At 41.1% G+C, this 72,089-nt stretch overlaps 1 long non-coding RNA gene across 1 annotated transcript; it reads right to left on the bottom strand.

The window, feature by feature from the left end:
• Positions 1-19,305: 19,305 nt before the first annotated feature.
• Positions 19,306-66,607, bottom strand: LOC141744846 (uncharacterized). The gene is made up of 3 exons (XR_012587601.1): positions 66,533-66,607; positions 28,346-28,537; positions 19,306-19,432 (listed from the first exon to the last, which is right to left on the bottom strand). It is a non-coding gene; the product is annotated as an uncharacterized LOC141744846 (long non-coding RNA).
• Positions 66,608-72,089: the final 5,482 nt, after the last annotated feature.

Here is a 72,089-nt window from a genome sequence, read left to right as displayed (position 1 = left end):
CTTTTCAGGCTTTTTTAGGGATTGTTTCAACTTTGGTCTAACAGTGATATGATGTTGCCTGATGTGCTTGATCTATGAAAGGAGATTTACTTCAGTACAGTAGAGATAACCCCTCTGGAAACCTTCATCTCATACCCAAAACACAGAGGCCAGTCAACTTCTTTCAGGTATAAGCTGCAGACAAGTGAAAAGTTGAAAGAACAGTCTAACCAGGTATTGATGTGGGACATAAATTCAGAATTTATCTCCAGTTCTGCTGCCCACTCTCCCTGGTCACATGTACCCTCCCCACTTGCAGAGAAGTGACTGGGCCCAGGCATGGCTGCTCCCTATGATGGATTTTGTCACTTACGCAGTCATTGTTGTCCAGTTGCTGCTGCTCACCCCAGGAAAGCTGAGAAAACAGGCATGTTCCCATGCAGCCGCAGTGGCCAGGTCAGCTGGAGCCACCCTGGTCACACCTCTGCAAGCATCTGCCTAACAGCACAGGCCACAGATTTGTTTTCTGCATCACACCCTGTCTATTAATTAGGGAAACAAAAACTTTTGCTTGCAGGCAAATTAAGTAGCTCCACACTGTCAAGTATAGCAGAGCCCAGGTCTCACGCAGGCTCTCCTCCTGCTGGTAGCACAGGAAGGAAACGTGACAAATCCCACATGAATCTTCAGGGCTGATGGACACCAAGAGCTGTTCAGACAGAATAAAATAGGAACTATAGCCTATGTTGTTCCTCACACCACTTCTTTGCAATGTCCTCTGGTTTTTTTGCTATTTTATACTGAGAAAATGAAAAAACTAAGGAGAATGTATAGTGAATCTTAACAAGTCACTTCTCCAAATATTTCCGATACCATATACTTCTCAGACCCTGACATACCAACTGGGGTCTCCAGTGACATTTTTCTTCCTGTTACTGCAGTCGGGATACTTCCCTTTCCAAACTCTAACCTTTTCTTTCCACAATTATTAACACTTGATAAAAAGGCAACTAGAATGTATAATACACTACATGAGAATTTAAAAGGCAATGCAGTGGAAAACCGTTAATGGTTAAATGCATCATTATGCCCAGCAATATTACACAATTAACAAATTTAATCATTTAACACTCTAACACTTCAAACTTCCATTAATGTGTAATTTCATATATGAAATAATTATTCATTTATCAATAGGAGATGACTCTACTTCAGTACAGAAGTAAAAAATACAATTAGATGCAGCAGGGCAGAACGAATTTCTGGTAGTAAGATGGGATGGGGCTCCGTGTGCAACTCTTCCATAAGGCCTCACAGTCAAACGCATAATTCTCATAGCACATAATGCCTCTAAATATCTTGGGTCATTAGCAAAATTACATAGCTAATGAAGGGCAAATTAATGGAGCTCTGGAACATTTTATTAGCCTGTAAGAACAGCTACTTGTTATACATCACTAAGAAATAATTGCAGCAGAGTCAATCGCATGAACTCATTAAGTTTTAACAATACAAACTGAGCAAGCTATTCCCCAAGGAGAATCTCCTCTGACTGTGTGGCTGGTATGTCCCCAGGCTTGGTAGGTGATCAGAAGAGGAGGTTAGGAAGATGAGATTTCAGGTTTGCAATACAGGCCAACTTTGGGCTTACAGTCCTCATGGATCAGGACAGGGAATCTGAGAAACCCAAGTTGTCTGCCTTAGGGCAAACCGCATCTGGAGCCTGTCAAACGACTCCACACAAATACTGAATGAGATCACAAGAAATTAATTTTCCTACAAAGAACGTGCCAGAGAAATCATGAGGGGCTGACACTGATACAGGAGAAATAACTGGAGATACTTAGGAGGCTTTGACATATTCCCCACTAGGCCAATGTTGGCAAGGCTGTTTACTGTACAGCTCTGCAGTACAGATGCCATCCTGCGGTTGACTCAAATATGATGGCACACACTTGAACACGCATTCAAGAGTACATAGTCCTGAGTCATATTCATTCGGAGTAAGCACTGCATGTGTCAGCAATAAGGGAGTTTGGTAATGAGAGTAGGACGTCTTAAAACAAATCACGGAATCATAGAATGGTTTAGGTTGGAAGGAACCTTAAAGATCACCTAGTTCCAACCCCCCTGTCATGGACAGGGACACCTCCCACTAGACCAGGTTGCTCAAAGCTCCATCAAGGATGAGTTTTTGCAATACCAAAGGAGCTGAGAGCTGCTGGTCTATAACTGGTCCTGAAATGAGTGTCTTCCATATCACTTCACAGAGCAACATTCAAGTAGCTGAAAGGGAAAAGCAGCTGAAGGCAAAGTTTTTAACATGTTGTTTTGTTGGATTTTCTACCCTCCTGCCAGCTCCTTTAGCCTCTTTCACTACAGCTAATTCTAGAGGGGGCTCAGTTTTCCACACAGTCCTCAGCTAGGGTGGTGGTATTCACCACTGAAGTTAGCATTTTCATTATTTTAAACTCACTTAAACACCTAAAAAAGCAGATCTTCCTCTGACATACTCCACTGAGAGCACATTGTAGAGAGCTGTAAAAGCAGCGTGAGTCTTCAAAAGCCTGCTGCGTTGTTTTGAACCCAAAATGAAAGCCAAGATCTTGAAAGATGACCCACAAAACCCAATCCACTAAGATTCATCAAAATATGTTTGGATTAGAGCTGTACTGCAGAATAAATATAACTGCCAAACTCAAGCTTTTGACAATATTTGGCTGTTCTCATTACCCTCATCATTCCTATCACCATACCTGGAGCCCCCAGGGCTGCTCCCACACCCAAGGTGCCAGGAGGGAAAGCTGGTGCTTGTTCTCACTCTCTCTGGGAACTGCTTTCATCGCCCCACAAACCTTGGTGCTCTGCGCTTTCCTGGCAACTTCCTCCTCAAAACCACCTTTTTTCACTCTCCCCAGAGCCGTGCTCAAAAACACCAATCGTCCAGAGACTGCTCTGACACCCAAGGTGCCAGGTGGGAAAACTGTTCCTTGTTCTCACTCTCTCTGGGAACTGCTTTCATGGCCCCACAAATTTCAACTGGAAGACAAGAATTTTTTTGCTTTCTCCATACATGTCTACTGTTCACCTATATCTATTAAAATCCCAGGTATGTTTTTTAACAGCCCTCTTAAAAACTATTAACAAGGCAACAGTGAATATATTTGGCAACCCACATCAATGGCTAATCTCCAGAGCTCCCAGATTCAACAGCTCCGTGTGGCAATAAGTTTCACGGTCTAATTCAATAGCATGTTGTCTTTACTATTTTCATTAAGGCTCCTTATGAATTCATACCAAAACTGCCACCTTCTTCTCTCAGCACTCCTCCTGAATCTCGGGCAGTTTTTCAATGTTAGACATTACATAATTTCATCTTAAACCACCTAATGAACTATAAAGGACTCCTATATAAAACAGTTCTTTGCAACTAAGGAAAGACTCCATACGACCATAAAACAGGAACCATGGAAAATAATGATTCATTTTTGAGCTTCCAGGAACATTACTAGCCTCACTACAGTCCACAGAGGAGTCATATCCACTGCTTTGCGAAATTCCTGATTGACTCTGCAGTCAAATAAATCACACTGGGCAAAGGTGAACTCTAGCAACATCACTGGATACCTTTGCTTGATGCACTGTCACTTCCAATTGCAACTTGATGTGGTTTCTACCAGCCCATTTTTTTAGATTGCATTGTACTTTATTAGTTTTAAGTGAGAATAATGCTTTTCAGATAGTATGACAACGAGTTACAGAGAATGAATGAACAATTTTCTTGGGTCAGTATCAGTACATTCAGTTTGGACTCACAACATTTATAATAGAATTGAGCAGTGCAAGATCTACTACTCATATAGTGTAGTAAGAAGGTCAATGTCTGGTGAGTACGTTTTATGCTCTCTCTCTAAAGCATATATCAGATTCAGAATTTCCTAGTCCGTTTCTCTTGGTGCCATTATGTGCTGGCTGCTTTTGTTCCTGCACACGCATTATAGAGACACAACAGATATATGTTAGCCACATGTTAAGTCCATGAGTCCAAGGTTTGCAATACTCTCTATCGCTAGATCAGACGCTGTCACCTTAAAGGATGACTTCGTGAATAGAGGTATTGCATGGAATTGAGGTTAAACTCAATCCTTACATGCTGGAGAGCTCTGACAATTCCTGGAGCAACCAGAGTTTAAGGGCCCACTCAAGTTATTAACCTGGACCAGGTTCTTCAAAAAGGCTATACTTTTTCTGTCTATTCCCTTTTATGCTGTATTCTAATAATCTTTCCAGTGCAAGGATTGTCTCTCATCATGTGTTCTCTGATAGAGCTAATTCACGTGGCATAACTTTGAGCATCAACCCTGAAGAACGAAGTTCAGCGCCTGGTCTCTGTATAAAGGATGGAGAACAGCAGGCTGCTCCAGGGGGCAATTTGATTCTGAGCAGACGATGGTTACTTTATCTCTGTCTCCACACATCATATTTCTTCAAATGATGAGTCAGATTTTCAGTGAGACTTAATTACAAATGGAAAATTGCTTTTTATTAATACAGACAGTGCAAGATTAAGTTAAATTAGCTGTTTTGTTGAACACTTATGCTAGCAAATTCTTTTTTTTTTAAACTATATTAAGAGATCACCATCAAAGCTGAATTAATTTCAAAGATGAATGCTACTTTTCATGCATCAAGTATTAATTTATTAGTAGCTCCCGTGAAATCAATTGGGCTCCTTGTAAGGTATAGCAATACTCTGCAGAAGTGGAGAAAGTATAGATGGATCCTTTTAAACTAAGTACGTATTTGTGAAGAGTATTTTATGCTGCTATACAGTCATACTAAACCATTTACACAATTAGTAAGAGACTCAACAGGAGATATATTTTTTCCCCAGCCACAGGATATTGAGGAACTTTCAAATAAGTCCAAATGTAAATATAAGAACCAGTCTCATCAATAAAAATCCAAATCTACCACTGACTGTGCAAAATGTTTGTTATACACACTCATGTCTGAGCAGTATTCCCTTTTCCAGATTGCAGTAGCTATCGCAAACATAATTAGCAGGCTCAAATTAATTTCACTGCACAAACAGTGTAGTAAAAATCTCATATAAAGCCCGCTGGACTGCAGTTGTTAAAAACAGCTCCTGAACGCCCTGAGAGCACCTTGGCTGAAAGCGCTACGAGTTCTCTGCTTCCAGTGCAGCTTTTCTGACCGCTATGTTCCTCCACCCCTAGTTGCCCAAAAAAGTTATCAGCCTCTGTATTTTGTCTGTTATTTTCAATCTCTGAGGCTGGCACCCCTAAAAAGAAGACATAATTGGTGGAGCAGAATCCTAAACCAATATAAATCAAAAGAAGTAAATTCAGATCAGCTGAGAACACAGCTGGGAAGTACAAACCTTCTTCCTGGTGGAGGTTGCATTCCCTTTGCAGAAGGAACCCCAATAGCACAAAAATGCCAAAGGCACAGAAGAAACCACTACATTTCTAAATCTCTGCACCCCCCCTGCAAAGCTACCAGCGCACAAGCAGCCGCAGCTGCCCCCCAAAACTAGGCCTACATGATCATTATGAAAGCTCCAGCCCAACAAGATGAAACACTTCTCCCATATATTTTTCAATATATCATGATCTTATAAGCCCTTTTAAAATCCACCCAACCCTCACAGCAGCCTTCTGTAAAGGATGGTTGGAAAACCCCCAAACTTAAGGAAACTGACACAAATAACTAAAAGAAAAAAAAAAAAAACAAAACCAAAAACTTAGGAGCTGAAATGACTCAGATCACCCAGAGGTTTATTTCAGGACTGGAAATAAAACTAGAAGATCGTGATTATAGGCAGTGTCAAACAACCCTCTGTATCAAGAAGCTACTCTGGCCTGAGTATAGTAGTTGCGTGAAGGTACACGTATAGACCTAGGCTTCCATCTCTCTGTCCTAACCATCCCTTCATGTGAAGGGATATCTTTCAGACAGGAAGACCAAGCTTTCAGAGAAAAACAAACAACAAACCAACAATCAACCAAACAAAAAAACCCCACCAAAGCCACATCCAGTTTTAAGGCCTGAACTGATGTAACAAGCCTAAATCCAGACCTGTAAGGCAAACTCTTGTTCCAGGGACTGTTTCCCTGGTTCGAAAGCAAGGTGGACGGAGTAGATATCTGCTTATGCCCATCTGTACAGCACACTCGTTCCATGGACCATGATCTGCACACTCAAAACCCAGCAAAGCAGATGGGTTTTTGAAAAAAAATTGTGTTATGAAAATCTAGAGAATAGTCTTGTTTCCGAGACAGTGAGCTGTAAGAGCCTGTTTTTTCCAGTCCTGCCACAGAATTCCCATCTGACACTGGGTAAGTTTCTCGTGTATGTGTACTGTGTGACACCTCCTATTTTAAGAATGTGTATCTTTGTCTGGTCTATAAAAATCATCAAGGTTCCAAGGCAGGATACGATCTAAAATGTGTCTGTGTGCGTCACGCTTCCTCCCTGTGCCCCAGGTAACCAAGTAACCTTGAGCTTAGATTGCGTGTTATCATCCAGTTATCCCCACTGGCAGTGCTCTGACTCGAGATAAGTAGTCATAATGTGTTCTTATGATGTGCAGGGTGTTCTGAATGGTCAGCAAAATGCTATGCTGATATAAGGTTTTTCTAGAATAGCACTAGGCATTTAAACATTTAAATGCTGGTTCAGGAAATCAGAGCATGAGTACAATTTTAGAAAGCAACTCTAAAAACAGTGCCTCTCTACACAACATGTCTGTCAAGAGTTCCAGAGCTATTTTTTTGACAAGAATAAATTGGGGGGGGGGGGGGGGGGGGGGTGTGTGCTATCTTCTGCTCCTGTCAATGCTGTGCAACGCTTGGAGAGGAAGTCAAATGTCACTTTCTGCCAAACAGTTTGCAAATGTGCAGTTCTGTCAGAGCAGATATTAAGGGAATCACCCAGGATATCACAACAACTTAGTAAGCCATCTGGGAGAAAATGTAATGCACTGAGACGTGGCAGTAGCTTTCTGCAGAGGAGCTGTACTGTCACCATGAAATAGGTGTGGTGCTTCCACTGGGTAGCCTGCTGCTGCAGTGACAACACACTACTACAATACTGTAGCAGTCCCAGCCACACCTTGACCTGGTCCCTAATGTGGGCTGCCTTAGCACCTCAAAAGCTGCTCCACTGCCTACGGCAGCGATCAGGCTGGGATTCAGCACCTTGCTCTTTGCCTTTGGCAAACAGGCTGCTCCCCGGCTCCTTGTCCTGCATAGGACCTTTGTGAGTAAACACTTCAAACACTTCCTTCCCTCCATGAAGTTTCTTCCCAGCTTGTACTACACCAGAGGCAGATTTAGGACATTAAGCTGCCTCCTCTGTTTCAACAGTGAGACAGGGTAATTTAACAGGAGCTGGACTGTAGCCCAGGGCACCTAGTCATTTATATAGGATGGGGTCTTCCTATATAAGTATGAGCTTTTATATAGGCTCCAGCTACAGAAGCATGAGTCTCTAGGGTTGGCACCAAATGATTTAACTGTAACTTCACTCATTTGTACACCATCTAAACTGTCCAGACAAAAAATGGGGGCAAAAACCACACATTCAACATGGGTGACTTCAGATAAGTATCACTGGACTTCCTAAGGTGAGGCACACACAGAGCAAATAAATCTCAAAAAAAGACCAGAGGCAGGCCTATCTCCCAGTTCTGACAAGGAAGCGCCATCCATCACAAGAGAGAAACATGAGGTGCTGCCATCTCTCTGCCCTAGTTCTGAAAGTGCATGAGATCATTCCTAAAGTAGTTTTATTTATTTATTATCCCCTACCAGCAGTCTCCAGCCCCATGTAGCTGTGATGGTACTTGCAAAATCACTGAGCTATACAGGAACTGCAGCAGCAACAAGGAGGCCTTTTGGGAGCCTCTCTTCTGGTACTGTGCAAGTCAGTCTTGTCAGAAAGGTTAGCAAGAAGTGAGAAAGACATTCAGCCAAGGCACACCATTAGGTACAGCAGACAGGATTCAGCCAAAAAATCTTGTGTAAAGAATGTAAGTGTACCTGCCTTGTTCCAGGACAAGCACTGGAAATTGGTAAACCTCACCTAAATGAAAAGCAGTAAACTGTTTATCTGTGCTGAAACTGCTTGTTCAACCCTGCCAGCTGCAGCTGCTCAGGAAGTGTTGACTATGCTTGTGGGGACAGGCTGAGCAAGCGCTAATGATGAAAATAAAAATGGTCTGGGAAATTCCCCACACGCAAGTGCCTCACTATAGTGTGGAGCAGCTTTGCTCTTCAGCAGCTCGGTATCCCTGGCAAGCAGCCTGCTTCCTGCTAGATCACTCCAAATACTCACCTGCGAGATGCCTAAACCTACTTTCTCAGTTGCAGTAGTTCCTGTCTCAAAGCCTTGCACTTGCACAGCACCAACTTAGCTTTTGTGTTGCTGTCATCCAATCTATTTTGCTATCTCTCAGCTGAGAGAACAACTCCAAGAAACAAGCCCTTTTGCCTGATGGCGCAAACTCAAAGAATTGCTGCAAATCACTGCACTGTCTTGACTTACTCCTGTACGGGAATAAAGAGCCAGTTGTGCCCCTCAAAAATTCTTCTGTGTCTTGTATTAAAACACAATAAAAATATTAACGTATCCTGATCATCAGTTTATAAACAAGAGAAATTCCTTCAAAGTAACTGGAGCCTTGCCAGGGGCAAGAGAGTCAGGTCCACTATTTGCTGTTGTGTACAGAACTGAGGGTGGCTGACCATGGGGTAAGGTACATATGGTCACCTAGGCTGGCTTACTTGGTCTTTTTGCAATATTCAACTCCAGCTGAACCAGCAAGAAATATTGGTGAATGTACTTCTGAATACAGGGACAATGCAGAGGAAAGGAACTACGCTGTAAACAAGGCAACAGGGTTCAAATGCTTAGCTTTCCTGAGGAATGTCAGATCTATTCCAAGGACAGGTATGCATCACTGTCTTGCCATCTAGAAAGTCAGCATCCAAAAGTGAAGCAGACCTCCCAGGGTGTCTATCACAGCATTCTCAGGCAGCCTGGTTCAGTATGTCCATGTGCTAAGTCAGCTGGACTTGAAGCAGGCCTGAAGAATGAGGTCTACAGACACAGTTGACCAATGCAGAGCCTTGATTGATACACGTTAGATATATCTGCCTAGGCTTGACATTGTGTTGATGTGGCTGCATGACTTTTGGGCGCGTTTGGCTCCAAGTAAAGCAAACTCATACGTACCTGCAGAATCCTGTGCAAATACCGCAGCAGTGACAAGAGCACGCTGTCTTCTGCTGTAGTGCACTGTATCACCCAGAATAGCACAGGTCCATTCTCTCCCAGCCTGAAGTTACTCAAGATCCTTCATTTCCTGCAAACAACCATAATTTTGTTACTTTAAACAGAACGCTAGAAATTTAACAGAAGATGTAAAAGCAATTTGTCCTGACCAGGAGATCTCACCTAGCTCTCAGTTTTACTCACTTCTGAACCATCTAGCCTCTTCAAAGAGTCGAGTTAAATATCAGAGTAACCCCATACACGCATCTGAAGGATTTGTTCATAACAATGAAGTGCAGATACTGAATGTGAAAGGCAGTTTATTGCATATTTAACATCTATTTACTGCTTCACTTCAGCTGTATTACCATTCTTTTAGTTTATTCCTTGCCAGTTTGTAGTAACTGTCACAATAGAACAAAAAGACCACAACAGGAAAGAATTAAAAGCCAAAAGAACTGGCTTAGGAAAGAGAATCTCACTGGACAATGTGGTTATCAGAAAACATTTAAATTAAAATGGTTTCAAGTGGGCTTTTGTCCTTTTAACTTCTTACATCTTACTGCATGACATTGTTAATTCCATAACCCACACTGCGAGGCTGCTGTTTACAATTACATACAATTTATTTTGCTAACACATTAAATGAAGTGTCTGAAATAAGCTTCTAAATTAGTTTCAATGGAATAGTTGTTATATTTTCATTAAATTTCAGAATATTCCATAGCAGAAAATCTGCTTGGTATTTTGACTATTATCCCTAGCATAATTTGCAAAAGAAATGGAGGTGTGACTTGATTAAACACATTCAAATAGCTAAGATGTTTCTGCATTTAATTTCATTAAAGAAAATCGCTGTTAGATATTAATTAGCATATCTACTTACATGCCATTGTTTGACTCAATGATCATCCTTTATCTAAAAGCATTTGCTTTTGGCAGCAAAACACAAATCCGATAGAACTTAAATTGTACCCATAGCATAGATGAACTACAATAGCGTCCTTGCAGCTGCAAGTTTGCAACGTCCAGCGTGAATATAAAAGTCTGTCAAAGAAAACTATTATATACTGCTCCCTACAGAATGGGGAGTGCTAAAGGTGTGTTGGGGAAGAGCACAAGCTGGGAACCACCCTGAAAGAACTCAGTTACATGACTTGTTAAAGGTTTGCTCCTCCAGGACACTTTACAAGCATCTCTGGGAACAGATTTTCTAGAGGTCTATTGCCATTCAGGTATCTAACAGACTCTTTGTTTCCAAAGCTACATAGCAGCAGTCTAAAAGGAAAAACAGATCAGATGAAGTTATGATGCTAGACTCCTGGGTAGAGGCAGGACAGCAGTTCAGAAGCAGGTCTGGGGAAAGAGAGTTAAGTCAACCCCAAATACTCACAAAAACCCCATCTGTTGTATGGTGACCTTCATAATAGGGCTCTTATTCCCACATCTTTCTGTCTCTAGGCCTGTTGACCTAATCTCCAATACAGGGGGTAAAACTACTTGGTAGCCCTTGTCGAATAAACTGGAGATGTTCAGCTCCAGGTCTCTATCACTAGATATACACACTGTACAAGCCTTTTGTATTGATCACCGAACAAGGTGTTGACGTGACATCAAAAGTTGTTCTACAAAGTTGACAGCCATAGCATACACAGCAGCGGTGAACAAAACCCATACACCAACAGAACTAACAGTGCAGTCTGCACATATCATAAGGCTGAGAAAGAGTCGATTATGGCCATGACATACACAGATCTCCCCTAGTTGTACAGGATCATTAAATGAAAGGAGAAGTTAAAACAGGGTTTGACCAGGCCAGGAGTCATGACTGGCTATGTGTAATACATAATTCAGGTGGCTTGGCAGCAATTTGAAGCTCACGGTATTGTTTGAGCTGCTGAAACGTTAGAATAACACCATGCAACTGGGAGGCAGCACTACACAGCAGATTGAGCACTGAACTGGGATTCTGAGCAGGAAAGCTGGCTACTCACCCTGGCTTTATCCAATGGAGGGAAGTTTTGACATGTTTCTTCCTCAGGCCTACAGACCAACAGTTTCCAATCTACTTTATATGGGTACTCCCTGTTCTCCTTACTATCTGTAATCTGTCTTTTCCACCTCAACTCCTTCACCCTCTCTTTGCATCTCAACTACTACCTCTTCTCCCGACCACGGGAGAATCAGGACAAAACCAGCCTGTCCGCACCACTGTTTATCTCTGTCTTACCTCCAGCCAGCACTAAAGCCTGCATTGACTCTCTCTCCAGTTCACCTGCAATGAGAGACAAGAGAAAAAGAGGGGAAGGAAGGAGCATGGGGCAAAAATCCCTTTGTGAGGCCTCTGTAGCAGGCAGACGGGCAACAGGGTGTCAGAGGACCTGCAGTCTCTTTTTATGCTGGTGCATCTTAGTGATTATGAGCCACTGCTACGGACTCCTGCTCACCACAAAGGCCTCATTCCACAGGAAGCTCTAAGGGTTTAATTGAGCTTGAATAGTAATAGTCAAAAAAATTTTCAGGATGTATTTATTAGAAAAGTGTTATTTTCACAGACTCTAATGAAGTCAGTCTGGCAGCATTTTTTTCTTGGTGCCCAATAGCTTGCAAGAGCAATTAAGATTCAGCAAAAAGTTAGTGTTCAAAATCCCCACCAACACCAGCCTGAGAGGGACCCAGCCCAGCACAGGACCAACTCCTTGGTTAAGACTGTAACATCACAAGCCACATCAAACCTGACTGACACCTAGTGACCATGCTATCAATAAAAGCAGGTTTTCAAGTTTTAGCCAACTCTTACCCACAGCGTGACTATAAATAATCACCTTGGTAATAATTAAAATGATGAAAGAAGTGTTAAGGGATGGAGCAAACCCCTCCACGTCAGAGGGAAAGTAGGTCCTCTGACTTGAATTAACCATCCAGTGGAATAACACACACAGTTTATCAAAGCACCAGGTTGAGCTGCTATTTTCACAGATAATTTCACAGCAATAAGAAAATCACACTGATTAGATCCCTGCACCACTTTCTAGACAATAATATTCACATTTGCTTAATACCAACTGTGCTACTTAATTGTCAGGGAGCATCATTCTCTACAGCTAAATCATAACCACAAGGCATTTACAGCAGCCAACAACCTGGCAGCATCTTTTGCTGCTCACTGATCATGGAAAAGGGGCCAGGTTACTCACACCATCTGCTGCAGAGGGGAGGTGGGAACTTGGGACTGTTGGTTCAAAGAACTGCGAGACAGAAGACGTGCAATTCAGATGGAAGGAAGTAAATCAATTTTAAAAACAATCAGAGCGGGAAACAGAAGTCGAGAGAAATCTTCACTCCAAATTCAAGACCTTTCAGTGCCACAGAACAAACCCTGACTTTTCTTAACAAAGCATTACTTTTGGGTACTTGTGTTCATTTATACTGTGCTAGAGATTGCCAACAGTAATTGCCGACACTAAGAAAAAAGCTTCGACTAGAGCTGGCTGGGAAATCAGAAGTAATTTTGGTTTCACATCAGATTAAAACCAAGTTCTTTCAACGGGTAGTAAGAAGCCCAGAAAAGCAAATAGTCTGGACCCTTTGATCCCGAGCCAGACTTGAACCTAGGTTTCTACTACTGTGCAGAAGACATCACAAGTTAGCAGCTATTCTCCCCATCATTCTTGTTATCCCTGACTCTCTTCCTGAGAAACTTTCCTATAAAGGTTAGCTCAGCACTAACTGCGCTTCCATGAATGTCACAGGAAAAGCTGTTGTTTTCCATGGGAATAGCAGAGAAGTCAAATCTCAGCATCTTCAGTAGCAGTAAAATGCTACTCTTTGTTTCCTTATATGGCTTTATCCTCTATACAGTTCTACATCTAAAAGCAAATTCTGTCAGAGGCCCGCTTTAGCACAGCTGCTACCCATAAAAGGCCCATCTTCTATAGACAGACCTTGGGATGATGTTGACAGGTTGGAGCTGTGCTTGCCAATACACTGAACAGGACCGTTTCCACTATTGTCATCTGGTCATGTCCATGCAGTCTCTCTCAGAAACTTCTAATAAGGGCAAGATAGCAGGCATTTTAATTTGAGCCTAAAGAAACTTTGCTCCTGGCTTCAGTTACAGTCTCTATTAAATATACAGATAGTACATATAATGTTACTTACTCGCTTGCCTGACTTCCATGTCAACTCTCAGCATAGAATTAATGTTTTGATGGAATAATAAACCTCTCAAAATCTGAGCTGATAATGGACAGTCACGTTAGATGCTTAAATTATAGCAGCATGAACAGCCTTGCAATAATCAACCCTGCAACTGCCAAAATGTTTTCATTGTTCATTAACTGGAACCTTTTTTGCATTGCTAATCCTAATGAACTGCCATTCTCATTACCATTCCAAGCACTGTCTGTAGCACATCTCTGGATTTCTTTTCCACCCAAACATACAATCTTATTCAACTGGCAGCCTGTTAATGCATTAAAAGCTCAGAAATGGTTGCTTTAATGCAACTGTAATAAATCCACAGTGCAAGCACCTTTAGGGGGAAGTTCAGTTCAGTCTTCAAGAACTTTCATTTAAGTAGAAAAACAGAAGGTCTTTTATTGAAGAGCCCGTATAGTAGAGTTCAAGTTCCAAATCCAAAATCTATTTAAGTTAATGGGAGCCTTTCCATTGATTTCTGTGTACACTGAACTGCTTTAACTCCCTCCCTTCCTCTTCTGCTCCTCCCAAAGCATGAATAAGTGATTCCACTGAGAGTGCAGAGATATAGAAACTTCTCGCAGGGAGCATGAACGATGTCTGTGTAGGAAAGGCTCTGTGCTTTAATGTACTGAATTACCAATGCCATTTCCTCTACTCTGACTCCACAGTGGCAGAGTTCAAAGAGTTCAAAGCATCCAGCAATCCTTCTCAGTCTACAAGGCAGGTTCTTCCTTTGCTAAATTTATATTAAAAAATTTCACAAAATTTACCACAGGCTCAGAAAAGACGAAGTTTACTCCACCATCTGTACCTCGTTTGCAAGCAAGAAAGAGCAGCCCAGAGCCACTTGCTTATGTAGCATCCATTTTCTGTGCAGAAAAAATATTCAGAAAGCATCTTCTATAGCAACAGACCTCAGTTCAGGATGTAAGCAGCTTATTCACTAAAGTACCTTATTCATTAAAGGAGAACAGAAGATAGAGACATGCACTTCACACTCCATCAAGTAAATAAAAAATGAGTCAGTAACTCCATAATGGTGGACAGCTCACTCACATAACCAATGAGAGAAGTTTTATGAAAGAAAAGCCAGACGTGGAGCCTGGTTTATTTTCAGTGTGACCATCTTGTCTTCAAGCGTAACAGCCCCAAAACAGAGGAGGTTAACAAAGCATTAGGCATCTTCTTCAAGGAATTTCAGAGAGTCATTTCCTTCAGTCGTAAAGCAGGCAATATATTTCTCTCCCCTTCTGAAAAGAGACTGCGTCTCCAGAGAACACCACATGTGAAGAAGCAGTATGTATTGTTCAGAGACTGAGCATTTTCTAAGTTGTTCTACGACAAAACCCTTCAACACTAAAGTAGCTCCAAACGGATATATGAGCCCTGAGTGCTCATATTAAGCAGAAGCAAACACATAGGTATAACATTTCAACTTCTCCTCTTCAATATAATTTCATTACCAACTAAATACTCATTCGACATTGACAGAGTATTTCCACACTGACGCAGGCTATGAACTCATTAATTAAGGAGGAGTTTTGTATTTGGAGACTGCTGAGCTGTCTTTCACTAAAGCCCACATCATTTAATTTATTCCATCTGACGACTCTTAATGTAGCAAGAAATGTTCTACACAAGCACGGAGAACGTTTTTGGTTCTTGTCCTCACTTCTCTCATCTCCAGAGCTCAACTAAAACGCTTCTTTATAGATTCCAATATACAATTGTTAAAACAATACAGCACACTGAATATCATAAATTCCTTTGAGACACTGGAAAATCAAAGAATAGCAGGCCCCAGGGACAGAAGGGTAAAGGGTAGGTGTAGAATATGCCTCTCCCAAAAAAGCTCGTAAAAAATTTTTTTTTTAGGCTATGACACAAGCCACTAGCTTATGAAATAGCTATTTTCAAGAAATCAGTGGGCAGAAGATGGATTCACAGACCAAAATTCCAATTACAAGAATTGTTGCACAAAAGCAGCTAATGTCAGCAAGAGCAGCACCAAGTACTTCCTCCACACTGATCACCTCCATCTTGTAGAAACCTCATTAGTGCCAAGACTCAAGAAAAATCTTTTAAAGCGAGAGTGGTACTTTTAAGTTGGATAAAGAGAAAAGAATTCCCTTCTGTAAGTCAGTATGACTAAACCAGCAGTCACATAGAAAGTCCCATAGTATTTAGAAATTTTCTAACCCAATCCACCTATTTCAGTACTCCTCAAATAGCATGGTGTGAGGAAACAGCAGCAGATTTTAATCTCTGTTACTGCCAAGGTCTGAAAGACTGGTGATGACCCAGCCTCTTATCCTTTTGAAGCATCCTGTCCTTTGTACAACATTCTCAAGTTCCTTGGCACCGCCTTCCTAACCTAAAATCTGACAGATTTTCTAACGCTTTACTACAAAACCTCAAAAAAACAGAAAAGTTGGTTTTGAACTAGTCGTAGAAGGCAGACACTTGAGAACAGGCTAAATCTTGCATGAAAAAGAATTTTCAAGCAGCCCCAAAACCACATACAGAGTGGTTTATATTCCATTCCCCAGAGATCTTTTAGCTTAAACAGGCAAGAGTAAGGTTTGACTTTGATTTGGCCAAGGCCAGACAGACATTAAACACAACTTTCAATAATTTATGCTTATGAAATTCATTATTAGAATGTATGGGATCTTCCAAGGCCTCAAGAAATTCTCTAGTACAGTTCAATTTCAAACCAGTTTCTACCCAGTCACAACTAAATTTATTATACAAACCTCAGAACATGTCCACAGCAGCACCAATGTAACCTTGACAGAACAATATTGCTACTAAGTACTCGTCATATTCCTACACATAAGCACAAAATTGTGTCATCTTCAGCCTGCACTACACTTCTGTAGTTAGTTAGATCGAGGTTTAAGTGAGGACAAAACTAGTCCTTAGCAATCCGGTTGTCATTAACCAACAGTTATATATTTCATAGATGCTGAAGAAACAGGTCAACATTAGGTGTAATTCATTGTAAGACTTTGGAGATCTTTGTCTTCAGACAAAGGATTAAACCATATTCCCCAGAAATACTATGGCCACTGGCTGTTGAGAAATACTGGACTTAACATACCATAATTATCTCTATCGTTGTTTGTTTTTTTCTTCTTTTCTTTTTAAACAGTTTCTTAAACGATATCTAGAAGAACTAAAAATACAATGGGTCCAGAATATAAAATATGTGGAGACTTTATCTGTGCTGTCAAGGGTAGACAAAGCCTGGCTGCACTGCAGCAAAAAAACTACTCAGTGAAGCAGAAGGTTCCATCTTGGTGACACTCAGCTGATTACAGGCTTGAATTAATCCTATAACAACAGAGTTGTATGACAAGCACATGGTAGGCCAGGCAGAGACCACCTTGACCTTCACTAACTGGAACCCAATAGTCAATTATCGATCATTTTCTGCTCATCTCATGCAGTCACTTAGGGAGGAGATGGGACAAGCACCGATGAGATACCTCTTAGATACGTTTCACTATCGAAGTCAGGGAGAGCACCTACAGAAGGGGGAGAAAAATTACTACAAACCGAAAGCAGAGACAATATGTTAGAAATAGCATTATAGCACACACACAAGAAAATTCATAGTTCTCAAGCCACCTACTCACTCCAAGGTAAAGGATGTGCCTGACAGACAAATGAGAGTTGAGAAGATTGCCTGATGTGCAGTAAACTGAGAGGAAAAAAAATTGAAACCACTGTTTAACAGAAGTCAGACTCTGATCCCTGGATGCTCCTGTGAAGGCAATCAGATCACTTCATTATCATATTTTCTCCCCTTCCCTTCTAACATGCCAGCTACAAGTCACGCTCATTCTTTGCATGAGAAGAGCTTTAAAAAGCAGTATTTAAGGTCCATATTAGGAAACTAATTTTTTCTTAGTGTTTCAGGATGCAAAATTCATAGGTTAGAGTATAATGAACCCTGAGATAACTAATCACCTTGCTTCAGCTGTACCTGGAAGGCATCCTGTCTCGGACTCACACTGACACTAGTGACTTGCATAGAGCTTCAGGAAGACAAACAGATAAACATCTTATTACCTTATTTCAGGTTAACGTAAGACCACCAAAAGGTACCACTGGCTCTCTGCTTTCCTAGGAGGGAGGATCCAGGCAGCTATTGCTGGAACACTGGGTTTCCCCAGCAGAACCCACCGCACAGCAGTGAGCATTCAGAGAGGTATGTATGCTTCCATACGGCTCTTTCCATATTCCTTGGTTTGTAGGGAACTGCTTGGAACATCCCTTTACACCCACTAAGGGGTCGGAGACATCAATTTTCAACTCTTGTTCTTGTCCACATACCTTGAAATACACCAAGTAACTGGATTTGCATTATGTTTTCCTGTCTAAACCTCAAAAATCTGTAGACTACATTTCATATGAGTACTGCAAGGAATGCTGCTTCCAGCACAGTGTTAACTGCAGTATTGGGCTACCCATGGTGTGAAGTCTGATGCTGAGGGAGCCACTCTAACTGGTCAGAAGTGATACATGTAGTGACACTGCTTTTCCCAATTGTTCATTTCTCGACCCATGTTTCCCAGGGTTTTTTCCAACTAATTTCCTGTCAATAAGCCTGACATAAAAATTTCTGCCAGCTGATTAATACAGTTTTTGGATGCCCAGCTTCAAGTGTGTAGCCAGTACATATGGGAAATGGATACTTTCTGCACTTGAACCAGCTGCTCAGAAGCGGGGAGCAATCCAGTATATGTAGTCCCTTACACTTCTAATTTAAACATCAACCTCCCTGCTGCTAATCTGCTGTCTCTGGCTCTTATAATCATGAAAAGGCTGCGCTTGGCTTCCTCAGTTAAATATTTCAATTCCCAGTCATATTGAAAATATAGCCATTTTCCATGGCATCGTAGCACAAGCAAAATTGACAATTACACTAATGTTCTGTTTATCATACAAACATAACCCCTAAGATCTGCAGTTGAGAAAGGAATATTTTGTTTCCCATGCAGAGATGGAAAGCATATCATTACACCATTTATGGCTATTCATAGATATTATATGTATTAATCTTTTGCTAAAAACACTGAAATACATACTCCCCCAAAAAAGGCAAAATCCTGCCAGCTCTTGCAATAGGTGTTTCATCCCCATTACTTAGACAATAAATTCAGATCACAGTTGGAGAGTGAACACTAATTGGTGAATTTAAGCATATATTTCTCTTTTCATTTTATTCAGCAAAATGTTTTATTATTGGAACATTAACAGAGGGAAAGAAAATAAAGAGAGACAATTATTTAAATAAAATCAGGATCAAGTGCATAAAATGTGATTGGCTAAGTGCAACATATGTTGTCAGCTTTGTTCCAACGTATTTCGAGGATTCTTCTTCAATAGTTGACTAGTTAGAATTACAAGACCTCACTAAAAGACTAAATGTGGGAGGGTATGTCTTTCTTCTAGACAGGTGAGCAGCATAACTAAAACTTTCAAACAATTAATTTTTTTTTAAATCAAGAATATAAGCTCTCCTGTCCCATATATGCAGTTTCAAAGAAGAGACCAAGCACACAGTAAAATACAATGTGATATTTACCTACGGGTTTTGGCAAAGGACGTCTTTGGATGTCTTCATAAACACTCAGCATCCAGTGAGAATACATAAATCTCTGTAGAAGTACACAAGTCCGCATCCAAAATATTTGCCTTCTATAGAATTTGGAAGCAGAACTCTCTCTTGATTTTCACCACAGGAAAATGGCTTTTAAAGATGATGAAATCCTCATTCAAAAGCAGATAGATGATCTAGATCAAGGCAGGTTTCACAGACAGTCGATTAGGGCTTACTCTTGGGTTAGACTGCTTGGAAGCCACCAACCAGTGGAGATCATAAGCCAGATTTCTATCCAGAAAAGTTTCCTATCCTTTACCATCTGCATCTTATTACTGCCTAAAGGGAGAAAGAAGCAAGACTGTGTTAGAGAAGGAATAATTCAAAATTACAGAAGAAAGTGACACGTGGAAATGACAAATATCTCCTCTCTCTGTATGGAAAGATTGCCTATTTTTTCCCCTATGTTAACACACTAATATTTAGCTAACAGTTAACATGGCTATATTTCTCACACATTTCTCTTTCGAAGATATAAATTAGTATATATGTTCTTTCCCCGAAGTAAAAAAAAAGGTAATTTAACTTTTATTTCAAGTACTATAAGTACAAATGAGTAAGTTATTCTTTCTCATTCCACAGAGAGAATCCAAAGAGGCCTCGCAGGTCAGTGATGAGAGACTTGAACTATGACTTAAATTTCTCCCCTGGATCCTCCTTCTTTCTGGTTCCTCTAGCTCAAGTTACTTGCCCTCTCTCTATCCACTTCTATTTTGTAGTTTAGGCAGAAGCAGATTCATCTGCACAGCTACCAGCAACTCCTTTGGGATTCCTACACACTGTTTATAACAAAACCACTAAATCGACTGTCTAAACTCTTCACGTAAATGCTAATAGCATCAGGTCATGGTTATATAAAGGTTCTTAGGCCTACATATCTATTCTCACTAGGTTTGAATGAATGCTAAAGTGAGCTTATAACCTGCACAGTGAGATTCAAGCCCTTCTACCTTGTCCTCAATTTGATACAGAGCTAATCAAAAAAACAAAACAAAGCAAAAACTCAACCAAAAAACTGCTGGAACTCAAATAAAAGTTGCAAACGGTGGAGTCCTCTTCTTAATTTCATCATTAAAGGCAACACAACAGGAGATGCACATTATTTCACCGTGGCAGAGAACATCCCTGTGTCTGCTACTGGCTCCAATACATACGCTTCAGCACTTAGAAAACTCACTGGAAACTTATGCCTATGAAAAATGTTGAATAAGAAATATATATCTTTAGGCAATGCAAACAACAGTAAGGGGAGTTGTCGGACTCCCATCACAGCAGTCGCATGTGAATTTAATGATAAAGAGAACAGAATAGAATTCACAAATCATATTGAGTTGCTTCTCATGTTTACAGCCCTGGGCACCAAGACGCAACTTGAAGCAACAGTGCTCATGTTAATAAGTTGTTTGACTTTGGAAGACTTCACAAAGCATTGAATTCTAATGCATAACGATAAGGAACAAGCATTGGCTTTAGAAAGTCATGTTCTATGCCAAAAGTAGCACACACTGACCTAAACCTTTAAGACAGGAGCATATATCTGAAAACAAATCAGTGTCACTCCAATTTACACTGAAGTTATGATGATTCTATCAATATCAACCAGGGAAGCGAGAATCCTCTTCAGGGTCAAGGGAAGCCACCTACCTCCTTGAGCACAATTTGCTGTCAAGCACTGCAAATGCAAAACACCAAAGGTGGACAAAGAATAAGCTTGGAGAAATAATGATGCAAATAAATACTATCCATATGCCTGGAGATACCAGATTATCTAGAATACATACAGGAACAACTTAAAAAAACATGGAACAGACTCACACCAGGGTAGGGCTCCAAGTTATAAATTCTTGATAGCAGTGGCTAAATGAGACTGAGAAATTTGCTTGCAGTCAATACAGTTTTCTTCCATTAAAAATACAGTAGATTCAGGTTCCTGTATAAGTATGCTGATTGGCACAGCACAGAGAACTACATCCTCAAATAACGTGGAATAAAACATACTCCAAAGTTTTGGTTTGCCTTTTTTTTTTTTGTTACTTCCAAATGCACCTCTCAAACAGCAAGCTTTGGACACCACACTGCACAGTAATACCCAGGGGGACAGAAGCTCCTAATGATTAAATACTGTGAGAGAAACATGACCAGAGTGGGGAAATGGGATTCAAAAACAAGATGTGGAGAAAGCAGAAGTAATCACACACCTAAAAACAACAGACTGCTGTTTTAGAATCATAGATTGGTTTGGGTTGGAAGGGACCTTAAAGATCATCTAGTTCCAAGCCCCCTGCCCTGGGCAGGGACACCTCCCACTAGACCAGGCTGCTCAAAGCCCCATCCAGCCTGGCCTTCAACACCTCCAGGGATGGGGCAGCCACAGCTTCTCTGGGCAACCTGGGCCAGTGTCTCACAACTCTCAGAGTAAAGAATTTCTTCCTAATATCCAATATAAATCTCCCCTCTTCCAGTTTAAAACTGTCACCCCTTGTCCTATCGCTATACTCCCTGATAAAGAGTCGCTCCCCATCCTTCCTGTAGGCCCCCTTTAGGTACTGGAAGGCTGCTATAAGGTCTCCCTGGAGCCTTTTCTTCTCCAGGCTGAACAACCCCAACTCTCTCAGCCTGTCCTTAGAGCAGAGGGGCTCCAGCCCTCTGATCGACCCATTCCAACAGGTCCATGTCCTTCTTGTGCTGAGGACTCCAGAGCTGGACGCAGTACTCCAGATGGGGTCTCACCAGAGAGGAGTAGAGGGGCAGAATCACCTCCCTCGACCTGCTGGCAATACTTCTTTTGATGCAGCCCAGGATGTGGTTGGCTTTCTGGGCTGCAAGTGCACACTGCTGGCTCATGTTGAGTTTCTTGTCTACCAGCACCCCCAAGTCCCTTTCTCCTCAGGGCTGCTCTCAAGCCATTCTCCACCCAACCTGTATTTGTGCCTGGGATTGCCATGAGCTCCATGCAGGACCTTGCACTTGGCCTGGTTGAACTGCATGAGGTTCGCACAGGCCCACCTTTCGAGCTTGTCCAGGTCCCTCTGGATGGCATCCCTTCCCTCCAGCGTGTCGACTGTGCCGCACAGCTTGGTGTCATCAGCAAACTTGCTGAGGGTGTACTCAATCCCACAATAGCCTCAGTGGGATAGCTGCCAAATTTTCTACAGCACCCAGTCTAGGGACAGCCACTCAGCTGGTAAAGGTATATTACTGCCCACGGAACTTCAAAGCTTTCCCAGACAGAGGAGATGTGCAGTCTGGTCATAGTGTGTGCTGGCAAGAGAATGGGAAAAGGGGTGCTGCTCACATCCACAGCAGCAAGAATGAACACAAGCCCACAACTCATTTCCCATTCAGCTGCTCAACTCTAGTAGTTAAAATTACTTCCACATCAGTACCCAACATTACCAAATTCTCTCCTGTTCCACCTGATCTGGCAGCCTAACACCCAGAAAGCTGCTTGAAATACCTCAATCAGGGTGGCGGAGAGTTCCACATGGACCTCTCTGCATAATCCACATAGTAGATTAGTACTAGACGAGAATGTAGTATATATTTTTCTTTCTCATTACTATATAGAAGAAGTGTACAAAATCATAGCTAAACGCATCCAAGTAGAAGGCTTATGGATCTCAGGATTTGAATATTGCAAATTGCACAAACAAGCCACACATTTTCAAAGGATTAAAAATCTTCAGTTTATAATTACCTCTTCTAACTGATTATCACTCGTCCACGCTTGTTCTCCCTTAGATGACTTCAAACTCTAAAAAAAATCTCTTTGCAATTGCATAACATTTATACAGGAAGTTCCAGGTTGGTCTTGATTAACAGGAAGATGTTGCAGTATACACTAGGAACTGGATGTTTTTAAGAAACATCAAGACAAAACTACACCTTTAGGACCTGGCTACACTACTCTTCTCCAGCAGTTTTATATGGCAGTGCACCTCCACTATTTGATATCAGAAGCAGGGAATCCTGCTTATTACACTCCATGCAAGGAGTATAATCAAATAGAAGCATAAAAGCAACGGTTTAGTTGTGCTTGAGATCAAATAACCTTGGAAGTAAAATTCTAAAGATCTGACAAATATGAAATAGCTCCTCATTCAGCAGTATCTGTATTTTTCACTTCCTGACAGCCGTGTTCAAATCCCACTGGAACGAGACACTGGCACAACAGAAAATTATGACAGAAGATCTCATACAGCTAAAACTATTCAGAGATCTCCTCAAATGCAATTTTTCCCTGAGTTAAAACATTGTGCTCCACCAGTCAGGTCGAATAAACAAAACAAGGAGCATATAACATGCCTCTAGCATAGCCCAGTGCACAGAGCTTCCTGTGGAGGCAAATCCACCTCAAGGGGATAACTCCATAACAGACTCTCCCAAAATATGACGATCATCATTTAGCATTCACCTTAACCAACTGAAGCTGTTCTGAATGAATGCAGAACCCCAGCCATTGTCTACAGCTATGAACTTCGCCATCACTAACAGCAGAAACAGGGCCTTAGCATAGCTATGGCTGGGGGCAAGCCGAGAAGAAAACCCACAGCCGTAAGTCCAGCTTCCTTGCATGCTTTTGACCATAGACGCCACTATTCAATTACAATGCACGGTGATTGCTGTTTAAAAATTATACTAGAAAAGACATCTATCGATGCATCTGAACTAAACATGAAGAAAGCAGAGCATTTCAAACCTAATCTGCATTTCAGAAGCTGTCCAAATTGGACATGTGACAGTCTCCTTTTCAAGACAGTTACAAGTGGCCCCAAGTCATTCTGAACTCTGCAGGACTTCTATTAAAGAGATGGTAAACGAATTAATTTGGCATTTAGAGCAAAAACCTGTCAGAACTCGGGCACTGTGCAAGCTTTCACCTCTTCCCCAGCCAGGGCTTTTGATTGCTTCAGTTCTCAAGTTTAGACTCTCTCCCCCCACTGCCTGCTCCAGGTGAGTGTCCCATTAAACACTCTTGGAGGTCAAAACACATTTTACTAACAATTTGCAACTAGGTCTAGGACCTCAGGGCATAGCAAAGTTGCACAGTGCTACTCAGAAAGCTTGAAAGCGTGGCCTTAAAGCTCATATATGTGCAATGATTAAGACAGCCAAGGAACAGAAGACCCCAAATCCTGAGTGAAATTAGGGTCTACCTAATCTAATATTCCAAGAACAGACAGGACCAGGCATGTCACACCATCTGCTTTAAAAACACGTAAGTCTACAGTGGGTTGCATCTGTCAAATACTGTGCGATGTTAGAAAATGATACTCCAGACTGGGAAATCTGTACTTAATGAATTACCAATAGTAATTACTTACCACGAATGGAATTCTTTTTCCTCTGACATGTAGTCCTAGATAAGAGAATTACTACATCCCCAATCATTGGAAAAGTAGACTTCAATATCTGGCATATAGAATTGAGGGGCTTACTTTAATATGAAACATATGCTGGGATGCAGAGTCATCACATGGATACTTCGGTTTGGAAATTCTTGTTACATTACCCTACAGTTACCCTAACATTAGAATAGAGCTCTAGTTAGGGCAAACTATAAAACCTCTCATTTATGTTGGCTTTTTTTTTCTTTCCTGTTTTTAAGCACATTTAAAAAACTCTGACATTTAGATACACATGTCTTGCTTCAAGCAAATTCCAGACCCTTCCAAATCAGAATTGTACTTAAAAAAAAAAAATATTAAAAAGCACTTCCATTTACTGCAGAACACTTATGATCAAATGCAGCATCTGTTTTTTAAGTAGGGGTCCAGCTTTGTACAGAGTTTTTCCAGCCAGGTTAAATCAAGTCACAGGAGTCAGATTCCCCCTAGTTTTCAGAGTCCATTTCAAATGACCCTGTACATCCAACATTATGAGTGTGGAGATGTTAAAAGGACAAAATAGTCACAGCCACATTAGGAATGTCAAATGCTCTAAGTATTTCATTTCCAGATTTACAACCACATAGTGTCTTCAGGCCACCATGGCAAGGAAGCTGCAAGGCACCAAGAGCCCCCCAGGGAACTCAAACTGGCCGGGAGATCCCGGGGACCATATGCTACAACAGCAGCCTTTTAGAGGAGCTGGGGCGTGCTCTGTCTGATACCCTCCGAGTTTCAGATACTGTTGAAACTGCCATTAAGTAGTACTGGCAGCCAAGAATTTTGTGGTTTTTTCCCTGCTCTGCTATTCAGTCCACTGCACAGAGCTTCAATTTCCACCCTGATAAAGTAGCATCCCTCATCCTACACAGAGGTTAGTTGCTTCTTTATTGCAAACTTTGGTGGAAAACTCAGAGTCCTTTTATTCTGAAGCAAAGATTTACAAGTCTGGAGGTCACTAATGTATCTATTTCCCCAAATAAAATGGATAACAGCTCAGGATTTCTGAATTTATTTTTAGGACAGGGACAATTGATTTAACTTAGTGGCAAGCACCATTGGCAAAATATCTCTTAAAAAAATCCAATTGTGGAAGCATTGTGCCTCCCCCTAGTAAGCTAAGCCTCTCCCTCCCTTAACCATTGGGTCCAGGCTTCAACCTGTTACCTGCACCATTCAGACAAGAAGGATTATTTTGAGTCAGATGTGCTGCGACGGAGTGGGACTCCTTACTCATTGCCAAGCAAGGCACCTCTCCGGAGTACCAATGCAAATCACAGAACTCCGTTTGGAGCTTCCTGAAGGAGCCCTGGGGAACATATCCCTGGTCCCCTCCGAGCTCACACTTCTCAGGTTCTCTAGGCAGTTAGTGGTCTCATGTCGGGCACTTGCACTAACTTGTTCAGAACCAGATGTGGATATCTGTGCAGCACTCCACTGTGCCACAAGTGGTCAGGCAGCTGGACAGATGGTCATTGTAGGCCCCTTCCAACTGGAACTACTCTATCCTACATCCACCAGCCTTTACCAAGGTTATACTCAGACCTTGCAGGACCTTATTCAACTTCTCTGGTTGAGCTTTAAAATCAAAGTGTTTGGAAAAGATACACTAATTCAGTTGCACTTGTCCCTTTGATAAAAGAACATTTTGTTTTCAACCTAACTCAAAATAAACTGACACGCAAGTGAAACAGTGACATTGAACAGATCTTGATGGTCTGTCCTCGTTTCAGCTGGGACAGAGTTAATTTTCTTTCTAGTGGTTGTTGTGTTTCAGATTTGGTATGAAAGGAATGCAAATAATACATATCGGTTTTTTGCTGCCAGGTGATATTTATAGTTTTCAAGGACTTTTTTCAGCTTCCCATAGAAGCTGTGAAGAAGCATGACAGAATAATGGAATGGCCAATGGAATATTCTGTACCATAGATGTCATGCTCAGTGGGTTAACAATGGGGTTAGCCAGGCAGTGGGTACTTGCCACCAGTGCTTCGGACAGTGCCAATTCATCAGGCCCTGAGAGCGACTTGTATCATTATTATTGTTATTATTATTGTTCTTTTCCTTTTCTGATATTGTTCTATTAAACTGTATTTTATCTCAGACAACGAGGTTGTGATTTTTTCCTTTCCTCTCCTTTTCTCCCTCTTTTCCCTACCCTTCTTGCGGGAGAAAGAAGGGGGTGAGCAAGCAGCTGCATGGTCCTAGCTGCTGGCTGGGGTTAAACAATGACATGGTCACATCCATTCAGACCACCTGACAGTTCTATTAAGTAATTAGTTTGATTTGCATAATACTTGTTCTGCAATAAATCCTTTGACCTTCACCAGCTCATTGACTTTCCCCCGTCTCTCATCAAACACTGCAGCCTTGTGGAATCCATTCCTTGAGACTCTTACTTTATGAGAGGAAAGAGAGCAGAGATGGCTCACCTCTATTCAGAGGAGCTCGAAATAGCAGGTTTGGCATATCTACCGTATATTCCCATTCAAAACCAAACTGGAATTCCATAGAGAACAGAACACAGCACTCTTGCCGTGCACTGTTTCACCACCTTATTCCACAGACATGCTGTCAAGAGTTCTTTTGGAGGTTCTGCACACCTGTGTAGCTGGCCAAAGGATTTACCCTAAAAACACACACTGAATTTTACCAAGATCTAATCTGTCTTAATCCAGGAACCATCTGTCTTAATACCGAGGAACAGCACATTCAGAGCGGAAAACAGGATGCTTTGACTTTAGGCTTTTGACAAATGGACTGAACCTTTGCAAATAAGCTGAATATCCACAAACAGATTAGTGTTTCTAAATGGATAACATTGTCTTAGCTGGCATATTTGGCAGTTACCAAAAAAGACTCTCCTGTTTACTGTCTTTTGAAATGCTGAATTCCAGACCCATTTTGATGGGGAGGGCATTATGCTTTCCTCAGTTCAGCAAGTAGGAAGCAAAAACATCAACTTTCCAAACAGTGTTCAAAATGGAAATTTAACAGTCAACATGCTTCTGCTTCCTAAGGCTGTATCTCTAGACTTTGAAGTGGTGATTACTTTTGCAAAACCTCATTTTATAGGCTTGCCAACAGATCTCCACATAGATTGCAAATTAACTAGCACAGAAAGCTGTTGCTACGGTCCTCATTAGCACACAGTAATTTCCAGTAGTTCTCTCCAGCTTCCTAGATCATTACTTGAGCTCCGAACTAAATCCAGCATCATAATTAAGCTCCCTCTTTTAACTTGAGACCTTATAAAATTGTGATCTAGTTTATTTCAGCAATCTGTTTGTGCCTTATGTTCTGACTGAAGGACAGGTTTGATTGTTGTAAGACTTTGTTATTTGAATTTTGTTTTTACACCCCAAACTCAGCAGTGCAAAGTGTTCGGCTTCATTTTATCCTAGACTGAGCTTAGTCCTTCTTTGACTTTCACTGTCAAACATGGCAAGATTATGCTTCGGGATTATCAAACCCAAGCCAACATGTATTTACTAGAGGAAGAGGAAGCAAGAGAAACAAAGATAAACAAAGTGCAAACATGAAATTCAGCACCTTTTTCTATGCAGGGACCCTGAATCTAGATCTTCCATCTTCCGGAAAAGGAGCACTCAAGCTTTTGGATCTCTAATGAGTGTCTGGAACCAAACCCCCAAATACTTCATTTGGGTGAAAAAGAACAACTACGAAACAAAACCACATTTTCAACAGCTGAACTGAAACTTGTCATACTCCCATAGTGCCACATCAAACTGCTCTAAACGCTTTCAAGTTCTGATTAGTACAATCCAAAAGAAGGTTCAAATACCTGCCAAGATAAGGCATTGCTAAGTCTGGGATGGCAGTTCCAAAGGTCACATACAAGCTTGTAGATGCTTTCAGATCTCACATGAAGCTACTCGCCCTCGGTGATCCATAATGTAGGCCTCACAGCATCAACATTCATCCTATTTTTCTCTCAAAGTTATTTAGGCTGCTCTTTTAAAATTTTTGTCGATCTCTGCAGGAAAAAGAAAAAAAAAAAAAAAAGCCAGGTTTAGACTGATATTGAAATGATGCTTCCATTCAGTGAAAATCTTTAACTCTTGAATCTGGCTCATACCAGGGCACTAGTTATAAACCAACATGTTGTGCAGTCATAAAGTAAAAATAGGATCTATAGATAGAGCAATTTCCAGCATATGCAGAGAAATCTCAGGGAATGGTTTTGGAGGCTACTGCTGGAGTAAACAAAGGTTTTGCTTCTGCATCATCTCATTTTTGCCACTTCCCATATCGGAGGCAGCAGATGGAAAGCGAGCCAGGCATTAAAATGCTACCAAAGTCAGGACTTTCTGCTTTCACACAGTGTCTCAATTAATCAAAGTTTTGCTATAAAATTCAAGTGGCAACGCTCAAAGCCAAGTCAAGTCATAAAATACGAGCTGATTAATTTCCCTCTAATTTGTATGATAATTAAAATTCCAACTTTTAATTCTGTTAATTGTCCTCCCACAAGGAGGTTGATTGGGCTTTGCTAATACATGCTGTGAAAATGCACTTCCCACAGGTCTGTCTTTGTTTCCTTTAAAATGTAATGCTTTTACATAATTATCCCTTAATTTCTATAGATAAATGTAAGCTTATCTCTGGCCTGTTTTGACACAAGCCCCTGTGTAACTTAAGCTGTGTCCATAAATCAAATGCTGAAAGTCATTAGGTGTTTCATCAGAACATCGTGCCTGTGTGTGGTTCTCTGTGCCTTTTAATGAGCAATTAAACTTGCAAAAGACAGAGGGGGGAAAATCTAGAGTAAAAAAAAAAAAAATACATATGCACCCTCCCTCAGAAGTCAAATATCTCTGACATGAACTGGAAAAAGACAAAATATATGATACGGCAGACACCCTGCTTTCCTCTCACCTTCTGCTTTCCACAATCCCAGCAAACGGCGTAAAAGAGCAGTCAGAGGAGTGGTGAGTAGAGCTGGCACCTGCACACAACCCAAATGCTCACTGGAAAAAACTTCAACTGGCAAGGCTGCAGTCAACCCATACAGCTTCTGTTTCTCTGGCTGGCTACAGAATAACCTAATCCTTTCTGTGATATACCTGAACGGAAAGTCTTACCAGTCTGTTGGTGTACAATACTTATTTGGACACAGGAACACCTGCCAAGTTGTCTGCCATGAATGAATATAATGTGGCCATTGCAAAGAATTAAAAAAACCTCAAAGAGTCACCTGTGGCCACTGTTTGGCTCTGGACACATTAAAAAGTCCAATCTACAACAAACTAAAACATACAAGCAAACAATCAATCAGCTCATTCTAAAAATCTCAGCACAGTGGCTTCGGTAAATGCTCTAAACCCATATTCCTAAGGAAAAAAAAATAAATAAAATTATTCCTGCATGTGAGAGTATTCAACAGGTTTCAAGATGGACAGTTATATCCTTTCCTTGTGCTTCTTCCTGGCTATAATGTTATGATTATTTTCCATTTAATTTAGCACTGACTCACAATTACATCATGATTAGAGACAGACGAATAATAGGAAAAGTATTGGGCAAATATGCATTGTCCATCAGCAAAGTATTCGGGCAGTTATAACATTGACTAAATACAAAAAAAGAATTTGGCAAACAGAGCAGCATTTTTTTTAATACCTTATAGAACTAAAATATTTTAATCAGTTCTTCATATGAATGTTTTGCATAAACAAGGATTGAGATGAGGCTAGTAAATCCACCGTCATTTGCAATCTAACAGTTTTCCCTCAGTATCAGTGTTCATGCAGACTCTTTATTCCACAGAATAAGAAATGCCAATGTGCCTTCTGGCCTTTCATGTGCCTTGAATTTCTTTTCTTTACATTTGTCTGGCTTATGCCTTTTACTGTATGGATGGACACCACATCCTACTGACACCACATCAAAAAGCTTCTAGAAGTTGCCTGGATTTTCCCTGCCAGGACAGGCGCTTAAATTTCCATTCACAGAGGGTGCCCTGCCAGCTCCGGCACTGCCCAGTTCCTGCGTCATTTGACCACTTAGTAAAGTCCACAAGTTACAATTATCATATTTCAAACAGGACCAACAGTGAAGGTGGGACGCGGGTGATGGATGATGGACATGGAGAAGCAGAACCAAAACCTTCCTTTCCCCTCTGGAGCAGCAGGTGGAAACAGCTCGCCCCTATCCTCTCAAACCTCAGCAGCACCACACTTCTATACTGTGTAAGAAAACTAAACACCTTTTAGGCCTGAACTCCTTATCTGGGACTTTTTTCATCTTCCAGAGCCATTCCTTTGACAACGCAAAAGCTATTAAACCTTATTTTCCACAGAGAATTACACTTTCTATACACTACTTTACCCTTCATTTAACATACTGTGTGCGTCAACAATACCAAGACAACGTAAAAGTGTAAAAGGGGGCAAGGAAGCTCTTGCATTTATTACCCTTTGACTCAAACCAATATAGGAATACGCTAAGTGCGTTACACTAATCATATAGCCCAAACCTTAGAAGATAAGACAAGAAAATCAATTGTAATTTCTTTGGCTGTTTTCTCATATATTCTCAACCTGTTAGCAGCCATTTCTTTTTAGAGAGCAGTCAATGAATATTTAATGTTGGAGCACAGTGCCAATTTTATCTGCCAGCTAATAAAAAAGCTGCTTGGTCACGGGTGTAAGAGAAGAGGTCTATTTTAGCCTATGTGGCTGGCTGGCTGTAATCAGAAGGATGACAATTTCAAATTGAGAGATTAATGGATAATTTGGAATCACTGTCATTCTGACACAGCCAGTGACCTTTTCAAATTGACAGATAGCTCCATTTCACCCCAACCAGCTACAACAAGAGGTTGTTTCAAACAATTGGACCTAAATGCCAGGCTTAAAGGATGCTAGGGATAGGGATGTGGCAGGGCAGTTTATAAGTAAAATAGGCCTCCTGCAGCTTAATGAAATAGTTAGAAGGGCTATTCGTCCAGCAGTTCCAATTCTTAGTTTTCAGCTACTGCAGCATTAGCAAGGTAAAAGGGACTGACACCAGAAAGAAGAATGCTCAGCATTATCTTCCCAGCAAGGAAAACAGTACAGCTGAAACACTGAACCAACTAGAGTCTGACTGAAACTATATTATGAAAAGATATGAAACAGGTGAAAGAAAAATTTTGCGGACACCTGTACTCATCCTGTGATATTGGCCAGTATTGCTTCAGTAGTAACATGCAGAGACATATAAGTCACTTGCAAGAAAAACAAAACCATTAAAAAAAAAAACAAACAAACCCAAAACAAAAAACTCATTTCCTGCTAGAGACAAGATTTGCTCAAGAGTCCTGAAATAATGGACCTTAGAAGTAAGTTATTGCTAAACACAGAAAAACTATTTTATGCAAAGTTGTGAGAGCTTTCCCTTAATATGTTCCCTCCCCAAATCTTTCACAGTGTTAAAGTCTGTTCTTAAACATAACTTTGGAACGGAAGTCATGTTTATAAACAAGAAAGCCCAAAATGAGTTGTCTCTTGACAAACCCGGCATTCCATTCTGCATTAAGTACACAGTACGAGCAGAAATTTATTCAAAGGGTGTACTCCCACATTAATTTAGAACCCTGTTTTATAAATTGTTTCTGTATGTAAGGCTTTATTTTAACTTGCAGAGGTTTGCTAGATGTGGATTACCATTTCCTTTCCCGGAGGTTCCTGAAGTGTGTGGAAGACAACTTCCTAACACAGCTGGTGAAGGAACCAACAAGGGGAAGTGCCCTACTGGACCTACTGTTTGTTAACAGAGAAGGTCTTGTGGGGGATGTAAAGGTTGGAGGTCGTCTTGGACAGAGTGACCATGAAATGATAGAGTTTTCAATTCTTGGTGAAGCGAGGCGGGGAGCCAGGAAAACTGCCACCTTGGATTTCCGAAGGGCAGACCTTAACCTGTTTAGGAGCATGGTTGAGAGTGTCCCTTGGGCGGCAGTTTTGAAGAGCAAAGGTGCCCAGGAAGGCTGGTCATACTTTAAGCAGGTGCTCTTAGAAGCACAGGAGAAGGCCATCCCCATGTCCCGAAAAACGAGCCGACGGGGAAGGCGGCCAGCCTGGCTAAATAGAGAGCTTTGGCTGGGCCTCAGGAAAAAAAGGAAGGCTTACATTCTCTGGAAAAGGGGCTTAGCAACTTATGAGGATTATCACGATATAACAAAGCTATGCAGGGGGAAGATTAGAAGGGCCAAAGCTCAATCAGAACTCAGCTTGGCCACTGCAGTTAAAGACAACAAGAAGAGATTTTTCCAGTATATCAACAGAAAAAGGAAGACTAGGGAAAATATAGGTCCACTGATGAATGAGACGGGTGCCCTAGTGGTGGAAGACACAGAGAAGGCAGAGTTACTGAATGCCTTCTTTTCTTCGGTCTTCACTGATAAAGCCGTCCCTCACGAATCCCATACCCTGGAGGCAAGGAGGAAGGTCGGGAGAGAGGAAGACTTTCCCTTAGTTGAGGAGGACCGGGTCAGAGACCACTTGGCCAAGCTGGACATTCATAAATCCATGGGCCCTGACGGGATGCACCCGCGAGTGCTGAGAGAGCTGGCAGATGTTATCGCTAGACCGCTCTCCATTGTCTTTGCAAGGTCATGGGGAACAGGAGAGGTGCCTGAGGACTGGAGGAAGGCTGACATCACTCCAATCTTCAAAAAAGGCAAGAAGGAGGACCCAGGGAACTACAGGCCGGTTAGTCTCACCTCTGTCCCTGGGAAGGTAATGAAGCGACTCATTCTGGATGTCGTCTCCAAACACATAGAGGAACAGGAAGTTATTGGAAGTGGTCAGCATGGATTTACCAAGGGCAAATCATGCCTGACCAATCTGATAGCTTTCTATGATGTTATAACGGGTTGGCTGGATGAGGGGAGAGCCGTAGATGTCATCTACCTTGACCTTAGCAAGGCTTTTGACACTGTCCCCCATAACATCCTCATTAGGAAGCTGAGGAAGTATGGGCTAGATGAGGTGACAGTGAGGTGGATCGAGAGCTGGCTGAGTGACAGAACTCAGAGGGTTGTGATCAGCGGCACAGAGTCCAGTTGGAGGCCTGTAACCAGTGGTGTCCCTCAGGGGTCAATACTTGGACCAATTTTGTTCAATATATTCATTAATGACCTAGATGAGGGGACAGAGTGTATCCTCAGCAAGTTTGCTGATGATACCAAGCTGGGAGGGGTGGCCGACACTCCAGAGGGCCGTGCTGCCATCCAGCGTGACCTGGACAGGCTGGAGAGCTGGGCAGAGAAGAACCTAATGAGGTTCAACAAAAGCAAGTGTAGGGTCCTGCACCTGGGAAGGAAGAATGCCAAACACCAGTATATGTTAGGGGCGGACATGCTGGGAAGCAGCTCTGAGGAGAAGGACCTGGGGGTCCTAGTAGACCGCAAATTATCCATGAGCCAGCAGTGTGCCCTTGTCGCCAAGAAGGCCAATGGCATCCTGGGCTGCATAGGGAAGACTGTGGCCAGTAGGTCGAGGGAGGTCATTCTCCCCCTCTACTCTGCACTGGTGAGGCCACAACTGGAGTACTGTGTCCAGTTTTGGGCTCCCCAGTTCAAGAGGGACAGGGAACTACTGGAGCGAGTCCAGCGAAGGGCAACCAAGATGATTGAGGGACTGGAGCATCTCCCTTGTGAGGAAAGGCTGAAAGAGCTGGGACTCTTTAGCCTGGAGAAGAGAAGGTTGAGGGGGGACCTGATTAATGTTTACAAGTATCTAAAGGGTGGGTTTAAGGAGGACGGAGCCAGGCTCTTTTCAATGGTTCCCAGTGACAGGACAAGGGGCAATGGGCACAAGCTAGAACATAGGAAGTTCCGTTCAAATACACGGAAAAACTTCTTTATGGTGAGGGTGACAGAGCACTGGAACAGGCTGCCCAGGGAGGTTGTGGAGTCCCCTTCTCTGGAGATTTTCAAGACCCGCCTGGATGCAGCCCTGAGGGATGTGCTTTAGGCAATCCTGCTCTAGCAGGGGAGTTGGACTAGATGATCTCTAGAGGTCCCTTCCAACTCTGAAGATTCCGTGATTCCGTGATTCAGTTGATGCATACCATCATATACTAATTTTTTTTTTTTAGGAAAAGGAATAGGTGGAATTTCAGGCCAGCCAGTCCACCTTCCCAGTGATCACTACTGGGAGATCTACACTCAGCTCCTAAACTTCTCTAGCCTCTTACCCTTATTGTCACAAATAGTTTCTGAGCAGTGATTTCACAACACTGAAAACTTACTGGCTGTTTATTTTCTAAATGCGGTATGTCAGAGAGCACTGCTCCAAGGGGGAAACTGAAAGCCTGCCTTGGAAGCAAGATGGGGATGTTGCAAAAGAATATACTCACTTTCCAGCTGATAGAAAAGGATGTGTGAGGTGGATGCATGCTGATCCATGCTGATGAAAGGTCTCACAATAACTCCAAAGTCAGCAGTAGTCATCATCTGTTATAGCTAATTTCAGCTTGTGTCCTCAAATCAGGACAGAAGTCCCAAATGCAGTGTGAGACACAACTCATAACACCATGCAGATTACACTGCATGCCCCAAAAATCCTTATCCAGTTCAGTAACGGGGCTAACCTGAAATGTTGCATGTGGGAACATATTTTAGATTCACTGGGAAAGTTAAGTAAGACACAGTTCTTACAGAATTCTGCTTGCTACTGATAGCTACCTAGATTAACAGACACTGTAACATACTCAAAATGTAAAAATAGAGTAGAATATTTCAGTTGGAAGGTACCTACAATGATTACATCTAGTCCAACTGCCTGACCACTTCAGGACTGACCAGAAGTTAAAGCATATTAAGGGCATTATCTAAATCCCTCTTAAACCCTGACAGGCTTGGGGCATTGACCGCCTCTCTTGGAAGCCTGTTCCAGTGTTTGACCACCCTCTTGGTAAAGAAATGCTTCCTCATGTCCAGTCTAAACCTCCCCTGGTGCAGCTTTGAACCATTCCCACGTGTCCTGTCACTGGATCCCAGGGAGAAGAGCTCAGCACCTCCCTCTCTGCTTTCTCTCCTCAGGAAGATGGAGAGAGCAATGAGGTTGCCCCTCAGCCTCCTTTTCTGCAAACTAGACAAGCTCAAAGTCCTCAGCTGCTCCTCACAGGGCATCCCTTCCAGGCCTTTCACCAGCTTGGTTGCCCTTCTCAGGACACATTCAAGGACCTTCACATCCTTGTTAAATAACAGGCCCCAGAACTGTACACAGCACTCAAGGTGAAGCCGCATCAATGCTAAATACAGTGGGATAATCCCCTCTTTTGACCAGCTTGGTTGTGCTGTGCTTGATGCGCCCCGGGATGCAGCTTGCCCTCTCGGCTGCCAGGGCTCACTGCTGGCTCATATTGAGCCTGCTTATGACCAGCACCCCCAGGTTCCTCTCCCAATTTATACTTGCGCCCAGCATTACTCCATTCCAGGCGCAGAAATAAATTAAATGATCATAAGAAGGTAAAGCAGCCATAAAATACCCTGGCCTTCTAGACAGGGAAAAAATGCCAGCAAACCTGCAATGAGATCAGCACATTTGAAAAATCAGACTACTTGTTTACTACTGCAAATATGGAATGAAGAGCTTGCGCAGAACAAATGTTTTTCCCAAAAAAATCCCTAAAAATTGATAATGCTCTTATGAAATGCACATAGCAGATTCCTAACTAGCTATATACTGTTTCATCTGGCTACTACAGAACAGAGATCAACTGTAATATTTACAATATTTAATCAAAGAGAACAAGTGATGCGCAGGCAGTTCTGCAATTCAACATGCCAAGTCCGCTCTACTGTTTTTAGCAAGGTCACTATTAACCTTTATTTGTGAGCACACTGAGAAACACCAGCTAACAGACTGGAAATCTTGTAGTTTTTCAGAATTAACTGAGTATTTTCAAATTTCAGCATGATTTCTGGAAGCAGGAAATGTTTCATAGGCAAATAGGGGAATATGGGGTAAATTCATCACAACATTGTGATAAATGAGTTACATGTTCAATATGCACTAAATTTTGTAGGTAAGCTAGGGATGAGTAAGTGCAGTAACTATTACGAATAACAGAAATGGGAAAACTCCAAATTTTTGATAAAGTGACAAGCTCCGTAGTACACAAATGAGCAATCAGAAAGTCACACTAGAATTGCACCATGCTAGACCTCAAAATAGAACAACATATCCCCTAGAACTGCCCCAGGAAGCACCCACGGCCAATGCACTTGGCAATGCTACTGTCAGAATTAAACAGAAATCACTATGTTTTGTCTCACCGACACCATCCTGCCTGTGCGCCTGAGAACAGAACTGACACAGGACATCTATAGAAGGTCTGAAGCAAAATAACTGAGTTTGTCATTTCAATACTTGTATTTAAATGACACTTTTGAGTAACACAAGACAGACAATTCTGAAATTTGAAACAGTTGAAACTGATGATTTTCTTTTTACCCCACAACTAAAAGCAGGGAATTAATTTCAAATTTGTACTGCAAAAACAAAGAAGGGCATTTGTGACACTCCAATGCTGTGCCACTAGAAGTCAGGCCACTACAGCCAAATACCTTCTTTTAGAAATAGAATGGTTTGAAGATAGTTGGCTGCCAGTAGGTTACAGAATTACACTTTTCATTTTATATTAGCGAGACTGGAAATTCTCGACTTTGTTGTTTCTGTAACTCATTAAAGCATTTCTGCAATTTAAACTGACGTAACACCTGAAATAATCTGGCACACCATTTACATAGATCACGATTTTGTATGAGAGCTTTATGGCATAAAATGACTTCAGTTTGTGATGATTCTTTCATTTGGTGGCCTCTGAAAATAATCCTGTCTCAAGTAGACTGGATGACCTTCGTAGACTGGATTACCTTCAAAGTTCGATTTTCTGTTGTTATCAAAATACCAAAGCATGTTTTGAAATGGAAAAACTCGAATGAATCCTCCAGATCAGACAGATTCCACTGTATTTACAAAGGAAAAGGGAAAAGTAAAAAAGAACAAGCATAAACAAAAACAAAATCCCCAACAAAACAAAGAAACCCAACCAAAAAAAACCCAAACAGCCAACCAAAACCCCCCACACTAGAGAATATTGGTAGCATTGTCTGGTATGTACCAGTCTCCACCACCGCCCAAGCCAACGCTACAGAACAGGGCAAGACTGTCACTTGTGGCAACCGCACACAAACCCAAATCCTTACTCAACAGCGTTAAAGCCCTGAGTCTTTAAATGTCATAATATTGTTATTAAAGGATTATTTGATCTTGGATGCTTTGACAAGATCATACGGGTAAGAATCAGGGGGAGGGCCAACAAGGCTGACATCATGGTGGGAGTCTGTTATAGACCGCTGAAACAGGATGTAGAGGTAGATGAAATATTCTACAAGCAGCTGGGAGAAATCTCAAGATCACTGGTCCTTGTCCTGTTGGGAGACTTCAACCTACCAGGTATCAGCTGGGAAGACAATACAGCTGAGAGGGAACAGTCTAGGATGTTCCAAGAGGGTGTGTTGGGGACAACTTCCTGACGCAGCTGGTGAAGGAACTGACTAGGGAAGGAGCCCTGCTGGACCTGCTGTTTGTAAATGGAGAAGGACTTGTGGGGTATGTGACAGTTGGAGACTGTCTTGGGCATAGTGACCATGAAATAATAGAATTCTTGATTCTCAGGGAAGCAAGGAGAGTGGTCAGCAGAACTGCCACCATGGACTTACAGAGGGCAGACTTTGGCCTTTTCAAGAGCCTGCTTGACAGAGTCCCTTGGGAGGCAGTCCTGAAGGGCAAAGGAGTCCAGGAAGGCTGGACACTTTTCAAGAAGGAAATCTTAAAAGCACAGGAGCAGGCTGTCCCCATGTGCTGTAAAACAAGCCGTTGGGGGAAAAGACCAGCCTGGCTGAACAGAGAGATATGGATACAACTCAGGGAAAAAAGGAGAGTTTATGGCCTTTGGAAAAAGGGACAGGCCACTCAGGAAGGCTACAAAGATATTGTAAGGCTATGCAGGGCAAAAATTAGAACGGCCAAAGCCCAACTAGAACTTAACCTGGCTTTGGATGTTAAGAACAATAAAAAAAGTTTCTATAAATAGATTAGTAACAAAAGGAGGACTCGGGAGAATCTCCAGCCTTTATCAGATGAAGCGGGTAACATAGTGACAAAGAATGCGGAGAAGGCTGAGGTACTTAATGCCTTCTTTCAGTGTTTATTAGTAGACTCGGTTGTTCCCTGAGTACCCAGACCCCTGTGCTAGCAGATAGGGGCGGGGAGCAGAATGAAGCCCCCGTAATCCAAGGGGAGATGGTGAGAGACCTGCTCCAACACCTGGATATACACAAGTCTATGGGGCCAGATGGGATCCACCCGAGGGTACTGAGGGAGCTGGTGGAAGTCGTCACTGAGCCACTTCCCATCATTTACCAGCAGTCCTGGCAAACTGGGGAGGTCCCAGTTGACTGGTGTCTAGCAAGTGTGACGCCCATCCACAAGAAGGGCCAGAAGGGTGATCCAGGGAACTACAGGCCTGTCAGCCTGACCTTGGTGCCTGGGAAGGTCATGGAACAGATCATCCTGGGTGCCATTATAGGGCACATGAAGGACAACCAGACGATCAGGCCCAGTCAGCATGGGTTCATGAAAGGCAGGTCCTGCCTGACAAACTGCATCTCCTTCTATGACAAAGTGACCTGTTTGGTGGATGAGGGAAAGGCTGTGGATGTCGTTTACCTGGACTTTAGTAAGGCCTTTGATATAGTTTCCCAGAGTATCCTCCTGGAGAAACTGGCTGCCCATGGCTTGGGTGGAATACTCTTCACTGGGTTAAAAACTGGCTGGAGGGCCAGGCCCAGAGAGTGGTGGTGAATGGAGTATTTGGTCTAAACTTTGGCCCTCAGATGCAGCAAGAAAGGACAAAGTTCTGAAAAGCAATTGAAAAATTTCACTTTCATTTTTAAAGGTGAATTACGCAGTAATAAGCCTCCACAAAACTTTCACAAGGTTCACAGGCCAATTTCCAGAGGAAAGCTAAGGTAATATCCTTATGAGAACAGTGTAGTAAAATGGAAGAGTCCAAGGAAAAGTAGTACTTTTATAATGCTACTCTCCCCCTGCCCTTAATCTTAAATATTAGCGAGGCTGATGCACCTTTTTCCTGCTGAAACCTAAGTCTGACACACAGCCTGTCATTGAAGATTTACATTCATAAGTTGTTCAGTGACAGTATTTTTCTTCTCGTATAGAAACTTCACATTCAGGTCCTGAACAAACCCAGAGCCCGGCAGCTGACGCCTAGGGAATTCTCCTGGTCCCAATGCCCAGAGGGGACTGCTTCCTCCTCTGCAGCCTCTGCTCCCGGAGGGAGGAAGCAACACGGCCCACTCAGGACAGGCTGCTTTATTTGAAAGGCAAGAAAAAGAATCCAGCTGAGCACCAGTAAATTCATACCCACTTTTCCCTTGTACAGGCTTCATGTAACAACTCTGCTTTATAATTAAAAACTTCTATAGATAATAAGAAATGCAACTAAGCAATTAACAATTTTCCTATTATACCTAGCATTTTACGAGGACTGTTTATTAAGAACAAGAAAGATCATTCTGCCCCTCTCAAAAAGAACTATGCTTTCACATGGGATTCAGAAACATAAGCGAATCCCTAAGCATTTTCAATTGCAATCCCAAAGCGCAAAGCTGACTGCACCTGGGTTCCCTCCCAGCTCGTCTAAGCAGCTTTGTGTTCTAGTGGCTGGAGTAAAAACCTGAATCAAGCCAGAAGCACATCAGATCCTAATTTCAGCTGGCATTTTGCAAGACTTGGATAAGTCATTTGACCCCTTCATGCCTCACAACACAGCTTGAAAGATTCTTGGAAAGCCAAGGTTTCAATGTAAAGCAGATGCTTCACGTAAATAGATTTTGCCTGGGTAGGTATGTGTGCCCATTAAGACTGATTCATTCACTGAGAGACTATACTGGTGGGAATCTGCTTTGGGAGCTCTAAAGCCAAGGTGCAGGATTTCATATTCTACCACAGTAATTTAAGAAAAAAATAAAAATCACTCTGGCTGGACAGATTTATTAGTTTCAATTAAACGAATGATGATTGCATCATTTTTGTACTATTACATATGTAAAATAACTTCAGAATTTTCTGTCAAAACTGTGTCTATGCTATCACAGAACACAATTCCTATTAAAGTCAACTTACAAAGCTTAACTCTTAGAAATTCCTCTTACTTTGGCCAAATTTTATTTTTCTCATGAGGGGCGCATTTTTGTAATTCCAGGACACTTCACTCTCTATTTAAAATACCCTCGGATGGAAGTCCTCTTAAAGCAATTCCAGAAGCATGCATCTTCTTGACCATTAAAGAGAACACGTCCAGCAAAGAGAGAAAGAAAGATGTAAAAAACTATATTAAGGGGAATAAATTGGGAACACGGTAAATCATAATGCATATAAAAGTTTTTAAGCTACATGGAAAATGAATTGACAGAGAAATAAGGTAGTCTACTAGGGACCAAGGATGAAGTTAGTAAAGGCCAAATCAAATTGGGCCCAATTGCTGGCTAATGCTGTGTGCCCTTTTGCAATGCATAATAGTCTTGGTGGTACGCGGAAACCCTCACTTAACATTTCTTGCTGAAGGACTTCCCACAATTCATAGAGAGAAAGGAGACAGGCAGTTTGATGACCTTTATTGAAACAGAGCTTGTAGCAAAAAACCTCTGCCCAGACAGAGTGAAGACAGGATGGGTATATACCCCATTTAGCTGGAATATGCATCAAATCTGACCTCTAAATATAACTAAGGCCCAGCTTAGAAACTTGAATATATGAAGCAAAAAGAACCTCACAAAAAACGCACCACCACTTAGAAAACAAGACACCAAAAAGTCATCAAGTCAAAGATATTAAGAGTGGAGCAGGTAAATAGCTTTGTGGTTTGGCCTTTACATTCCTGGCTATCTGTAGCAAAATTGCTAATCTCTAAGTACAGAAGAAACGTTCCAAATGTGTTAGAGAGCAGAAGAGCAGCAGCAGAAGTCCGGCCTCTCCTGCATCAGCACCATATCAGACAAGAAATCAGCATGTTGGAGCCCAGAAAGCTTCCCTAAACCTGGTTGACTCGGACTCCGCAGCCAGTGAGCCCCCTGCCCCCCCCCAAGTTTGCAGGGCTACCTTCATCTCAGGAACTTGTGCCAGACGTTCTGGCAGGGTCACAGAGAGCTTCCGCACAATATCCAAACCCACAAAGCACAAGGACTTCCTCCAAGCTGAGGACTCTCTGCTGTTCAAGGAGATGCTTTCCAAGACGTTCCTGCCAGAACAGAGTTGACCACAACGTGGATTGTTCATGGCATGTACCAGTGCCATCAACAGCGCTCCCTGACTGTGCTTCAGAACGAGATCATTATGAACACTAAGTTTATTAATCAAAAAGCTACTACTTGGCAAACAGTGCAGCTTTTCATAGCACAGATTACTCAGCTTTACCCTGATCATAGCAATACTAACTATAAAATCAAGATGGTCACGTTTAATCAAATATACAAATACATTTTAAATATATAGTCAACTTGTAATCTAATCTAAGTAGATTTACCAGAACCAAACAATTTAAAAAACCGAACAAACCATAAATAAAACTAACAATATACTGGACAGAACACAGCACTTCCCAATGAAATACAACTCCTGGCTCCTATTGTCAGAACTAGTTGTAGCAGATGTTATTGTGTTCATTAGAAAAGAAATAAATCAGACAAAACCCACTACATTATCCCAGTTATTTTTAAAATATTTACATTTTTAGCACAAGTTTTTTGGAGGAGGTCAGGGATTTTACTGCTTCTGACAAGGCAGTCACCATTCCCTCCCTGCTTTAGTTCTAATTATCAGCTGAAGAAGAACTGGGGCTAAATTTACTATAACTATGCGCACTAGAGAATTCTCTCCTCTGACTCATGAGAGGTGGCTGCACTCATTCCACTCTTCACGCAAACGTAAGTCCAAAAATAGACCAAAATACACTCCATGGATCTGAGAATTTTGCCCCGGGAGCCTCATGCCATGCTAATGAAATCAATGGGAAATTTACCACTAACCTCAAACAAATCTAAGATCAAGCACAAAATTTTATTTTAAGATTTCATACTTCTATAGAAACTTGCAGAAGATCTGAAGTTGCTTTACAACCTTTAATGAATTAAGCTCTGCATTATTCCTGTCAACTTGGACATCTCCCATTGGAACGATAAGGAAGCAGAAGGAATTTAGAAATGTTTTTCAAAAGCAGCTAATTCTGTACCTGATTGTGCATGAGACCTTTGCAATAACATAAGCTTCATTTTTAAGAGCACTGGCACATACAAGATGATTGTGACCAAGTGGTTTCCAAATGATCAGGCCCAAACTTGCTAAACTATGTCAACCTAGAAGAAAAATCAGTGGTCACACTTGGAAACCAAATTGTTTATGACTTCAACAAATCACACACAAAAATATTTATGGCAGATGTTGGACATGGCAGTTACTATGCTCTCTGTAGAGTTCACTTTTTCTCCTGCTACAATGGAATTTGTTCATGTTACTTTGCATTTGCATTGCATTATAGCAAACTCAGGAGTGCCTGTTTTTACGGTCTTCTCCTCCCCTAAGGTATGCCCCTCTGTTCTTTAACCAGCCTCCAGGGTACTGTAATGATTTGGGGTCATTCTGTACATTTGGGTGCTAATAAGATTCACAGTTCATCCTCTCATGAAATAACTTCTGACACCCAGTTTTATAAGTCCCAAATAGGATATTTAATAGTAGATATTATCCAACAGTCCCGTTTAACATCATATTACTACCCCAAGTAATCTAGTGGAATAGTGGAAGGGCCATGGAAAATTATAGACTCAATATAGGAGCTTACTAAAGTAGATCATGATCCAATTCCTTCAACAAAGATAAAAGCTTTTCACATAATCTCTTTAGGATTTGCTTCCTTAATCACTTGGACTATACAAGAATTAAGGTAGAAATCATAGTTAAAGTGTTAAGAAATAATCCACCATGAAACTGAGGCAATTGCCAAGGAGAGATTTACTAACAAGGTTCCAAACTATGACGGCAGCTGTTAGAGACCATGACACATGTTACAGGCCTACACGCAAAGAAGTAAAATTTGCAGGTATTTAGTCAGATGCTGCTGACTCACAAATTACTTTTTCATAACTTCATTGATAAATTGCTCCTTTTCAGAGAGAAAGAGAACTAAGAGACCTGCCATGTCACTAATGCCCACGGTGCCAACAACAAACTTGGTGTTTAAATTTTTGTCCAACACTTTGCAGTGCTTCACAAGCTTAGGTAAAATCCTTTCAGACCCCCTTCAAGAATACACCTGTATCTGAAAATACAAACTATCTAGCAATAAAAAGACCAAGGAAGAGACCAAAAAAGACTTAGAAGCATCAGGGGCTGCTTGCGAAAAGGGGCTGCTTGCGAAAAGGGGCTGGGACATTGGGGCCAGAGCAGGGTCATACAAGCAGATGTCTGCAGCCTTACACAGGTTATTGCTGGGCAGCCTCCCAGCACAACTACGCTGAGAGTCCTAAAGACACGACACATCTCTCACCTGATTTGTCCACCAGTGTCGAGACTCAGCAGCGGGCCAGACAGGGAACTTTTGAATCACAGCATGCTGACACCCTCCTGTGTGTGCAGACGTCCTGCAGTCTCCCACAGCGCTACGGGTTCACCACTCTACCATTTTCATGAAGTGCTGGTGCACTTCAAATACCCACCTGTCCCAAAAACAATGATGTGCTGGGATTGATTATTATCAAACATCTTCTACTGCCTGGACAATGGGGCAGAGAACACTGTCAGCATGTTTGCAAATGACACCAAATTGGAGGGATGGTTGATAGACTGCAGATGAGAGCTGCTCTTCAGAGGGGAGAAACGGGCTGATGCACATGACGCACTTCAGTAAATTCAAATGCAAAATGCTGAATTTAAGACATAATCCCACATATGCCACAGGTTAGGGATGGGCTGTCTAGGCAACAGCAGTGCAGAAAAGGACCTGGGGGACCATCAGTTGAGGTATCAACACTTAAATACACACAAACCCCAAAATTCTTTCTCTGTAAAACATAATCTTTTTTTTTTCTTTCTTTTTTTTTTTTTTAATTAAGCAGCATCATGTTTAGCAGATGGTAAGTGGGTGGCCAGGTCATTGTGTGAAGCAAAGGTTTCCAGCAGCAAACACAATTTTGTTGCTTATAAATAACTACCACTTGAAGTCAGCAAAATCTCATAGAAATTTTCTGTTTCATGTAAAACTAATGGGAAGTCCTAGCTTTTTGCTTGCCTTTTGCAGTTTCTTATATATAGCTCCTGGACAATGCTCCCAACAAGACAAGAAATATCCTGCCTCAGAAAACCAAAAAAGGCTTTCCTTTTATTGAAACCATGCTTACTGTTTGCTTTGATAACCCACTCTGACATTCCCTTTTTACTGTCTCTCAGTTAAAACAATACCAGAACAGGAGTTTTTAACCTCAAGTAACCAAAGCTCTTCCACCTTTCAAACACCTGAAACACCAATGCAGAAATAGTTGCACGGAAGTAGCCTGTTTGTAGGGTGAGTAGCCCAACGTGATCATTGGCAGCATGCTCCCACCCCAGGTATCGCACTCACTTGAGCAGAGAGTCGCAGGCACATCCTGGAGTGACCTGCAACCTTTCCAAAACAGATGCTTGGAACATCTTAAAGCTGGAATCTCCAGATAAGAAAAAAAAGGTGGTGGGGGGGGCATCAATCAACTTTTTTTTTTTTTTTATCACCTCAGGAAGAATTACACTGATCATCACATAAATCATAATTTCAAATAAGAAATTAAATACTGTAGGAATTAATAGGAAACATAGGTGCACGTGCATATTTGACATCTTCAATTTGTTATATAGAAGGAAAAAAGAATGACGGTATTTCAGACTGTACAGAAGAGTCTATACTCTACTGCCCAGATTTTGAACAACTATTATCTGGTAATCTGAAAGAAACACTACCATATTTGGATAAATGGACAAAAATTCAATGTCACAAACTTAAATTAAGCCGTGTGCATCAGAATAACATATGAATTTGATTATGTAGAGCTAAAGTGAAGAGAGCTGGTTTATTTCAGCTCAAAAAATCATCAGGTCTGCTACACTTATAGATATCATCTACTAGAAAAAAAATATGCAATATTTAGCAGCTATGTATTTTGAGGGCATACCTTCTTATGCCATTTTACACAACTACAGAAACAAAGCAATAGTTCAGAACACATATACTACACTGGAAATACATAAAGAACAGGAGAAGCAAATTTAAAAAAAACAAAAAACAAAACCCCAAAAAAACCAGAGTGAAGAAGTTTAGTGTGCCTCTTAACTTGAAAGCCCCGGTTCATCAAAGAAAGAAGTATAATCAGCTTTCGCTCCAAGAGATGTCCATAATGCCCCAAGGCAAGAAAAACTGGGGCAGTTAGCACTCATCAGAAATAACGGTCAACTGCACATTAATTCAAGAGGTGAGAACACTAGATTTCGGTTCAAGTATATTTGCTGCAGGGTAGGGAGAAGGATGCGTTTAGTCTGTAGGCAGAGAACACCACTCTCCTGTTCTGTAGAGTCTTCTAATTGATAGGGAATGTAAGAAATACGGGAAGACCTGGCCTTTTTGCCTTCTGTTCAGAGATAAACATAGACCACTGCTTTGGATCACCTTGTCTGAGTTTACACTAGACCAGAGACCACAGGACTTGTCCAAATTCCTTTTTGCTTAAACATAAATACATTGTTAGATTCTGCATTTTACAGCTGCCAGCAATTAACATCATGTCAAAATTTTTAAGATGTATCAATTGACTTTCAATTATTTTTTTGCAATAGTATGTAGCAATAAGAAGTCTCAGCCTAACTATAATTCATTTTAATATAAATTAGTTGAATACAGCACTGCTGATGAAGCTTCAAGGTACTTAGTAGAGGAGAAGCACACTTCTATTTTTGTAAAAAGTATTTTGTTCGAATGGTCCCCGCCAGGTTCTGTAACATTTCAGGGCATGGAGTACAGGCTTGGGGAAGACACAAGTCCTGTGGCTGGGGAGGTCTCTCCCTGGGTAAGTCAGTAGGAACTGAAAAAATACTTAAAAGAAAGTGCCCTGGATAACAGAGCTGCTCTTCAGCATTGTTAGCTATTTTCTGTATTTATTTGCACCTATAAAAAGCTATAAAATGACTGCAAAACTACAGCAAGGGGTGGTTCGTGTGGAAAAGATAAGCTGTGTTTCATAATGGAGGTTTTCTCTTTCTGCAGCACAGAATACAAAGTTGGTACGGTGGGCTTGGACGTGGCAGTCCTGGCCACAGTTCCACAACTGATGATAGATTATCCTCCCTGTGAAACTCAACACATTGCTCAGTAAACTGGATGTTCTCCTCACTTCTCCTCATGTCTTCAGTTAGGAGCCTGTGTCACAGGTTCCTAAACTTTATATGATCTACCACAGCACAAACATACACACATGTTCCACTCTCTGCAGTTACCTTCATTCAGTAGAGTTATCTCTCTATAGTAGATAAAGACAAAGTATGACGCATTATCACTACTTGCCTAGCGGTCAATAACAGGCAGTCAATACAGTATGTTCTTACCAGAATGCTGAAGCACCTTGTTGCACTTGGATGCCAAACTTTCTATTTTCAGTGTCAAACTGGGATATGAATAATGGGATCCGTGGGATATACCCTTGAAATAGCTCTGGCATTGATTTCTCAGCATAGCAAATATCTTTCAGTTTGACAAAGTCCCAGCAGATAAGAAAAAGACTCCCTACTTCTCCCAGCACCACAATTTGTACTTTGAGAATAACATACGAAAACTCATTACTGCAAGTTTCCACCGATTCTCTCACTCAAGAAGTAAAGCCTGAACTATGCACTGCAATCAGCCTTGTCCTTGTACTCTTCCTGTACGGTTTTTACGGGATTATTTTTTCATTCTGTCCTAGTGTTGTCAGTATCATCACAGAATTCAGTAGAAGAGTGCACATGACATATCAAACTGTCTCTTTCCAGGTTGGGATTAGATGTCCTTAAAATCTTATTTTTTTCACTACTGGAAATATATCATGTTCCAGTTGTGCCCAATTAAATGCTACATAAGCATACAGAAGATTGAAGGAGATCCAGCACTAACAAAGTCCAAAAGAACAAATAAATTCTCTATATACTTGGATGGAAAAAAATTCTTGGGAAGGGAGACTTGGACTGTCATTCTGGTTGATCTCAGATATCTTATATTCCAGTGTTATTCCCTTACCAAATAAACATATTTTAGCACACTTAACTGCACATCAGGGTAATAACCTCATCTCACTTTTTCTGAATAGGAAAATCAAGTGTTCTTCAACTCAGATGAATGCTTTTGCCTCCCTCGTTTCCTGTTTGGCAAGGATCGTGCCTACCAAAACCAAGTTTCCATTAATTTTGCTGCCTCAAGACATCTTGAGACTCCTCACTACTTCAAATACTAGGTTCAGAGAATCACATGGATCTAAAACTCAAAAAAAATAATTACTGCAGAACTGACTATCAGCTGAACCAAGGGGCTGACTGATTAAGAACAATATGGAAGAATCATAAATAACACAAGTAATCTGATATAATTCAAGACTGTATACCTGTATTTGTGTAGGGTGAAGTAACTAAGCTTTCTACGTTCCTCTGAACTCAGTTACCTACAGGGTCATTGGTTTCACATTTTTCCACAACGAGCTGGCCAAAAATCTCTCCCTCATTTGCAAACTGAAAGCTAAGACTGATGCACTTCAGCTTGCTTTCTGCCATATGTTCCAGTTTCACAAGTTGGGTCTTCCATTCACAGAGTCTGAGTGCTATTCTTAGCACTTCTGCCTAATGAAAAGCTTGTTTTCTGTTGAGTTGTAGCTGAAAGATCACAAAAGCTCCAAGACCGTCAGATTACAAGTTCTGCAGCATGCATTCCTCTGATGGCTTTTAGCTTTGTATAGCTCAAAAGCGCAGCTCAGGCTGTGAGTGCACATGCTGTATTGACCCAGGGCTTCACTACGCAGTGAAATGAGCTCCTTCTTCTCCTTGGCAACAATAAATAGCCTAATAAAAAAGACACAGCGTCTTATAAACAGATTGTTATACTTTTGCAGAACTCCCCAAGCGCCAGCAAATTTTGACCCAGCAGACTGACATCTCCAGGCATATGAAATTTTAAAATAAAACATCCGGCACCTCTATCAAAATATATATCGCTTGCTTACACAAACCACATGTCACCTCAGCCACTTCAGAGTGCTCTGAACCTAAAGTCCATCCAAATGAGAATGTAGATGTTCTGAAGTGGCCAGTGGCAGGGTGACAAGAGGCAACTTTAAATAAGGCTGCACTGCGGTTGCCAAGAGGAAAACAGAATGAATTTACACATTTTAAAGCAGACTCAACTGCTGTATTTGTTCTCTGTTTGCATAAAATTGTGCATACAAATACAAAAGAAATTAATTTCCAAATATAAAAAACAATCATATGGATGCAACAAAATTAAAATAGTTTACAATAATAGGGGTCAATTGTTCACAGTCTCTCCCAGTGCAAGAAAAGGAAGCCATCAAATGAAGTTACATGATACAAGTTAAAATAATCAAACGACAATTATTCAGACAACATGCAATCAATCTCAGGTAAAAACTACATTCGTCCAACCTATCTCAACCATTCATTTTGGGGCTTTCATCTAATTGTACTAGTGCAAGACCATTAAGTTAATTAGGTTTAGACAACCAAGAGCATCTCACTTCCATCTGATGAATCCCATGAATATCTTTGGGGATCATCCTTTTGTTCATGGGAATGATTTTTCTTGGCCAGGGCAGGATTTTTCCCCAAAGTATTGAGACTTTCTGTGTCCTCAAAGACTTTTCCTACCTACCATTCAGCAGCCCTTCCCTTCACAAAACAAAATATTCATAAACCGCAATTATATACTGTAACTCAGGACTCAGTGATGTTAGTTCCTTTTTCAACTTTTGAGAGTTTCTAAAGCAGTAAATTTCCTCATCACATTTGCTTTCATTAGTTAGACCTGCATTTTAGGAACAGAGCCCCGAATCTCCCCCATGCTTCCCATGCCTCAGAGAGGTCTGATACCTTCCTGTTCTATGGCATTACGCTCCCTTTAGAATAACTGAAAACTGTGCAGAGCTGCCAAGTTGCCTTCTCACATTACAAATTCAGCTCCAAATTTCTGTCCTCCATCATATCCAGCTCTTAATATCACTGATTATAGGTTTCTCTCCTCTCCTCCCTCCTGCTGTCAAAAGTACATTTCAGATTATTTTCCCTACAAAAAGAGTTAGTTGTAGAATCATAGAATCACAGAACAGTTTGGGTTGGAAGGGACCTTAAAGATCACCTAGTTCCAAGCCCCCTGCCCTGGGCAGGGACACCTCCCACCAGACCAGGCTGCTCAAAGCCCCATCCAACCTGGCCTTGAACACCTCCAGGGATGGGGCAGCCACAGCTTCTCTGGGCAACCTGGGCCAGCATCTCACCACCCTCACAGTAAAGAATTTCTTCCTAATATCTAATATAAATCTCCCCTCTTTTAGTTTGAAACTGTTACCCCTGGTCCTATTGCTACACTCCCTGATAGAGAGTCCCTCCCCATCCTTCTTGTAGGCCCCCTTTAGGTACTGGAAGGCTGCTATAAGGTCTCCCTGGAGCCTTCTCTTCTCCAGGCTGAACAAAATACAAATAAAAATACAAATTAAACTTTTCATCCCAAATTTCGAAGTACTGTAGACATTTCTAATCAATGTGGTAGAAAAGTATATTTGGAATAAGAAAGAGAGGTTGCTTGCATTTCACTTCAGATTACCATTTGCAACTTCAGTTTCATTTTACAGCTCACTTCACCAGCATGCTCTTCAGTTGCCAAACACACCCATGCAATTGTTACCCTACAGAATCTAAAAATCCAGCTGTACACAGTAAGACCCAGGTGTCAAGACATATTTAGAAGGATAGCAACTATTGAAATTGATGGAGTTGCACACGTAAATACTGCAATGAAACTGGGGTTAAATTTTAGACATGAATTAAGACAATGCAGAAGCTAAAACCACTCAAGAGGAAAGTTTCCTGTGGCCTTGGCTCCACTGCCACAGTGCTGTGACCCTTTGGGTGTTGTCAATGCTTGAGAATGTCAGGATAAGACTCATTACAGAGCAATCTGCATGAAGTTCAGTGACCTGTGACACCAAGTGGATCAGACTACACAATCTGATTATGTCTCCTGTGAACCTCCTAAGAGAGATGGATTAGATCCTCCAATGAAAAAGACTTGACAGGGGCCCTCACTGCTCATAGAGCAGAGGTCTTGCCATCAGCGCTTCCCAGACATAAACGAAACCCAACCTCTATCTCAGTTATCCCTGAAAGTTGCCAATATTATTTTTTCTTGAACAGCAAGGACCAGAAAGAATTTTTGTTCTTTATAATTCTCTTGGAATCAAGGCGAGGAGAAGTACAGAAGCTGGGAATTTGTGTTACTCGGAATTTAGGCACGAATCAGCAAAGGTGGGATACTCCACTTGGCAGAGTGCCTTCATATTAGAGGGAACCTGTAAAAGGTTCTCACAGTTGAAGCTATTAAGGTTTGTGCCCTGATTCTGCACAGCCAGGAACGAGATACACACACATTTTCCTTCTCAATTAATAGATTGTGCTGGTGACCCTTGGTTCTCCCATCGTTAAGTTTTATCCATCACAAACAGAGAAGTTTCTGTATGCGGCCCAATTTTTATTGTAAGCAATATAAAAGAGTCTCCTGGCAAATGGAAATGGTGGAATGATATTTACTACATTTGGCAAATAGCAAAAGTGTGACTACACAGCTACGATTTCAAGTACTTCAAAGCAGAAAAAGATCGGCCAGTGCACTAAAACGTTCAAAGGACAATGAAGTATGAAAGATCCACAGAGAAGAAGCTATGAATTATTACAACCATCTAGTTTTAAAACACTCTCATGGAAGAATTGCCTGAGTTTTCTAGGATTCTCTAAAAATTAAAGCTCAGCAAAACAAAATAACCTATATTTCTATGAGACTGAACAATTGCCTTTTTCTACTTATATTTGCTCCTTTTTAGAAAAAAAACACAGAAAAGGGAGCTGGTGGAATCAGGCTACTTTACAACTACAAATCCAACTCCGCATACACCAGCTACCTGCAGAGGACAGAGGACTTCCCACTGGGCTGTGGGCCTCAGAAAGGGCAATCACTGCTCCAGGCAGAGGAGCGAAAATGCTGCTAGATGAAAATAAAGCCTACCCAAGTGCTTCACAAGGAAATCCACAATAAAGGGTGGCTGCACCAGACAAAGTTCCTACTACAGACTTCTTTCAACAGATTGTAACTCTACACACCTGACATGATTGGGGAGCCACACATCAAAGTGCTCCTGCAAGCAATCTGGGTTGATTCCACCACTTTTAATGAAGCAGTGGAGCCGTTCAGAGCTCACAGTTCACCTTGTCTGGAAACAACTTGACTGAAGGCAATCAATAAACAATTTTACAGACAATAACCGATTACAGGGTTCCCCAGATCTCATTTTAGCCTCCTTTAGCCTCCTTACAAGACTGGTGGTCAACAAAGCTAATTCTCCCACCTGGGCAATTCTAAGCCTGGGTATGCAGTCAACAGTGCAAACACAAGCATAATGAGGCAACATTTTCCATAGCGGGGGCAACGTGCAACATTTTTTATCTGGTACCAAGGTAAACATGCAGGAACAGCCTTTGGGATTTGGTAGCTGTCATGGTTTGGCCTCAGACTGCAACAAAGAACCACGTGCTGCTCTCTCGAGCTTCCCCCATGGGGAAGAATCGGAAGAAAAAGGCAAAACTCGTGGGTTGAGGCAAAGGCAGTTTAACAGCACAGCAAAGGGAACAAGAAAACAACAACAATAACACGGATAGAGGAATACACAAACACGATTACCGAACCGCCACTCACCGACCTGACCCGGCAGCTCCGAGTGGGCATGGCTCAGATGGGATGGAATACCCGTGTCCCTGCCAGAGCCTGGGGAGAATTAACCCTATCCCCACCAGAACCAGGACAGTAGCAAAAGAGAAAAGGGAACACTGTCCTAACTAGATGAAGAAGGCAGCCCAGCTGGCTGTGCCTATGCTGGGGCACTTTGCCAAGTGCTGTCAGGTGCTAGCCACATTGATGCTGCGAGCGAGTCACCACAAGCCAGCCATTCTCAAGAGGAAGCTGTTCAGGCCTGTGACAAGCAGCAGAATTTATCAGTGTGAGTCCAGCTGTGCTCCAAAGTTCTTGCTTCATCAGCTCAGACTACATAGGAGTACTAGCCCCAGCTGTTATGCCTACCTGCTGACCCCAGGCCCACCAGGAATCACATCAGGCCTCTCAACACTGAAGAAGTACAAAACTGCTCTGACATACTGCTCCTTGAAGTACTCCCCACCTTCTTGAGATTGTTGTTCTAAGTGATGCTCCTACCCACCCCTAACTCCTGGGTAGCCCTGAGGTACCCAATGCTAAGGGCAGCTTTGTGTGTGTTCCATATCAGCTGACTGGACAAGGAGTTGGCGACCAGGCCCAATGGTCCACATCCAAACCAAAGTTCAACTTATGCCTTGGAGTCTTTGCCTTTTAAAGTATTTTCCAATATCACTGTGTGCCAAGAAAACGAGTGAGTAAACGAAGAAAGGCAAACAGTGGAGGCACCCATTACAAAAGTCTATTTCTGATATTCTTAGTGTGCTTAGTGACATCATCCATCACAGCCAGATGTTAGAGATTTAAGTTGAACAAATTAAAAGCCTGCTTTTTGCCCTAGGCATGTTTTGCTTTGTAGCGCATCTCATTAGTGTGGTTTCCTTTAATGGTTCATTTAATTTTTGGTTTGAAAATTAGAAATCAAGCAAAAGCTAATTTAAGCAAACATTTCTGTATAGCCACTTGCTGGCACCTCAGAACTTAGGGGGCTTGAGAAGGGTAGGGAAATAAGGGCTTTCTGTTTATCAACCTCACCACAAGTTTTTTGATGCTAAAATGTTTAGGTTCTAAATACTGCAAAGGGAATATTTATTTTCTTAAGAAATACTTCCATGAGAATTTAGAGGTCTGAAGTTGATATATCTACCCTCAGTGGCCAATTTTAATTGGCAATATCCCTTTAAAAACAAAGGGCCCTAGCTCCAAAGAGGTGCTTTGAATGAGAAAATAAATTTGGTTTTGAGAAGTTCAGATGCCTGGAACCTGACATCTTCAAAGCAGAAAGAGCTTTCCCCAAGAGAATAAGCTTCCAAAAAAAAAAAAAAAAAAAAAAAAAAAAGAGGAAAGACCAACGGGGGGGGGCGGATTTTAAGAACCAAACAGAAAGCTTCCAAGGCTATCTGCATGAGAGAATCAAGTCTTCAGACTATAAAACAATAGTATGATATAAAAAATATATCCGTTTTTGTCTGTGAAGCTAATCAGCCTGGAATTGAAGATGCAGAAAATGCCAAGTATTTGAGTTAAGCAATGAATCAAAGCTCTCACCCTTCTGGCCTCTTTATATATCAGACAGACACTCAGAATTATATTCTAGATACTTCACTGTTTTACATTAATGACACATGATCCTACATCCCAAAGATGCTCCATGGGACTTAAGTGTTTAATGCTGCTGAACGTTTCTCCCTATGCTGCCATTGCAGAACCAATTTACTTCCTCAACAGTTTAAGTGCTACAAACAGCATCTTTAGTGGTGGGCACCAAACAACGATCCTCTTAAATTTAAGTTACAAAATTTGTTTCCAAGTTCCTTATATCATTAAATTCCACAATGCCATGGAAATCCAGTTCAGGGCTGATGCTCGTGAGGATCAATTCAAAACAAAGCAGCTAATTGCACAGATCTGATGTATAAGGAAGCCATACAAGTAAAATTGTTTGAACTCCTCCCCACAGACAGTCATACGGCAACAAATGTTTTCACAGTGGTGCAAAGTTCTGGGGTACTTCTCACTGCTCACAGAGGATAATTGCTCATTTGGGTGTGCATTATAACATTTTCAATCTGCATCTTCATATCAGAAAGCTACTTGTAAGTGGTCACAGCTATCAGCTCCCCTCCCCTGCCTCACAAATTTATCTTGGTGAAAAGCAATTACTCACTTCAGCAGAAAACTCCTTCAAAGAGACATTCCTGCAACTGAAATCCCACTTGCACTATCTCCCACTTCAAAAAAGGCTCAAACACTTGTCAGATTTTAAGTCACATAGAGGAACAGAAAAGATGAAGTCCAAAGCCTTTAACTGTTGACTACCTGTAACACAGAGATATTGCAGATATGAGAAGGGACTTATTTACAAAAAGCTTTTACACAGTAACTGTAATATTGATGAAACATCCTCCCACACCTCACATGTCTAGAGGCACCACGGATTGCTTTGGAATAGGCTGAAAGGATGTTACCAAATTTCATAGCTGTGAGATATTCTTGAGTTGCCAAAAGGCCCGCTCTCAGAAAATAAACTCTGCTGGCATGAAACTGCAGAACTTCGCTACAGAGAGTGGAACTTAAGCAGCCCCAGATGAGGAGCTGGGCCTGTCAACGTATCACTTTCATCCTCAGCCTCACACACTGAACGCAGGAACTGATCTGCATCAGAAATTCACTCTTGAAATTTTTAAGGGAGAGCTCTTTCAAGTCAGATTTAGGTAGCAAGGGCAGCCCTGCAAGGCTCTCCCAAAACTCCATTTTAAGCTGCAGAGGGCATTTGTATGCAGGATGTGGGAGGGTCAGGAGGCACAGACAGTACTGAAAAGAACAAAAGCTTAGCTCACTTTTTGTCAAATTTTGCTCTGCTATACCCAAAGGAAAATAGACAAGTAGAGCTTGCCAAGATTTTTTTCCTTATTACATTTGCTTTAAAAATCCCTATTTTGATATCTAAATTATTCATATATTTGGATCGAACACCAAATTTGAGGAAAAATACAGTTCAAAAGTTTTTTATTTTCTAAATAAAGCATTTTGGATATTTTCCCCCAAGCTGTTTATACATTAAAAAAAAGATGATGTTTAATGTAAAAAAAAATTATTTAATGCCAGAACATTTTGGATTAACTAGAAAGGACCATCCACCATTTTCATAGCCAAATAATAATACCAAAAACCTCTGCTATTTCAATAGCTCTAAAGAATGTGGATGAGAAAGATTGCCTACAGTGCTTTACAATTTTTGGAAACATATTATGAGAAAAGCTGTAGGAGAGATACCTACAAGTGAAGTCATAAATAGACCGGGCAATCTCTCCATCACCGCTGTCACAGGCTGGCAGGCTGGTTTCACAGGTCCCTGTGAATAACACTGTGACACTCAGGCTTTGAGCAGGAGAAGTCACTGCACAGAAGCAATCCCAGAGGAAGAGGTACTTTCTGGACGTTTTGAGCAAGAAGTTTCCCATCACAGAGGGGATTATTATTTTTTTGGTGGTTCCAAAAGCAGTACCCCATTTTGGTACTGACGGACTAATTTAAAAGGCTCAAAGTAAATAGGTGGTGGAAATAAAGTCTGAGAGCTGATTCAGAACGAGTCTTGTTGGTTTTGTGGTTTGGAAAAATATTTTAGAAGTTTCAGGCATGAAGCCCCTTGACTGAAACTTGTGAGTTAAACTCTGTGAAACCAGATCTTGTACTGAACACATAAATCCTCTTTAAAACATACTCCTGTAACTGGAATAGTCTTTAGATATAACCAGTGTTTTCCCCAAAGGCTATTTGATTTATTATGACTCTATCAGTTGCATAAAAATATTCTCTCCCTAAAACTTTTTGTCATCTTAAAGTTTGAGGCATGCCTCTACTCAAGGTAGCTAACTGAGGAAAAAAAAAAATAGGTCAAATTATTCACAAGTTTGAATTAAATTCAGTGCTGTGTTTGGCGTGGGATTTAATTGTAAAGTTCCCATTAACAGTAATGTGAGCTATGGGGATAGCACATCACACCTAAAATTTAACTGCTACTGTATCGGCAGAGATGCTGGAAAATACAGGTGTGCATGACTTCCCAGTTTGAGACAAAAATCTAAAATCTGCCAGTTGCAAAGTTACTCTGTGGATGACAGTGCAAATAGCAGCAGCAAACAGTATGTCTCTTCCAGGTACAGGGTCAGGCTCATGTGCTATGGCATTAGCTTTGAACCACAGCACACGAGCCTGACCCTGTACCTGGAAGAGTGCACTATTCTCCTTGCCGTTTAAGTCTTCTTCATGTATTTGTTGCCAATAATACCACATAACTTTGAATGTTTCTTTCCAGCCTCTAGCATGTTGCACAGAGCAGAAAGGAATTAATGCCAACAGCTGGTACCATGACTTTCATTTACACCAGTGAAAAATAGGGTTAAAGTTTGAGTGTGTAAAAAGGCACAACTAACAGCAGAGTTACATCCAGTGTCTCTAGTGCCTAACTCCTGGAGTACTGCCCCGCAGAGTGAACTGTTTTGCTATAAATTTTACATAATATTGTGTGAAAATAAGCTAATGACAATAGCAGTACTTTAATAAGGGTTTCTAATACCTGTTTTTTGAAAGCGTGTTTTTAATGGATTTTAGTCTATACCTTAGGAATATGCATTTACACATGGACCTATTTAAAACTCTTAAACAAGCTTTTAATCTTAATTCCACTGAACAGACGGGAAGCAACAACTTCATGTTAGATCAAGAAGATAGACCTGTAAACAGTAAACAGCTGAGTTTATTTTTTAGAAAGATCTCTTCTGTTTTCTGCTCACAGATTGCTCTAAAAACACATCGCTGCTCAATTCCCAGTCTGACTGACTTCTAAAGCCAGTTACATTAAGGTTCAGATTTAGTTAATCAGGCAGACAGCACCACTGTCCCTGTAGCTCTTCTAATCAAAACCATTCCACAGTTCCTCATTTAGATACAGAACAGAAATATCAGATTTCTACAAAACCACAGAGAAATCTCAGCAGCTGTTAGTTTCTAGATTAGTAAAATGTAATTGGAAGGTAGGTGCTGATCCTAACTCATTAGCAGAACCTGCACAAATAGTGTGGATGACTGCCTGCCATGCTCCTTGGTGCAAATGTGCCATTAAAGAAACACTTTCTGAAGACTAGAGATAACAGAGGTCACTAGCATTAGGATCAAGGTTCCAGATAATCTTCAAATTAAAGGCCTTCAGGTGCAATGAAGTCCAGCTGGCATACATCTGACTGATAATCTAAACATAATCCACAAACTGCCAAACTAAATACTGAATTAATTATAACACTGAGGGACTACGTAAAAGAATCGAGATTACTGAACTCCTAATTACTGAATTTGATTACCCTGGAAACAGGCTAGCTATTCACTTAATCTTATCACCTTCAATTCTGCTTTGGACAGACACAGTTTTGTTGAACTGGTGCTGTATCTCAAATTAAGCCGCTGCAGGATTTGGCATGCAGCAGCAACCTTGGCTGAATAGCCTGAAAAATTGACAGCTAGGTAAACTATCCAAATCTTTTTGTTCTTCAAAATATCAATTTCTCAGAATAAGCTGCCTCACAAGTGTATGTTGCCATGCTTCACAAAGTGCTACATAATGAAAGAATAGTCACATTCTTACAGTGCTTTGGCTTTTTTATTACTAGCTCCACCTTAAACAGACAGTACTAAAAAAAAAAAAAGAATAGGCAAAAGTAGCAATTTAAATACAAATCTACAATTCAGGTTTGAATAACATAAGTTCTAGATGTATCACAACTGGTTTACCTAGGTCTACTCAACTAAGTTACTCTATTATAAAGTTACTCATTTTCCTGCCAGTGAAATTCCCTACCTCTCCAAATAAAAAGTCTGTTCTTCATGCATTCCAGGAATTGAGAGAAGGACACTGCTTAAAAAGAAGTGATCCAAAAATACAGCAGAACAGTATTCTGTTCAGTTTTGTAAGTTAATTTGTTGCAAAGAGACTCATTAATATATTTAAAATAAACCCACATTTGATTCATGTCATTTATGACTTGTAATATAGAACTCTGCAGACAAAAATTTTTCATGAAGGCATTACAGTGATGCATTAATCTTCCTTCTTTCATCTGAAATTCGAGTGGAGCCCTCCAACTTTCTCCTTGCATATTGTATTGGGAGTTACTGTTCTGCTCATACCCTCCTCTTGCAATAGAGCAAGAAACATTGATGAGCAGTTTGTTCGCAATCCATCTTCATTTGAAACACAAGGTGAGCAACACCAATGTACTACACCATTTTGACTCAACAGTTTTCCCCTCATTCCAATCTCAGTTCCCACTGATTTAAAACACCTTCTTCTTCATAGACAATATGAAACACTGTCATAAAAATTGCACTGGAAGAGCTGGAGGATGAAAAAGGGACTTCACAATCAGGTCCCAAGGATGATGAAAAGTCCTATGTTCAAATGCAAGAGATTAGGACTAAAATTTTGTCAGAGCTGCACTTGCACATTTTTTTCAAGAGCACTGTGAACTATGGTGTTCATCTTCTGTTCATTTCAAGGCATCCTCCCTGCAACTTTTTCCAAAAAGTAGTAACCTGGTTGATATTAAGTACCACCTCTATTTCATTAACCAAGAGAGATTTTTCGTTTCCCACTTGTATGCTTTTCCTGCTTTGGATAGCATCACTTTTACCTGCAAGTGAAAGTCTGAAAGTTTTAGTCTGAAATCACCCATTTTCAAAACTTAATTCAAGGCAGAACCTGGAGAGTGTATTAAGTGCCATACAAATGTACAGTTAGAAAGTCCCCCTCTCAAAAGTTTACTGTCTTAAAAAAAAGACAAAGGGGGTATAGTTTCTCAGTAACCTACAATTACTCTTTTCACAGGCAAGGAATATGAGGCATGAAGAAAACCAGGATTTGTCAGAGGCTATGAGCGGTTGTAGAACAGAGCCAAAGAAACAAGTCAAATCTCCTGAGACCTAATTCACCGTTGAATTCTCAGGAAACATGTTAGCAATAGACACAAATATGTATTTTTAAAAACACTTCAGAAGACTTTATAGGCTACTCCCTTCAAACGAAAAAACACAGTGAATATGCTTCCTGGTATGCCCCCCCCCCCGCTTTCTTTCCTGCACCCTGTTTCTAAAATTCTGGAATTATCCAATTTGAGCATTACTTATTATTTAAAAAGAAAGAAAACTTTGGCACAGTAAGTATTCTCAGAAGGAATCTCACATACTTTCAACAAACTAGATCAGTTTGTAAAGTCCCCAGGGCATAAACATGGAAACAGAATGCACTTGAAACTAAGCAAACAAAAATACAAATATACTGTAAAATGAGTATGGCCTTTGCAATTATTGTGCTCATAAAATGGAAAAAAAAAAAAAAGAAAAAAAGAAAATGCTATCACCAGATTCATCCCCTTACAGTGATAAAACACTCCACAGCTCTGAACTGCCAGTCAAGAATTCACAACCCATCTCCGGCTCCCTCGTTGATTCCCTTCACTTACCTGAGGTTCAACACCCTTCCCAGCAACTACACGCCAGAGGCTCAGACGTGTAACTGCCACTCTCAGCAAGTGGAATTCTGAAGGGGGACCTGCAGGCCAGGCAACTCACCTCAGTCTACCACAGCTACAGCAGGACTGATGAAAGCAGGTATGTACCCACACATGGGCTGAAGCCTTGCCCTCTTCCTCTATAAGACGAGCACACGCAAGTCACAGGGATCCCTGGAGGTTAGTCCTAGTAAGGTACAGCCAATGTCTGAATCCAAGAAAGACCACCCTCTGGGTTCAAACCGTATTTCTTTCTCCTCTGACTCCACGGGTCCTGGTGGATATCAAGTTCAACATGAGCCTGCAATGGGCCCTTGCCACAAAAAAGACTAAAGGTATCCTGGGCTGCATTAGGCAGAGTATTGCCAGCAGGCTGAAGGAGGTGATCCTTCCCTTCTAACTCAGCACTGGTGAGGCCACACCTGGAGTACTGGGTCCAGTTCTGGGCTCCACATGAGTACAGCAGAGACATGACCATACCAGAGAGAGTCCAACAAAGGGCCACTAAGAAGATAAAGGGACTGGAGTACCCCACATATGAGGAAAGGCTGAGAAAGCTGGGACTGTTCTGCCTGGAAAAGAGAAGGCTCAGGGGGATCTTACAAATGTATTTAAATACCTGAATGGAAGGTGTTGAGAAGATGGATCCAGGCTCTTTTCAGTGGTACCTAGTGAAAGGACAAGAGTCAATGGGCACAAACCGAAACACAGGAGCTGCTGAACAGAAGGAAACATTTTTTTTTACTGTGAGAGTGACCAGCACAGGTTGCTCACGGAGCTCATAGTCTCCACCCTTGGAGGTATTCAAAAGTCATCTGGCCATGGTTCTGGGCAGCTGGCTCTATGTGGTCCTCTTTGAGTCCCCTTGCTGGGGGATAAGATGACCTCCCTTCCAATCTCAACCACTCTGTGATACGTCTCAGTATTCTTGCTAATCCTAAAGCCAAAAAAAGGAAATCACACCCTCAGACACTTCACACTGAGTTGCTTCAAGAAAAAGCAACTTTGGTGCCTGATGCTGAGAGCTGCTGCATGTATTCAGAGCTCTGTTGAGTACAACAAAAGGTTACGTGTGTGCAACAGACCACTTTCACTGGTCTACAGGCTTGAGGCCCCATCCATACAAGTGCTATTAGGGACTGCACAAGCCTGAGCAAAAGGAAGAGCAAGATCCTGCCTTTGTCTCTTGTGCTACCATGCTGGGTAGTAGCAAGCTGAAAGCTAGTTAAGATCCAAGACACAGAAGTATCTATACTAACTTCATATATGAATATAAATGCACAATGAAAATTGAGTACAGTAAGCACTGTAAGACAGTAACGATTAGTCTCAACAAATGCACTGTTTGTGCTCCAAACTTGTTTTGTCTCCATTTGTCATTTAAATGCCAACGTAATGAGCGATAGCCAGACATCAGTTCTCAATGAGCAGGAGCAACTTCCTCTTCAAAACTGAGCAAGAAGAAATGTCAACAGGCTAGTGAACTGAACAGAGGTTGTAAAGAAACACACCCCTCCCTCCACACACACACACTGCCCCTAACCATTGGTTAAGAAGAGTTTTTAAAATGCAAATTAGATCTCCAGATAGTAACAAATCATTACAACTAGAAAACCTTTCAGCCCAGTACTTTAATTTGAAGATGACATATAGTTTAATGTCGGTGCTAAAAAATATCAGTGCTGTTTTTAACTTGCCGTGCTGCTTTCCCCATCAGATTTACTGCAATGGAATTGAACCGGGGTTATAAAGAGCATGAGTAGTTAAAGAAATTCTATTTGATCCTGGAAATAGTTTCAGAATGGACAATTAAACCCATTTTTCCAGCAACTTAGACAGTCTCAGCAGTCGGTGTTGTAATTTGTTGTAAAGTCTACCACACATGAAATATCGTGGCTATCAGCTTCTAGCTTTTTAATGGTGTGATGCCGACCACAAGAGCTCTTTAATAAAGCAAAGCATAAAAAGACCAGAAAAGAGAATATTTTTCATTTTCATTTTTCAAAATTGAAAAACCTCATCCTCTTGAGATGAAAGGCACCACTAAGAGGACTTTTATATTAATTGTCTATGATATGCAATTCAAACATTCTTTCAGGAAAATGCTAATCTCAGAGTGACATTAATGACACCAAGCAGGACTGCATACAAGACTTTCAAGAAGTCATCTTCTGTGGTTTGGCCATGGGGATGGGAGAGAAACATCTGACACTTGGTTTTGTTTTTTTTTTTTACCTGGAAGGAGCATTTTGTTTCTCCCTGACATAAGCTTTGTTCTCCTAATGAGGGGTTATACTTCCCTTACTGCTTACTTTCTCTCACCTGGAATAAACTCTAGACATACTGTGAATTTCTGTACAATATCCTGTGTAGACAGCTCCTGATCTCAGCTGTCATGTCTACTTACCATGACAATGCAATATAGGAAGAAACATTCCAAAAGGGAAAAACAAAGCTTGGTGTATGAGGAATTCTTTTATATATATATATATATATACACACACATGTATAGTACATATACACGTGTGTGTATATAATACTGTAGAGGCAGAATGAACTTCCCGTTTCCAAGCCTGAAACTCTTAGTAGCAATAGATGAAGTTCAACAGGAGAGAAACACAAGAGGGAATGCCAGACTGAATTACTGTGGACAGTCATGTCATGTGTTGTTGTCATACTGCAGGGTCACACTGTAAGTCTACAGACTGGGAAAGACATTGGAGGTAGACTGTAAGGGGAAAGGTTTTAATTCTAACTGACAAACTGTTATAACCAAGCCTATCTGATCAAGCAGATACTGCTTTAGAAATATGTATTACACATACTCTGGAGCCCACGTGGTTAACAGAATTGAGTCAGATTTTTGTAACGGTTTAAGTTTAGAATAACTCCAAGTCACACCAGATTAACAGATCAGAATCTGTCCTTTTATAACTGACACATTCGGCAGCTTGTTTGGTGTCTTGCCTGACATACAAGACTTCTGACAGCTCACAGCCTTTCATCTTCTGTTGTCCGCTCCAGCTGAAGGATAGGTCATACAAAAGTCCCTCAGCTGAACTTTACCCAGAGCTGTTCAGGTGGCCTACCAAGCCGTCTCTACCTATTGATGGAAAATACCATCAAATGCTAGTATTTTCCAGTTGGGTTTGAAGGTTACCTATTGTCAAGCACTGCGATAGTCAGGCATGACGCTGAAAACTGAAATAGCTGTACCCTGTGTGGAATGGAAAGAAACAAAACACAGCTGTCATTCTCAAGGCTTCAGCTCTCCCACACCAGATTCCTGTTCCCTGCCTTTAGTTCAGATGTTTAAATTCTTTGAAGTGCAGCATCTTGGATTGCCCTAGAGCTACTTCTGAATCTCATCTGATGTTTGATGGGGTTCACTATCCAAAGGGCACGTTATCAATTCTTGACATCCAGGGAGAGAACTCTGCCTGGAGAATTTTCATTCTCCATGCCAGGACAAAAAACACAGTCATGAGTATCTTGAGGAAAAAAAATAAATTACATAGCAGTCCCCATGTATGTATTTAAGGCTCTGACTGCTTGGTGTTTCTAGCTATGTATTGCAGAATCCAAATTTATCATTAAAAGCCATAAGCTTTCGTTAAAGAAAATCTAAGGATCAAAAGAGCAAAGCAAAGGGATGATAAATTCAATATGATCTTCTGTATAACATCAGACATTAATTTTGCTCTGCGTCTCCTGCAACCAGCGGGTTGACTGAAAATGGGGCTTCCAATGCAGATGTCACAGCCACCAAGTAATTGACAAAGATCAACTCTTATAAACGTACTTAGTTTCAACTTGTCCATCTGCAGTATTCAGCACAGGATTTCATCATGTTTAGAATAGGCAGTACGCCTTGAATACAGCCATAAGATTTCCTCATGTAAGATACATGCATATACACCAGTCATGCCCCTGGTTACACACACACACAACACAAGCAGAAAGTAACATGAGAGTGTCTGCCTGTGTCCACAGGATGTGAAAAGCTCCCACTCATTCAGTAAAATATCGGGACGTATGACAGCATCAGTTAATTTGACAGCTTTAACCGCCGAAGCATTAGCATCTAGCTACCATGCTTATTCCTTAAAACTATTCTTCCCTTGATGACTGCTCCATTTTTCACAGGTCAAAGGCTCCAATTTAACCTAATAAAGAACAGAATAAAACCAATCTACTAATCTACAGAAAATGTAAGTGATAAAATTAACTCACTGTCCTATTTCAGAATACTGGAACACTCATTTTTAAAACCAACTGCACTGACTCAAAGTCTCTCACTTACTGTGACATACAAACGCCAGTATCTACGCCGGCTTAGATTCTAGTGCTACGGACTGCACAAACACTGGCCAAAGTATTAAAACCTGTAGGCAAATACCAAGACAAGGAAGAATCAAGGAATGAGAGAAACTACAGCAGCCAGTTGAAACTTATCAAAGTAAACTATTAGCCCAAAACATTGTCAACATTTTTTTTAGGTATTGAGGCAAAGTGTTTCAAGGCCAGAAATCAGGAAGTGGCTAAACGGAGCTGCATTTGGATGAGTTACTAGAAAAACTGCAGAGAATCCGCAAGGGAAACTTTTGTGAAGTTCATAGCCTTGCTGGAGGGTGTAGTAAGGGCTTTGCAACGACTATGTGACTTGAGGACTCCACACTAGTGCTGAGGAAGCTGAGACGAGGCTTTACTGATTGTATGCATTAACTTCAGTCTTTGCAAGACTCTTCCATTCAGAATATTTATTCTCAACCATCCCCTCCTCCCCTTTCATGGATAAAGATTTTTGTCAAAGGCTGAGTTTGTTCTGTGAGTCACTAATAAAATGCTGTCTGCCTTATATTATGTACAATAAAAATATGTACTTATACTGTGAAGCGTGAGAGTTTCCATCACAGACAGGGCCTCATCTTACTGGACAGCAGAGAAAATGCTTAAACAGTCCTTCACTTGCTGCTTCAGTATGTTCCATAACTGAATTCCCCTTCCTTCCACTTTACATTCCCTGCTCATTTTCTTTCTAAGCTGATCATCCTAATGATGTTTAAAGTCATATCACATTTTTCACCCCTGTCTGTTTGTGTGGGTTTGAAATTGGACAAAGAATTTCTCATACCTACTTTAAGAATATTTTATTTCTCTTATCTTACTAGCATGCCTTAGGAGCGTGATAAAGTAGTCTCTACTATCAGCACTTTCCTTAATATTTATATGAGATCATTTTGATTGGCAAGGCAGAAGCAGAACTTCCAGATAAGATAATTAAAAATAACACTCTTGAATGCCAAGGAAATCTATTCTAAACAGGTCTCATTATCACACAGGCTATGGACTATCATGAGCAAATCTAAACTCTGTACAGTGCCAGCTTTCCTTTCAATAACCTAGATACCGACTTCTCCCTTTGCTCATCCTTTCCTACCAAAGTGTTCTACTTTCCAATGAAATCCTACGTTACCCCAGAATTCTGCCCATCTCTGGCCTCAATCCATTATTCCTTTTAGTGAGTTTAGCAATCTGAAATGTGTTAGACTGACAGTCCTGGACAATCAGCCTAATACATCATTGTTTAAGTGCATGATAAATAAACAATCATTACAGTCAGGTTTAGCCTTAGACTGTAAGATTAGATCAGAATATAGCCTCAGCTATATTCTGAGATGTTATCTTCTGGGATAGGTTCTTTACAGGCCTTCTGTTCAACCGATTCTCAGAAACCCACAGAAACAATGTAAATACAGTAAAACCAAAGTGTATAGTTTATAGTGTGAATCTAGTTTGTGCACATATTAAATATAAATTGAAATACAAAGCTCCATGAAAACTGATGCAACAGACCAACGCACTCACAAGACAAGAAACAAAACACTGAGGTCAGAGTCAACACAAAGTACGCAAGCCACAGCACTCATGATTAGGATTCCACATCCTCATTTGGGTTCCAGGCCAGTACCGAGCCGAAAGGGGACTTGAATGAGGTATTACCTTAAGCACACACTACTATAGTGTTTGGCTGGATTAAGTTCTATTTGAAGGCTGCACAGTTCCTTCACTCTCTTAAACCCAATGGAGATGAGCACTTGCCATTCTCACTGAGGTCAGTGATAACCACTTGCACACACACGTGCAAGTAGCGCCACGTCCAGCAGACGTCACTTTGTGTGTCAGTACCACAGCTGAAGTATGAAGTTATCTGGGATGATGGGGAAAACATATCACGAGAGAAAGTTTAATATTGTCAGGTACAGCAGGGACCAGGACAGAGATTACAAATTCAGCTTTACCTTTGTCACTTCCCCAGTGCTTTTGACAATCCTTAAAATAGCAGCCGATGGTGAAAAGTGTAAGTCTTCACCTCTACAGAAAGAAAAGTGTTGATATTTTATTACTGGTGTGCTTTCCCGCAAAAGGTGAAAGAATGTCATGGTAGATCTAAATATATTCTGCGTGTAATACAACAGCTGTGCCTTGTACATTTTATAATTTAAAGAACAGTTTTCAGCAAAATTACATCTCAACTATTCCACTTTTCTTTGTAAGGGAAGAGCTGCAAACTGTGTGTCTGCCCTTACAAAAGTGTAACTGATAACAAATACAGTGTACAGAAAAGAATTTGTTGAAAACACTTTTAAAACACTTTAAAATATAAACGCTATGAAAGTATGACCTTTTGTCTTACTTAGTAGTAGTATGATTGTGTCAGAGAAAATGAATTCCTTTCCAATTTATTTATTTACTAGTACCTTAGCAGATTTTAATTTCGTTGACACCAACAGATCTGCACCTAAAAATGATAAAAGCACATCCATTCTGCTTCTCACACTAGCTTATTCTAATGCATATGAGGACAATTACTTCTTGACAACTCTCTGATGAATAACTGTGCTCTTTGCTAAGCTTGTCACATTGATCACTGGCCAGCAATACAATTAATAAAGTATTGCTGTCCACATAGCACATTAATAACTAGCCTGAACTAGAGGTGGCAAGTCTGATAGATCCAGCGCATTTTAATCTTTCATACCCTGCCAGCTTAGAAGATTAAAGGAAATCTCCAAGACAATCTCCACATGCCAGCACTGGGTTCCATAACATCCCAGCCAGGGTTACAAACTTAAGACCTAATATTTCATTAATGCAACTCAGTTGGACATTTCAAGCTTCGTTTCCAAACATTGCACTGCCTTGTGGCCAAAACTTTATTTATTTATTTCTCCTTCCTATTTATGCTTCTGAAGGGTAGAATTGATTAAAGTTGTCAGTTCAACCAGGATTCATTAGAAAATAATGGCCATAAATTCAGTGCACTCTGAAGCGTTGCTTAATAATTCCATAACATTTAGAATGGAAACAATCAATCTAGGAAAGGTCCCACCTCTTCAATACAGGAAAGAATGAATTAAAGCTTGGTCATGAACAGCAAGTCTGGAGCTTTCCCCCAACATATTACACTAATTTTAATTGCTGCTTTTAGAGTTGTGCCAACAAAAAGGCTTTACGCAGAATATTTTTTTATTTCTAGGATATATTATATGATCTGTTCTTTTAGTCAAGTCCTCAGAAGACAGCAGGTTCATTTGATAGAAAAGCATTTTAAAGAACCCCAAGAAGCTGTTCTCTCATCCTTGGAAATATCTCTGCTTCCATTTTACATTATGAGAAAATTCCATTTACATCTCAGACCTTGGACCAACACCCACAATACCCACATCAGGTTCTCTCCTATTGTCTACCCTCAGCTTTGCCCAGCTTCCAGTCACCTGCAGCTGATCTTTCCTGGCAGCCACAAGGAAATACGGCATAGTAGAGATTCTCCACTAGGATCAAATAATCATCTTTCAGTTGTACTAGCTTTACTAAGCAGAAGCAATACAGGGGAATGAAAACAACATAAGAAAAAAGAATGTAGTGTCTCTCTTCTTTTAGAGATATGAAAGGCAGGGAAAATGCTTAAAAGCACCTGACTAGTCCTAAACACTAGTTGTCAACCAAGACTAGTTACTTGGTATGAATAAGTGCTGTAAGGATCCACATATCTGCCAGAGCCCACCCCGTGGAAGGGCACTAATTCACATGCATCTGGGTACAAAGTATCAGGCTGTCCCACAACTAAGACTATCTGCCTTCAAAGGGCACTTCAAATTTTTTGCCCTTCATTTCCAACTTTAGAGATTGTGTAACACCAATATCTGGCACAGAACTGTTCTTCTCCACACAGTTCTACAGACAAACACAAAGATCTTAATAGCTTATCAGTCAGTAAAAGAATTACCAAAGGCCACAAAAAAATTTAAAATACCAGTGAGATTCAGAATATCTAATCAACCCACCTAGTTGAAATTACTCCTTAATTGTTTTGCTAACCCGTAAAAGTAAAACTTAATATGAGAACTTTAATTCCAGAGAAAACATGTACCCATCTAAAGATCACAAAAATAACAAACAGAAAACATTTACTTTCACAAGAAGATACGCCAAGTATTTGGAACTGCTTCATAGAAATTAGACAAACTGGTCATTGCCTCTGCAAAAATGAGGATATCGTATCATTCAACGTGGACTGAGGATTGTTCCCAATATATTCACTCATTATTTCAAAGGTGCATTTTTCAAAGATAAAGAAAATTAGTGCAAAGACATAGAGAGAACGTAGAAGCACGGGGCAAACTCAGACCTCTAAGCGATTACTATAATCTAAAGATTACAATTCCGTGATCAAAAGAATAAGTCTGTCCAAAAGACAGAAAAAGTATCAAGATGGGACAAAAATTAAGGGGGAGTGGGGATTAAATAAGATATGTAAAGTGCTACACTAGAATGCTTGCAGCCTACCAAAAACACTTCAAGGAACTTGACAACGGTATATCAATACCATGTCTACAGCAACACTCTAAGCACTAGGTTAAAAGCTGTTCTGTGGAGGAAAATTACAGTGGCAAAGCAGGGGAAGGGAAGCTGAGTGCAAAGAGACAGTATGAATAATAAGTCACTGACACAAGTTAACAGCTGAAAACTCTAGTTTTACCTGCTTTTAAATCTGTGCCTGGCATGCTTCAGTTGGTCCCAGTGCCGACCCGCACGCTGCTGGCAGAGCACAAGTGTGACACGAAGGCAGTATTCTCATGCGCGCTGAGCTGATTCTGCTCTTGCAAGCACTGGCAGTTTGAGACTTCAAGTAAATTAAGACACAGAGAGGACATGTAAGGAGGCATAATTAAACCCACTGTAGCATTTCACTAATGCAACCATAATGCTTCTTCCAGGAATAGAGGTTGCCTCCCTTTTTAGTACTACTTTCTATGACACAGGCCATGCATCGCTTAGATCTCTAAACCAGTCTCAAGTGAGTTAAACCTGCATTGTCCTGCATTGCAGATATTCTCTTATTGCTCTCCAAATTATAAGTGGTCTGCCTGGAGGGCCAACAGTCCCCTGTGAAGACAGGTGGAGGGGGCTATCTGACATGCTGCTGCATGAAACCATTCCAACTTTCTCTCAAATGTTTCAGAAGAGCACCAGGGCTGTTCAGCACACCACCTCAGGCAAAGACCAGATCACCACTGCAGTCTCTTCTGTTCCAGCTGATAAGCATAGTCCCACCAAAATACCTCCTCCTCCTTAGGTTGTCAATGTACAGAAAGCCTGAGGATAAAGCTTCCTAGGCAACCTAATGTGCTGCAGTCCTGTCTCAAGGTTACGGCTGATAGCAACCAGCTGTAAAGAGAGATTTGCTGTCTATCAGACCATCTCACTGTGAGCTAAGCCCAGCTACCAGCCCAGGAACGTATTATACCTATAGGCAGTTTGCTAAACATATTCTCAGCCTCCTAATAGCCCTTCAGTCTTCAACACCTTGCTTCGCGCTGCCAGGAATGGAAGCTGTGCCATAGGGATGTCTTGCTATGAGATTTTTAATTATGCTTTATTTTGTCTTTGGTTTCAAGGGCATGTTTAACACCCTTAGGCTAACACAATGGGATATCTTATTTGTCTATTTACATTACATTAGAATAAAAGTGACATAGCAGAAGCAATGTGGATTTTGGAAGCTTCTTCACATCATGTTTTAATAGAAAAGTTTAATAAGGGAATCCTGACTTTGAATAATGAAATGACAGATTATCAAAGTGGCATAATATACTGACAGTGGATTGAATCACAGTTTGCACTTAATTACAAAGGTGGCTTTCCTAAGATTGCCAATGCAAATTAGTTGTCTCTTTCCTATATGCTTAAACATTGCAGGACCAAAAGATATTTGTATTGTAAATTTTGAACAGAAAGACAGCAGCACTCAGTCATAACACCAGTTAAAATCATCTGTTAGGAGTGTGCCTAAAAGCATTTTCCTCATAACACACCACTTTCCCTGCTTAATGTACCAGTTCAGCTGCAGAGATCCATTCTACCATGAAATTTAGCATGCAGCAAACTCGTTTGGGGAAAATAGCATGCATGTAAAATGTCGCTAGGAACGATATCATGGGAAACAATCTTATAATTGCCCACCAAGGATGGATAGATAGGAGCTGGCAGAAGGTATAACCAAACTGACATTTCTCTACGATGGCAGAAGCCTCAGGAAAAAGGTATAGAAATACCTGGAATTTAATGCCTAGAGATTGTGCTCTCAAGTGGTCTCAGCATAAGCAATATAAGAGCAGCAGAAACTGGTGGGAAAGCTTAATGATAAATGCTGGAGTTAAGAAAGGGGAGACTTGGTGGGAACCATTTATCCATCTGCCTGAGAGTTATGCCATCAAATGAACAGTGGCAAGGACCCATATCCAGTTTTATATAGCCTGTTCTCCTTATTTGGACTTTTTTTTTTTCAAAAGAAGAGAAAGAAAATTTGACCTTAGGGAGCTAAGCACTAAAAGCAACATTTAAAAACTTTTCAAAGGAAGCAGTTAAAACATGCTCTTTCCAAACGCATTTGTTCTTTCAGTTTTCTGAAAGGTCTCTTGAAGGCAGCTGTCACAGAAGGAAAGTCTCAAAACATTATCTATCAGTGACCCTTCGGAAAGTCAGAGGAAGAATTTTTTCCAGGGAATTCTTCAGAGTGAGAATAGGTAGGATGCGGTGATGACAAGGGAGCCTGAACTAAATTGTGGTGGTGGTCTACCTTTCATCAACATATATGCTCTCTGCAAGCCCCAACACAAATGGGTCCTATCAGCTCATAGGGACTTTGTTACACTGTCTCACTCTTTTTTTTTTGTAAATACACAATTTTAAATCAATCAAATGTGCTCACAGAAATCAAAACAACCCACTATTTCTGGGAAGGTATAGTCTTGATAGGAGTTTTATAGGCATTTTCCAGAATGCTTGGGACCAACTTTAGTTAAAGCAGGCAATGAAGGAGTGGGAATATATGTTTTGAGTTGATTTAGCTTTTCAGTTTAATCAGTTACCATTTATTTCAAAATGGGAATAGTTAGGAAAACAGGATAATTGCAGAACCTTTGCCAAACATCGTCTCTCCATAGGAAAGTAACAGGTCACAGTAACAGCAGTGACACCCACTGAGCCACTTGTCCTGTCAGTTCTGTGGTTTGAAACTGATACCTGAGACACCTCCGAGTCTGAGGTAGCTGAGACATTTTTAGGCATTCTAGTATAGCTGCTACAAAAGCATATTTTCATGGCTGCTGCCACATGCAAAGAACTGAGAGGCAGAAGGTACCTCCTCCTTGATTAGGATCTGCAGTCACTAAGGGCCATGTTCACAGAAAGTATAAAAATGCAGAATAAAGTCCAGCATCTTCACTGCCATGGGATTTGGTTCCCCAATGTCTAGACCACTCTCAGTTTCATTATGGCTTAGCGAGGCCTAAT

This window comes from Larus michahellis, chromosome 6 (genome assembly GCF_964199755.1).
Source record: "Larus michahellis chromosome 6, bLarMic1.1, whole genome shotgun sequence".
In the NCBI taxonomy this organism is placed as follows: Eukaryota; Metazoa; Chordata; class Aves; order Charadriiformes; family Laridae; genus Larus; species Larus michahellis.
Note: the sequence above shows the minus strand (reverse complement) of the source record. Positions and strands in the feature narration are given on the sequence as shown.